The 67,930-nt window shown below is 34.5% G+C and overlaps 1 protein-coding gene across 2 annotated transcripts; it reads left to right on the top strand.

The window, feature by feature from the left end:
* The first annotated feature begins 7,786 nt into the window (after positions 1–7,786).
* Positions 7,787–35,296, top strand: LOC141561321 (ICOS ligand-like). 2 transcript variants are annotated; one of them, XM_074300790.1, is made up of 8 exons: positions 7,787–7,988; positions 17,149–17,189; positions 18,771–18,812; positions 21,258–21,605; positions 23,608–23,892; positions 27,213–27,407; positions 30,013–30,048; positions 31,596–35,296. In XM_074300790.1, the coding sequence occupies exons 1-8, from the start codon at positions 7,975–7,977 to the stop codon at positions 31,604–31,606; spliced, it is 972 nt and encodes a 323-aa protein (XP_074156891.1). In that variant the 5' UTR covers positions 7,787–7,974; the 3' UTR covers positions 31,607–35,296. The 2 variants fall into 2 exon arrangements, with proteins under 2 accessions (XP_074156891.1, XP_074156892.1); XM_074300791.1 differs by lacking the exon at positions 18,771–18,812 and having other exon boundaries at positions 7,788–7,988.
* Positions 35,297–67,930: the final 32,634 nt, after the last annotated feature.

Here is a 67,930-nt window from a genome sequence, read left to right as displayed (position 1 = left end):
CCTCCTTACTTTAAATGTATTCACTCTCACCTCTACCTCTTAGCCTTGTTCCAGCTTTAAGACTTCTAGTGCTTGGAATTGAGGGCCCATTTTCACAAAGAATAAAGGAACACTATAATAATATTAGCATTCCAGTTTGTAAAATGGGATTTTTAGATTAGCCAGGAAACTGAAACCACTAATAATGTGATTTCCATTTAGGAAGGAAGGAAATAAATATTTATTAAATACTGAATGGATACCTTGCCCTCTGCTAAGTGTTTTATGAACATTTTCTTATTTGATTTTCATGACTATTTGAATTTCTCCCTGGAGAGATAGGAAAGGAGAGCTAGCGCCCTTCTCTTATCCTGGATGCATGATACACATAAAAACTAAAGTATATTCCCTGACTGAGTGAGCCTAAGACTATATTTCAGGTTGCTGGCTGCAGGAGTATGCTGATAAATGTTTAACAATTTCCTCTCCAAACAGTGCAGAACAAACGTGTACATTTAATCTTTATTATTAATATTTTCTCCATCACTTTTTTAAGAATAGAAAATCAACCACATGATAAATCAAGTCCCAATTTTCAGCAGTTTTCTATTTTCAAGATGTAAATTCTTATTGGCAATCAGTTCTCCAAACTGGTCTAAGCTGCCTCTAGCATACCTTGTTCTAGCTTCTTCTTTTGCTCTTATTCCTTACCTGATCATAGGTAACTGGGACGGACATGGTACAGCTTTAATGGCAGTTTTATGATCCTGAGAGATTAGGAAATACAGCATACTCAATTTGTAAGAGCTGTATTACAGAAAGTGCCCTTTCTACATCTTCTTCAGAGGTCCAGCAAATGACAATTAATGAGTTTGGCTTCTCAGAAGAAATAGAATTGTTTGGACAATGCAGAGTCTAAGTGAAATATAAAATGTATAATCAGCAGTTCTGCAAAATGTCTTCTATTTTGGTGATTTTAGTCTTAACCTCCCAGAAACAAAATTATGATTGCTACTTGACTCAAATTCTCTGGTAATAGGTGCTTGTGTATCATGTATATGTGAAATATTGTTTTGTTCAGAGGAAACAAACAGCTCTCCTTTATTTAGTCCTCATCATGTATCAGGTATCTTTCTCCTTTCTTCTTTGGTGTTACATTTTCCTTGAGCCAAACCTAGGGCTATGAGGCAGAGGTAAAAAGAACCAAAAAGCATGAGAAAGAAAGAATGACCTTTTTAAGGTGGCTAGACTCCTCTAAAACTTAACCAGGTAGTGTATGCAGGGTCCAGATATGGAAAAGGCCCCTTACTGGAGACGGAATGGGTATAGTATAATATCCTATCAGGGATCTGCATTTTGGGTTTTTATTGTTACATCTATAAGAACCACATATTCCCTTCCCCCCCCACCCAGGCTGGGGTTAAATGACTTGCCCAGGGTCACACAGCTAGGAAGTGTTAAGTGTCTGAGATCAGATTTGAACTCAGGTCCTCTTGAATTCAAGGCTGGTGCTCCATCCACTGCACCACCTAGCTGCCCCCAAGAACCACGTATTTTTATACCATTAAACCACTAACTTACAAATGTACTTTCTTTTCTTTCTTTTTAAATTTATTTTAATTTTCAATTTATATTATAAAACAAGCATTTCCATAACATAGAGCAATAAAAATATGATTACATGAATCGTATTACAACTATGTACAATTTGCTATTCCTTTCAAATATATAACAAAATTATCCTGTGAATTTTTTCCTTTTTTTTCCTTCCCCCTCCCCCTGAGAAATGGTTACCATTAGAAACAGATATAGATATATAATAATATATACATAAATTTGTTCTACACATATGTCTATCAGACCTTTCTCTGGATGCAGAAAGCATCTTTCTTCATATTCCTTTATAGTTAATTTGGAGTACAGATGTACTTCCAGAGAGCAAAATGCATGACGGTGTAAACAGGCTCCAATACATAATCAATAAAGAATGTTTAAGAACAGGAGGAAAGACTATCACCAAAATATTATGGGACAACAAAAGAAAGATTGCAAATGATACATGAATAACAAAATGATCAGCCAAAGTATCTTATTTGGTAGGTTTGCTTTCTATGTGGACAAAGTGAGGAAGACCTCAAGAGTGTTAGGTGAACCCTTTGTGGTTAATTCTTGGGAGAATATATTTAAGAATTTATAGATGGGAAGCATCACTGGAGATAACTCTTGAATTGATGAGATCACAGATCCATTTGAGCATTTTCTTTTTTTTTATTATTATGAACTTAATACATAACAAAAAACATGTATTATGACATACAAGTGGATGAGCAGGATTGAAAAGGATTCAGCGAAATGAGCAGGACCAGGAGATCATTATATACTTCAACAACAGAGGCCCTAGTCCTTAAAAAGGCCATACTGGCCTGTGACTGCAAGAAGCTGTAGAATAATACTGCAACCACACCCAGATAAACCTTTTCAACATACTGGCTAAACCAGGTGGAGCATAACAGACTTTAAACCCCTCAATGAATTAAGGACTAGAAGGCTTTTCCCCCAGTAGAATTAAAAGATGAAAATAATGTATTCCTATAACTATGAAAGCAGCTGAAGCAGGCACCATGAAGCACTTAGAACTTTGTCAGACATCAAAGACACCGAGGTCATCCATTGCATCCATGGCCATCACTGGTCATCTTGATTTTGTTTTGCCATTGGACTGTGAGGACTCTGGAAGAGAGAGTGAGGCTGATAACATTTTGTAACTCTGCCTCACTTAAATCCAATTTATGTCAAAGTCAAAATAATGAGGGAAAGGAAAGGGGGAACCCCATTTCTCGGCACATAGATAATCCCATGAGGCACAGTATCCCCTGTAAAATGAATTTACAGGCCTGAAAATCTAGATTGATAAATAAAAGGTTTATGGTAGGAATTTGGAAGTAAAGCTCAGTTAGAAAGATGCCAGGGCCAAAGGTGGCTGCTGGCGGGCAGGAACCCTTACATGGCTGGAAGAATACCATGTGTTTGCTGGGAGGGCTCCTGCAATGAGGGAGTTCCGGCTCACCTCTTTTATACCTAAATGACTGTGGGCGGTACAAGTTCTGAGCAGGCTTTTCAGTTAGCTCAGAATAGGTGAGGGCTGGGGGAAGCTGAGCTGAAAGTGGGGGGGGGGGGGGCTGGGCCCAGATATTCTTAAAGGGACTTCAACCCCCATCAAAAACATCACCCCACAATGTCATTCATTTGAAAAATTAAGGACAAACAACATTTTGACATACAAAGGAAGAAGAAAAAGGAAAAGGAGGAGGAAGAGGAAGAGGAGAGGAGTAAGAAAAGAACATAGAGCACAAGAACAAGATTAAAGCTCTTACAAGTAGGGATTGTCTTACTCTTTGTACCCATATCCCCAGCAATTAGCCCAAAGTAGGTGTTTAAGAAATACTTGTTTATTGATTGAAACTGTGAAGTGTTGTGCTTATCTCAAGATCCAAGAGTATAATTCCAACACTGCCCAGTTTATCTGAGTTTCCATCTAAACTTCCCTTTGCATATGTTTAATGATTCATTAGTACTCTCTTCTTTTTCTGTAATATTACTCACATCCTTCCTCACATCACTTCCCAACTTCCTCCAAAAAAAGAAAAATAAAATCCTTCCCTTGAAATAAATAATTATTACAGTCATTCAAAATAAATTCACACACTGATATCTTTTTTGAAAAAGTCCCATTCTGCATTTTTAGTCCTCATCTTTCAGCCAAGAGGTGAAAAATGGATTTTTAACAATCTTCTGCCATTAAAGTTTGTCTTGAGTTTTTGTTCATCCTTCTAAGACTACAAATTGAGGATGAATTGCAGATCTGGAACTATAGAAGGAATTCCCTCACCAGAATTCCCTCCACAGAAAAAATCATAGATCTGGACAAAACCAAATTTAGTTGATGGAATTGTGCTGAGAAAGTGATTTTTGTCCTTGGTCATAAATAGTTGGAGTTTTCTTTTTTTTAAGATAAATTAACAAATTGGATTTTATAACAACACAAGAATTATTTCACCCTTGCTTCACATCTATTGTTGATATTGATTTACTGGATATCAATATGAGAAAAATATTAAGCAGGCTCACTGTGGATAAGTACCTTTATTCTTTTAAATTAAATACATAATTTCATTGGATAGAAAACTTGTAAAGAAATAACTTCTATTAAAACATTTCTGCTGCTACCCTGCAGATTAGAGAATTTTACCTCAGGACACTGAGAATTATATAAATAGCCAAGGATCCTATAGCCAATATGGGTTTGAAGAGAACTTGAATTTAAGCCTTCCAGCCTGAGGTTCACTGGATTTTTGACACTTCTATTTGACATCTATCTGTTTTTACTACCAAGATTTTGTTCAGAAGTTGTATGATAAAATCAGGAAAGCTTTAGCATAGTCTTGTGATTACAACAATTACAACAAAAGAGGCAGAGCTATGGAGAATGGTGTAATCCTCAGAAACATTAGGAAACAGCTACAACTGTGAAGAGAGGGAAACCACCAGGCTCCATGGGGTTTTTGTTCTTTGTATCTATTATAGGCAGATGACTTGAACTGCTATCTCAACTCCTCTCCTTCTGTTCATCCCCCACATATTCACAAATATACCAAAAGCTATTAAGTAGGACCACAGACAGCTAAATAATCTTGACAGCTGTAAACATTTGCTATAAACTCCAGATTTCAATTGAATAGGATAGAAATTACTTTGGGGATCTGTCATCTCAACCCTCCAAACTCTTTATTCACATTCTTTATCACCATAGCCACACACAAAAACTGGAACACACACATACACACACACACACACACACACACACACACACACACACACACAAAATCAATTTTCCAACAAGAGAATGATGACGTGCACAGGCTTAGCATTTCCTTGGTTTTTCCTAGGAATAAGAGCTGTTAAAAAATGCTCAAATTCCTCTTTATTTTCCATGCAATAGACCCTCTGAACACTCCTAATTTTCATTTGCACCATTGGCTTAATTTCCTAGATGGTGACCCCTACTCCAAGTTCCAAGGAAGAGAGAAACCTGTTGTTACTTACTTCTACTATTACACCTAATGAGCCCTGGTGTGTTTTCTATTAACAGTCAGTAGATTTAATTTTTTTTGCTTAGTTGCTTAGTAGTGTCTGATTCTTCATGAACCCATTTAGGGTTTTCTTGACAAAGATATAGAGTGGTTTGTCATTTTTTTCTCCAGCTCATTTCACAAATAAGGAAAATGAGTCAAAAAAATTAAGTGACAGGGCAACTAGTTGGTGTAGTAGCTAGAGCACCAGCCCTGAAGTCAGGAGGACCTGAGTTCAAATTTGACCTCAGACACTTAACACTTCCTGGCTGTGTGACCCTGACTAAGTCACATGACCCCAATTGCCTCAGCAAAAAAAGTTAAGTGACTTATCCAGGGTCACACAACTAGTAAGTGTCTAAGGCTGGATTTGAACTCATGTCTTCCTGATTCTAGGGCCTGTCCTCTGTATACAAATGCAACTAATTTTCAGCATAAGCACTTACTGAGATGTCTAGTGCTTTTTTTAAAAAAAGTATCTTAAATGTCCCTTCTAATCTGGAACACATTCTCTGCAATATACACGCCATCTATATAAAGAGGAAGTACAAATTTAGGGTACAATGGTAATGAAGCATACATGTAGGAAACATATGTGATCAAGAATATTCACTATTATAGTATTAAAGGACCTAAAAGTCTTTTCAATGAAAATTCTCACAAATCCCTTCCTCTGTGAAACATCTTAGCTGGGTGAGTTCTTTAGTTGGGCTTCTTGGGGTGTGCCCTCTCTACACCTTGACTCTTGATAGCCAGAGCTAGCTCTTTTATGAGTTTACAGTTGGCTCTCTTCCCTATATGTAGAAGCATCACTCCTTTCCTCAAAGTGACTATCTCTGTAGTCATATCAGTTATGTCAAGATAATAGGAAACAGCCTGTTTTTCAAAACTAAAACCCAGCAAACAGGCTGTGAGTCCTGAGTTTGGCTTAACAACAATTCTTTGAATTCCCTCTCTGGATAATCTCAGCCATAGGAAAATCCCAGAATTGTTTTACACCAACAATCAGTAGTCTTTGAACTTGGAGAAGCACATATAGTACCCATGTTCCAGTCACAAAGCCCTGCTATCAATCAAACTTGTCTCATTGTTAGTGTTACAGCTCACAATATAGCTCTAGGTGTAAATATTGAGATCTCCCCACACTGCCTTCCCATTAGGATGACATATGTATCCTTGTTTATAAGCCCTTTTCCTCACTTTGAAATTAAACTTCTGTTTTTGTCCTGACACTCCTCTTCCTAGCTTGGTTTGTTCAGCAACAGCCACCCACAGATTAAAACCAATTCTAGTCTGACAATCAAATGTGTTTTTCTTTGGTTACTACTTGATACAGTGTCCCCTGGAAGCGAGTAGGTCTACTTCAAGGCAACACAGCTGAAGGAGGGAGAGAGTGAAAAATCTCCTCCCCTACTATTCCTAAGAAGAAGCCTCTTTATAAGGCTAGGTTCCTTTACTTCTGACTTTTTGAACTAGTAGCAAGGCTGATTTTCCACTGCCCAATTGAAGATTTCTTTCAAATTCTGTCAGAGAAGTGTCCATGTTTCATAAAATATTTTATTAATAGTGCATCATTCCCTCTGTTATGAATACTTTGTTTTCTATTATTGAATCAACTATGTTGAAAGACAAAAAAGATGATGAAATCTTTATAATTCTTTCCACTTAAATACTTGCTCTTCTGAGCAAATCATTTGGATGTACTTTTTTTTTTCTCCTCAGTTCAGAAAAAATCTGTGACACAGCTCCTAATCCAAAAATTAACATTCTTCCATAAATTTATAGGTCTCTCATAATTAGTGCATATGGAACTTAGACTCATCTCAAAATACATGGGTGTACATTTTAAAATTGGTGCTTGCAGTCTTCCCCAAATCAAAGATCCAAAGAAATAAAAGTGAAAATCCAGCTTCCCTCCTCAAAGTGAAAGTCTGGTCCCTACAGTTTCTAATTGAGAAATCATTGTCCTATGTTGAAAATTCCTCTGAGTCCCAGCAAAATGAAGCTGGAGGTTCCAAATCACTCTCCCTCAGAGAACCAAGCAAGGCTATCTTAAAAAGGAGTAAATTTAGAATGGTTCGATAGAAACATGGGACTCCCCAAGAGAAATTAATTATATCCTTCTCCATTCACAGATGAAATTAAAGCCTAGAGGTTAATGTACTTGTTTAGCACCACATAGGTTATATCGGAGAGACAGGATTTGATCCCTGGTGTACTCATCTGTTCACCTGGCCTCATCAGACTGCAGACCTGCCTGCAAGAGAATGCAGGGGATTCAAATGCTGGAGAAGCTCGGGACTATTTCACTGCACCGACCTTGAATCTCTTGCATCGAGCTCAATAGGCACCCTGCCCGGAGGATGTTTGTTCACCTTGGGAAGACGCATCACTCTAGTTCATTTCACCGTTTTCCATCTTGCCTTTGGAAAGCATTGTCTCTGAACAGACACAGTTGTCTTGCCTTGAGGAAAGTTAAAACATTACATATTACTTGGCGTTGATCTGTAGGCTAACCCGGGGTTGGCCAGGGAGCTGACGAATGAGAAAGTTGGCCTGGCAGCTGACGAAGGAGAGTGAGACAGGGCACCTGCGGGTAGGGAACGAGTAGGAACTGGTAGAGGCGGGGGCGGGGTGTGGGCAGGGCTAGGCTGTGGGAGGAGGAAACTTCGTGGGAGGACTGTCACTATTCCCTCAGACCAAGTAAAAGACTATGCTGTTGGGGGCAGGACTGACAGTTGAGTGGTTGCATCCTCAGGAGTAGTCCTACGAGTGGCCCACGCTGAGGAAGATCTCAGAGTTCTGATTCTTCTGCTCTCTAAACAACTCTGCGAGGTGACCGTAATATCTGTTCTGCACTCACACCATGACCTCGAAAAGGTGAGTGAGGAGGGAGAGGCGACGAGGGAGGGAAGGAAAAGTGCCGACAGGAAAGAGAAGATTCTCTGGGCCGCCTTACCAAATCAGGATTCTCAGTGCCTGCTAATTCTCTATAATCAGCCCATTCCCCCATCTATATAGCCCTACTCGGGCTCTCTCTGGAAGTTGGTAGCCTCCGGGTGCTTTGGAAGAGAAAAGGGCGAAGAAAGCGGCGGCCGGCGATTGTGAATGCCCAGCCCCCCACCCCACCCCGAAGGACCCCAAATGGGAAATGGCTGGAAATGATTGGATCATTAGCTAGCCCTAAATAGAAGATCGGGAGAGAAAAGTGTAACCGGCGGCTTGCCGGTTCTATGCCTTATTGGAACTCAAGCTGTCTTCCGAGAATGGATGCAGCTGATAGGGCAAGAGGCGAGAGAAAAAATCAGCTCTTAGAGTCACATAAGGGGCACCCTTGAGCTTAAAGCTAATTATTGTAAAAAGGTATTAAACTAAGGAAGGAGATTAGTAATGAGGGAAGATTTTCTTCAGCAACGCTACCTCGCAGAAATTTTAATACCCGAGTCTCGGAACAAAGAAAACTTATTTGAGTGAGTATTGGAGAAGAGTGCCAGGGGAAGAGTAGCAAAATTACACTCGAGTCACAAATGGATATTTCACCAGGAATCCGTAGATAAAGTTAACTAGACATTCTCCAAATAAGTGGTAGAAAGTCATTACGCGTAACCTGCCTGTGGGGGCATAAAGAGACAGTAATTAAATGTAGCCTGCGAAATGGTCCCAAAGATTTTTCTGTTCAATAAACTGCCGATCGCCCACACTTTACCGCAGTATAAGATATGTGGCACGGGTGAGGGTGGGAAAATAAAAAGATTAATAAGTTGCTGCCCCTACTTTCAAAGAGGAGAGTTAAGACAACTGTAATACAAGGCAAAAAGAAATAGCAAAAGGGGAGTTTTAGAAAAAAGTGAGCGATGAGGGTGTGAGAAAGAGATCTCTTTTGACTGGAGGGACCAGGAAAGGTTTCCTGGAGGAGACAGCATTTGAACAGGACTTGCAATGGTAGGGTGTTTTTTTTTTTTTTTTTTTTTTTTGTTTTGTTTTGTTTTGTTTTGTTTTTGTTTGTTTGTTTTTGTTTTTGTTTTAACAGATTAATGGAGCTGGCAGGAAGAGGGGGAGATAGAGAGGACTATAAACAAATATACCGAAGCAGGGAAGCTAGGCACAGGTTTCAGAACAGAAAGAAGATCAATTTAGCAGGGAGTAATGATGACTTGAAAGGTATGTTATGACTATATGCGGAAAGTGTTGGCTGCCATGCTAAGGAAAAGTGGAGAACCAAGGAAGATTTTTGAACAGGAGGGTGATTTAATCAAAGGTATGCTTTAGGAAGTTTAACAAGTCAGTCCTATTTAGGAAAAATTGAAGAGGAAAGAAACCAGAAACAGAATTCTTACTGAGACTATTAATTAAAAAAATAACAATGTTAAAAATTGTTTTTACATGATTGAGTAAAGTTTTATTTTTTTTTTTTGTTTTTTTTAAGGAGACTATTGAATAGAGCACCACCCCTGAAATCAGGAGGACCTGAGTTCAAATGAGACCTCAGATACTTAAGACTTCCTAGTTGTGTGACCCTGGGCAAGTCCCTTAATTCCAGTTCCCTCAGAGAGACAGAGACAGATAGACACAGAGACAGAGACTGAAGAAGACAGGTCAAGAGGCAAATATGAGCCTATTCTAGGTTGATAGTAATGGGGCCAGAAAGGAAGGGAAGGCTAAGAGAAACATTTTGAAGGGTAGATTCTGCAAGTCTATGTGAATTATAGAAAGGGATGGGAGGGTAAAAGAAATGGAATTAAACTAGGAAAAAAAAGTTTGGGGGGGTGTTTGTTTTACAAAATCATTATAAAAGCCTTGGTGACTGAGAACATGGTGCTGTTCTTCCCCTCCTCCCCAAAAAAATAAAGCAAAAGTTGAGGGAAGAAAAGAAGTTCAATGTGGGACATTGAAGTTGAGATGTAGGCAAAAATCCACATAGAGCTGGGCAGTGCCAGATAACTTTAAGTATTTTAACAACTAGCATATCTCTTTATAATACATGTAAAAACATGCATATTGTCATGAACTGGGGTAGCCTTATATACAAAATGTCTCCTGTGAACATTCTGTTATGAATTTTGTAAACTTTCCCAAATCACCAAATGCCATTCCCACACAGCTTAATTTTTGTAAAGTTTCCACTACCTGAAATTCTACACTTCCTAGATTAAAACTACAAGGAACCTTAGAGATCCTTGAGTCTACCCCCATTTTATTTAAGGACAATTTGCCTAAAGTCATCTTTCCCCTCTGACCTGTAAAAATCTCCTTATACCATCTGACTACTTTATTTATACATACCTGTTTGTTTTTCATATTGAAATGTTTAAATGTTGTAGGATTAGAACCAAAATATTCTAACTTCAAATCTAGATTCTTTCCACTGTTCCTTCTTTGAATGTTCACTGCTTCTTCTTTTCATGTAAAGTAGACCTTACCTCACACTTTAGTGTGAATTATAATCCAATTGTTTTTCTCCTAATATCATATGAAAGAGTGGGAGTTTTGATAGGGGAAGTGAAAAAAATGTCATTTTGAATTCAAGTATGAGGAACTGGAGATGGAGAGTAGAGGAAGAAGAAAGGGAGAGGGAAGTTTTGGAGATGCCAGAGGGTGAATAATAATTGGTAGGGTAAGGAAGGGGAGGAAGAGGGGAGGTCTGAAAGAGACACTAAATTGGGGGAAAACACAAAAGATAAATGTCATTTATTTTACAATATTTCTTAAGAACCATGTAAGGTAATAATATTACAGTTCTTCATTCTATACATGTGATAGCCCAAAACCACGTCTTGATTCTATGCTATATACAAATGATGGATTGCCACAATCACACATCAAAATTGCACAAAAGGAGGTATAATCAGAGAAGGAAATGAGTGAGTCACATATTGAGAGTTGATGGATAGTTCATGGATCTCTACTGGTACTCAAGCTCCCTTAACTTTGGATATATACCTTGTGGAGTAGGCCATAGGAGAAGATGGATAAGAATTACACAAATTGGAATGGGTTAGAATCTGGAGATGGTTTCATAATAGTTAAAAATCTATACATGTGTTGCAATTTGCTACAACAAAGGGAATACTCATACTAATTTGTGAAGTCCAGATTAGTTCCCTGGAGGCCTCAGAATCAGCCAAAGTTAGGACAAGCAAAAGTCCTTGGTCTTTAGGGAGAGAAATGAAGGGGATCAACAAAACTGCCACATGATCTCCACTGACTTCCCTTCTCCTTGTCCTCCTCCAAAGTGACTCTGGCTTGTCTCACTCCACCCCCTAATCCCTCCTACAATTATCTGTATACACCAAAAGAGCAAACCAACACAGAATGGTGAAAAGGGCCATTTTTCCAAGCACATGTTAATATTGTCCAATAGGTAATTAGCTTTAAGTGCTCAGTTGTCTGATTCCAGTGCACCTATTCAGAATTTCGGCCCTTTGCACTAATTTAATTATAATTCCATTGAAGTATTCATTTGGTGAATGTATTTTCTGAACAATAACAATAAAAGACAAAGAACATGACTTTCACAAAATTTCATGAAAAAGTCCCTCTCTTTTCTTAAATTGATAAATGTCCTGGTAATCTTATAAGTATAGCACCTAGCAAGTGCTGTCATACTAATATTAAATCCACAGTTATAGACTTGTAAGGGAACATGATTTACCTAAGATCATTCAAGTAGGTAGTTGTGTAGGCCAGGGCTTCTTAAAGTTTTCCCTGGTGATCTTTTTTGCTGGAGAAATTTTTCCATGACCCTGGGCATATAAGTATATAAAGTAGTTATGCAAATATACTTTTACTGATAATAAATCATAATTTTGAAAACTCCCTTCAATTACAAGACTCCACATGGGGTTTTGAACCACCATTTAAGAAGCTGAAATAATTAGCAAACCAAGGATAAATCACAATTCAAGTTTAGGATTCTTGACACTGCGCAACATTGCATCTTCTCATTGAAAAGATTTTAACTTCCATTTTAAAAGTCTGTTCAAAATAGGTTTTTCAGTTTTCTTCTTTCATTCTTCTTCAATACTGCTGTTGAGGCAATTGGGATTAAGTAGCTTGCTAGAAGTCAAACAGATATTAAGTATCTGAAGCTGCATTTGAACTTAGGTCCTCCTGACTCCAGAACTTGTAGCTGCCCTCAAAATATTTTAAATAGGAGATCTGTGTCCAGAAAAGCCCCAATACTTTCTCAAAGAGTTTTCTCTGATACATGAAATTGACTGAGAATATTATATTAGTAATCCCTAGTTTTTTTTAAATGTCACTTTAAAATTCTGAAGTATATGATGAAACAGACACAAAAAAATGTAGCAAATTGTATGGTTTATACCAGTTCAAAGTGCAGAGGAACACTGACAAGAGCTGTGACAATCTGACTTAGATTAGTAAGCAAATTAGAAGGAAAAAATTTAGTTGAGCTCCAGCGGATACTGCAAAGTCTCTTGCCAATTAAGTTTTATTTTCAACATTTAGTTCAATAAGTCTCCATCGCATAGACTGAAAGGGATATAGAGAGGGAACAGAATATTGGGGAACTAACAGCAAACTGTGAAGGTAGAAGAAGTAAGGTACTATGAGAAAACTAAATTTAAATTCTTGAGGGGACAAAAATAATATCAACTATCTTAAGATACATTGTGAAAGAACTGTTTTTAACTCATTTTGTGAAGAGAATTTCTGCAACATTGGAGTTACCATTCTAAAAGAAACTGTGGGATCCAGAGTTGAGGAGTACTGACTCCTCAGTGACTGAGGACTGACAGTGTTCAGTGACAAAGGTTGAATATTCCATTTTATATCTTTTCCCCCTTACTTTTTGAAAAATAAAAGAGTGACTCCATGAACTTTATTCACAGCAATACACTGTTAATATTAATTTGTGATTGCATTTTTATTTACTACTACAATAAATTGTATGAGTATATTCTTTCTTTAAAGTTATAAGATCAGAAGGATAAAATAACCTGGGAGGGTGAGGATGGAGAGGGACCAGAAGGGAAAGAGAAAGAGAGAGATGAAAGTGGGCAAAAGAGTTATATCTGTTCTATTTATATACTAGAGTGGAGGGAGGCCCAGAGATCATAGATAAACTAATGAGAAATTGTGTATATCTATTAATTTATTAGGTGATATAATTCTTGGGACCCCCAGACTAATAAATAACACATTATAAACATGGGTTAAAATGTGCTAAAACTGGGCTCTCACTGCAGCAAGACAGATCCTTTTACACTTTCTTGCTTGATTCATTATCCCATTCACCACAATAGCTTTTGCATTCAACTGTCCTCTTTCCTCTTCCTCTCTCAGCTGATGTGCACATCTCTCTCTGTGCCTCTGCCTGTTTTCTCTGTCTCTGTGTCTGTTTCTCTCTCTCTCTCTCTCTCTCCTCACTTTTTCTCTCTTCCTCCCTCCCTTCCTTCCTCCCTCTCTCACTTTCTCTGTTTCTCTCTGCCTCTGTGTATGTCTCTCTCTGTCTGTTTCTGTCAATTTGATTGCCAGTCTGTCTGTGTGTTTCTATTTCTTTTTGTATGTCTTTGTCTCTCTCTGTCTGTTACTCTGTCTATGTGTGGTCTCTGTCTCTGTATGCTTCTCCATCTCTATCTCTATCTTTGTGTGTGTGTATGTGTGTGTGTGTTTCTGTCTCTGTGTGTGTGTCTCCATGCGTTTCTATTGCTATTTCTCTTTGTGTCTTTGAAATTCTGTGTCACTTTCTCTCTGTCTCTGTCTCTGTCTCTCTCTCACACACACACTCGCACAATTAATGCCACTTGATGAAACTTCCCTCTTCTCATCTTATATACCTCTGACAAAATTCTCTACTATCTTCTTCACTCATATGACCTACTGCTTATCCCTTTCATGCACCCTTGAGCCATTTCCCTGATAGTTTCTACAGAAGATTATCCCTATATACTCCTACTGTCTCTAATCTTCAGTCTCTTTTATCTACTCTTCTTCTTCCCTGCTGCCTATAAGCTGAGTATATCACACTCATCCTCAAAAACCTTTCATTTGATTCCACTTTCTCCTCTGGTTATTATCCTATATTTCTTTCCCTTATCATCTAAACACTTAGTGTTTTTTTTTTGTTTGTTTGTTTGTTTTTTTTTAACAATCTACAAATCATTACCTCCACTTCCTATCCTCTTACTCTCATTTAAATTCTTCATAATTTATCATCTGACTTCATAATTCAATTGAAACCATATGCTACAAATAATCTCTTAATTTCCAGGTTTAATAACCTATTCTCAGTTCTCATGCTTTCTGATCTTTTTTTGCAATGCTTGATATTGTTGAACAACTATCTCTTCTTTCTAGGTTTTCCTGATATGGCTTTCTCTTTGTCTTCCTCCTACCTAACTAGCTGTCCCTTCAGTCTCTTTCACCCAACTCATGCTTACCAACTGTAATTGTCCCCTCCAACTCTGCTTTAGGCCCTCTTTTCTCTATATACTATCTCTCTTGGTGAATCCATTAGTGCTCAGGGGTGCATCTATCTTCACCATATAAATTCTTTCCTGAACTATATACAGTCTTTAATCTCCTAAGCTTTAGTGCCTTATCACTGCCCATTGGACACATAGCCAAAACTGAACTAATTTTCTCCTAAAATATTTCCCTCTTTGAAACTTCCTATTATACCATCTTCCTATTACTTCAGTTCATAACCTTGGGTCATTTTCATCTCCCCTCTCTCAACACTCACTTATCAAACTAGTTCACATCATTTCTCCCCTTTTTACATTTTCTGTATATCCTGTTCTCTTCATTCACAAGTCACTACCTTACTTCAAGCTTTCATTATTTCTCTCCTAGACCATTATAGTAGCCTACTAACTAATATCCCTGTCATACCTCTCTTGACTTGAATCCCCCATTCACACAACTATCAAGGTGATTTTCCTAAAATGTAGGTCTAAATATCACTCCTGGTAATCAGTAAACTACAGTGGCTTCCTATAATCACTAGGATCAAATATGCAGCCCTTTGTTGTATATTTAAAACTATATAGTCTGACCCCTTTCTACATTTCCAATATTCTTATACTATCCTCCCTTCTACTTACACCAAATTCTTTTTAAAAATTTATTTTATATTCAATTTACAGAATAAAACAAGTATTTCCATAAGACAATACAATAAAAAGATAATTATGCATGAAATTGCAAATAAGCTTTGTATAATATATGTTATTATGTAAATTTCTTTTTTTTTCTTCTTTCCTTTACTCTTCCTAGAAAGAGCCATCATTAGACAGAAATAGGCAGATATATCTAAAATCATTCTATACAATTCTATTTATCAGTTCTTTCTCTGGATATAGATGATGTCTTATTTTATATGTCCTTTATAGTTAATTGGGTATTTATAAAAGTTAAAATGATATTTATTCAAAGTTGTTCTTAAAACAATATTGCTGTTACCTAATACCATATTTTCTTGGATCTGCTAGTTTTGTTCTTTATTGAATGCAAGTCTTTCCATGTTTCCATGTTCCAATCTCCAATCCTATGACCCAACCATACTAACCTACTTTATTTGCTGCCTTTTGCTCTGTTCCTCATGTCTGCAATGCTCTCTTTATTCAGAATCTTTGGCTTCTTTCAGCAACCAGTTCAGATGTCAGCTTCTTTAGGATATTTTAAGCAATCCCTTCAGATACTAGAGCTTTTTCCTTTAAGATTACCTTCCATTTATCCATACGTATCTTGTATATATGTTATTTTTTACATGCTTTCTTCTCCATTCGTATGTAAACTCCTTAAGGGTAGGAACTATTTTAGCTTTATTTATAACCCTAGTGCTTATCATTGTGCCTAGCACAGATTAAACACTTAATAAAAGCTTGTGGATTTGGTCAAACATCATTCATGACTTCACTTTTCTTCAGTTTTTTTTTTTTTTTCATCTGTAGAATAAGAGAATTGTGCTAGATTATATCAAAAGAACTGTATGGATCTGAGATCTATAATTCAAATAAAGCTAAGATATAATGTTAGAATTTTTTGTGTCCTATTTGAGTGGCAAAAATGAAAAAAAATTTTCCAGAGTGTGATATTTAGCCAGGGTGGTTTGTAGTAATTATATTCATAGGCTTAATTTTTCATATGCAGCCTTTTAATTTAATTTCAAAAGGTGAGAACATGGAAGAACCTTATTCTAATAATTTCCAGAAGTTCAGTCTAATATATATATATATATATATATGTAAGCATTATTTCAGTATTCTTTCATTCATTCTCAAATTACAGCATATGTAATTATTTGTTTGTGAGTTATATTCCCAGGTGAAATATAAACTTCCTAAGGGCAAGTACTATTACAGATTTAATTACCTAACATCCAACAAATACCTGGATTAGTGCCTGTGCAGAGTAGACACTTAGAGCCTATTCATTTGGGTTGGATTTATTAATACAATATTTTAATAATGTATTTGGTTGCCAGGATTATATAGGCAGCCACCTCATATTTGATTTTTAAAATTCCAGTTGCCTTATTACAGATGCCTCAAAGTTTTGCATTATTGGCTATTCTAAAACAGTAGAAAATACTTCTTTCTGTTCTACAGTGCTCCCTCTCCATTTCTCCTGAATATCACATTTAGCTATTATCTTGACTGAGAAATAATCTGGAAGTATGTGCTTATTGACTTTCAGAAAATGAAATCTCCTATTTATAATTCTATATAATATAAATATGCATACCCATAATGTCAGCATCTGTGATTCTTGGTTTCCTTCTAATATGATATAGCTATTGATAATAATAATAGCATTTAGGTTTACTTTAGGTACTTTAAGGTTTGTAAAGTACTTTGCAAATGTTATCTCATTTGATCCTCATACCAATTTTGGGAGATAGTTGTCATTATTATCCTAATTTTATAGATAAGTAAATGGAGGCAGACAACTCAGGGTCAAACTAATAAGTATCTGAGGCTAAATTTGAAGTTAAGCTTTCATGATTCTAAATCCAGAACTCCATCTACTATATCACTAATGTTTCTCCTATTTGTTCTTTATTTTATTATAGTATTGGATTCTTCTTATTCCTGCTTGGTTGTCTGAGAGCTGGTAAGTCCAGAATATTTCCATTGGGATCTATAGACACATGTGGCAAAAAAGAAAAGAAAAGAAGAAGAAAAAGAGAGAGAGAGAGAGAGAGAGAGAGAGAGAGAGAGAGAGAGAGAGAGAGAGAGAGAGAGAGAGAGAGAGGGAGGGGAAGGGAGGGAGGAAAGAAGAAGGGAGGGAAGGAGGGAGGGAGGGAAGGAGAAAGGGAGGAAGGAAGAGAAAGAAAGAGAGAAAGAAAAGAAGGAAGGAAGGAAAGAGAGAAATGAAGAAAAAGAAATAAAGAGAGAAAACAGAGAGAAAAAGAAAGAATGAAAGAAAAAGAGAGAAGGAGAGAAAAAGAAAGAAAGAAGGAAAGAGAGATGAAGAAAGAAAAAGAAAGAGAGAGAAAGAGGAAAAGAGAGAGAGAAAGGAGAGGGGGAAGAGAGAGAGAAGGAGAGAGAGAAGGAAGGAAGGAAGAAAAAGAAAGAAAGAAAAACAAAAAGAGAGAAATGAAGAGAAATAAAAAGAGAAAAAACAGAGAAAAAGAAAGAATGAAAGAAAAAGAGAGAGAAAGAGAAGGAAAGAGAGAAAAAGAAAGAAAGAAAGAGAGAGAGAAATGAAGAAAGAAAAAGAAAGAGAGAGAGAAAGAAGAGAAAGAGAGAGAAAGGAGAAGGGGGAAAGAGAGAGAAAGAAAAAAAGGAAGGAAGGAAGAAAGGAAGAAGGAAAGAAAGACAGGGAAGGAGAGAGGGAGGGAGGAAGGAAGGAAGACAAAGAGAGAAAGAAGGAAAGAGAGAAATGAAAAAAGAAAAAGAAAGAATGAAAGAAAGAGAGAGAAAGGAGAGAAAGAAATTGCCTTCCTAGATTTTGCAATTTACTTGCATGTCATAATATCACTTCCCCAATGTCATGGTCATCTTCCAGAAGGAAGGACAAACAACAACACTTCTTACAGAGGGAAAAATCCATCTATGCCTCAGGGGGAAATGCAGCAAAGCATGTTTCTTTGTGGTTCAGTTCAGTTAACCTACAATTGTTACAGTTACTTCTTTTTAAACTGCTGTGCTAAGCAAGTAGGGGAAAAAATACCCATAGCCTATACTAATACTTCTACATATTTCATGAATTATCATCAAATTATTATGTCTCTAAGAAATACTTGCTTGTTTTAAATGTGTGGTCTTAGAAGTTTTACTTCAAGCTTGTATGATTTTATTTTGTTTTGGGACCAAAATATTTTCCAGTGAAACATATCTCCAGTTTCATAATGATTAATGTAATTGATTTTGTAATTAACAGTAAATTTATACATAGAAAAATGTAAGTTTCAAAGAAATTTTTCAGAACATGCCAATTCCATAAATTGAGTCAAACTCTTCTGTTGTTATGGATCTTTGTTTAAGGAATAATTAGATGAATATGGATAGGATCACATTATTGAGTTAATAGCTTCTTTTGGCATATACTAATCATTTGTATGTATGGGTGTGTGTCAGATTAAATAGAGTCATTTAAATCAAATTCAGTATATGAGAATGGGCAATTGACTACAAAGAAAGGGAAACTTCTAAATGAGATTTTGAAATATTTTTCCATTTTCTTTTGTAGCTGAAGTAACAATTGACCCACTGTTCTTGGACACAGAGTCAAGTAATTTTGCTAAGTAACATTTAAAAGATGTGTTGTTACAAATATATGCAGTGAAAAACTTTATTGTAATGTACACGTAAGACCCTGTTAATTTGTTTCCCTATAAAATGATGCACTGAACTTCATAGAGGTCTAACCCAAAGGCCAGTATAGAGTCATCCTCTGCAAATTTTAAGATAGTTAGTAGGAGTTTTAACTACCCTCTTCTGTGCCTTCTTTCCAATTCAGTGGTGCTCCATTTACATTACCCTCTAATACTCAGTATTTTCCAAATCTACCCCATAAAAACTAGCTCATGTACCTTTTACTTTAAAGTATAGATTATTGAGAACCACTTGAAATAACAGCCCTCATAGCATAGTCTTGGGCTAAAAGAATGAAATTCAGATAGCAGCTAAAAGAGGATAAGATTAATTAAGGTATTTTCCCAGGATCCCTGGCATCATATCACATGAGCATATCCCCTCCTCAGCCTGCAGAGAGATAAAAATGGGGGTGGTCTAGCTTTACCAAAGACCTACAAGGATTTCCATATAGAATTTTTCTGCATTTCACTTTATCTATAAAATAATATGTGCCTTCTCCTCCTCATGGTGTCACTGTGATGAGCTGTCAAGCACAGAGTAGAAAAAGATGCAATATCACTGGTGTCTTACAAGTCACATAAATAAAGCAAGTAGACTTGGATGGAATTTCCCATTTTGTTCTTGCTCCATAATTTGTGGACTTATGAAATATAGAAAGAATCACTCTTATAGTGATGGAATATTGAAAAGTACAATTTTTATATCTTTTTAAAAAATACTTCAAACTATATGTCCTAATTAGCTCCATATGTAAAGAACCAAGAAAATGTATTATAGATTCTAAGATGAGTTTAGAAATGAGAAAAGAAACTCTGGAGACAGTGAAGAAAACTGAAAACCATGTAGAAATGGATTCTTTACCAGACCATATTACTATATTTTAGTTTGAATATTATTGTATTCTAATTCATCCATGAATTGTTTCAAAAGCCAAAAAAATAAATACTGCATTTATTAATCTATATAAAAATGAACATTAGAAAACTATTGAGCCAAATGATAATATTTAAAAAACTGTTAGCCTGGCACTTAGTAAGTGCTTAAGAAATGCTTATTCTCCCCTTTATCTCCAATTCAGTTTTAATTATTATTTACATAGTCTTTTTAGCACCACAGAAATTGTTAATATAGTGATTTCTAACTTTGGTCTGGTTTATGAGGTATTTCTAGTTTTCTCAAAATATGTCACAAAATTTTCAAGAGAAATTTTACAAACAAAATTAAATTTAAGGTACACACACATAGGAGTGGAGACAATGTTTTTATCATGGTGATGCTATCTAGTAATTACTTATGTTCCTCATTAAAAGGAGGTTGAGAATCTTTCTAATTCTAAAAGTTTTATAAAACTATGTTTATCATATTTTGCCTCTAGAGAGACTCTTTTGAGGCTTACTCTTACCTATGTTAAGAAAGTTGACTAGTGGGAAATACTATTATACTACAGAAGTAGGAAATACCACAAAATATTACAGTGACAGTAAGTCAACCCAGAATGGTTGGTTGGAATTCACTAGGGTTTTAATGTAGTGGGCTGTCCCTTTGCAATGACAGAAATTGCAGATGGTTCTATGTATTTCAACAATACTTTGTTGTTGCTTAGTCCCTTTTCACTCTTGACCAACTCATTGTGATCCCTATTTGGGGTTTTCTAGGCAAAGATACTAGAGGAATTTATCATTTTTTTCTCCACTTTTCTCCACAAATGAGGAAAGTGAAGCAAACAGGGTTAAGAGATTTGACAGCTAGAAAGTATCTGAGGCTAGATTTTAGCTCATAAAGATGAGTCTTCCTGATTCCAAGCTCAGTGCTATATCTATTGTGCCAGCTAGCTACCCCAACAATGCTTTGCCTGTCTTCAAAATTGTCAGTTCTTGAAATTTTCAATTTATATCCCTCTCTTGGCTAGTGGAAATAATGTTGGACTAGAAGTCAGGTCTCCTCTTCTGCCACTAGTTAGCTTTATGTTCTTGGACAAAGGACTTCAATTCACTGGCATTCTTCAAAATTGGGAGGGGATTTATCTCTAAAGTCCCTTTTAGATCCAACTTTATGTTGTGTCATTTTATTCCCTTTCTCATTCCCGCAACATTCTTCTTGATGCTAATGTTAACTTTGAAAATCTTTTTTCTGAGATTATTAAATTATTTCTTGCTTCTAGGTAATAAATTGATAACCTCTATTTAATTTCAAAAGTGATTGTTACTTGGGGAACAGAGGTTATAAGTATCCTCTATGGTGGTAACAGATTTTATTTGTAAAATCATATCTGTGAATACATTTACAAAGGATATAAACAACTTAAAGGATGAAGAGAAAATTTTCCAAATTAATCTCAGACTCTTTTTTGGTTTTGCAGCTATAATGGAAGAAATATATGGTATGGTTGGAGGCGATGTTGATCTAAGTTGCATCAGTCCTGGAAAAAAACATTTTGATTTAAATAAAATAAGTGTTTATTGGCAAACGAAAAATGAACCACTCAAAACTATTAATGCCTATATTCCTGGAGACGATACTTCTCAATATATTGATTCTAAATATCAGAACAGAACATCACTGAAACTTGAAAAAATGGAAAGAGGTGATTTTTCTCTGCATTTGTCTAACATCACCATAAGAGATGAACTGGAATTGGAATGCATTGTTGTAAACAAGTCTAGTATTGACCCTCTTTTCAGATCTACAGTTAATCTTCGTGTGGCAGGTAAAAATGCTGGAAATTGAGAAATTTTACTCTCTTAACTATTGTAATGCCTTGGGAAACTATTTGAATTCTATAAAATCATGGTTTTATTGAAAAATTGGGAAATCAGTGGAGCCCAATGGATAACATGTTAACCTTCTCAGAAAGATCTGAGTTCCCCACTTTTTATATTAGTTGTATAAATATAAACAAGTTTTAATTCAGATTTATAGTTAAGGTCTCTTTTGATGGATTGACCCACCCCCATGAAATCAAAGCTCCTTTCCTTTACTGTAATATATCATTAACATATTTAAACTTTTAATAGATAATAGATTTTGTAAGTGATTATGCCATTCCTTGCCCCAAAAGTCATCAACTAGTAGTCAACCTTCTAGCAATGAACCTTTAACTTGGCTATCCTTGGAATTTTTACCAGGACCATACTTAAAGAATTACATAAGACCATCAATATTTCACAATAAGATATCAGAGTAAGAGTTTAGTGAAACTCGTAGGAAAGTATGTCAAACATAGTCTCCTATCTACTGCTTTGCTAGTCTCCCATCCAAAGGAAAAAACTTAATTTCTACAAATAGCTAGGATTCCATTTAACTTTGCAGAAAAGAGATTGGTAAAGAAATATAATGGAAATTATATTAAGAAATTGGTTAAGAAAATAGTGAAAATAGACCCAATTATATCATAAGATTTCTTCCAACTTTTCCCTTGACTATTTCTAATAGACAAATCATTGCAGGAGAAATCATAATTTTGCTATTCTGGTCCATCCAGTCAATTGGCATTCATGGAAGCATAGTTTTTATGGTAGAAATGACAATAGAAGTCATCTAATTTAGCCCCCTCATCTGACAAAGGAGGAAAACAAAATCAGAAAGATTAAAGTTTTCCCATGATAAAGTCCAGTCACACAACAAGCATTTATAAAGTACCTACCATATGCCAGGCACTGTGCTGAATACTGAGAATACTAAAAGAGGTAAGACAGTCCTTATTCTCATAAAATTCACAATTTAATGGAAGAAGTAATAAACTAAACACAATAAGCTATATATAGAATAAACAGAAAATAATTAAGAAAAGGAAAGCACTAGAATTAAGAGAAGTTGGGAAAGTATTCCTATAGAAGATGGGATTATAGCTGGGACTTAATGGAAGCCAAAGTGTGAAGATGAGGAGAGAAAGAATTCCAAGCCATAATACAATAAAAAGCTGGGAAGCTATCCACAAGATAATACTTAGCACACACAAAAATCAACTCTCTGCATTTTCCACTTAGTATTTGTTAAAACTATTTAGAAACAAAGATAATTTGTGTCAATTAAAAATCTCAGTTTCTTTGCTGATTCTCTGGGATTTTCTAAGTAGGACATTATAACATTTATAAATGGAGGTGATCTTGTCTCTCCTTTACCATTTTCATTCAATTACCAGAGAGGTCATTGAAAAAAATACCCTCATTAAAGTAACAATTCTGTCCTATTTATTGCCTGGGGAAAGCACAAGATTCTGGAGGAAGGAGAAGTCCCCTGTTGCCAAGCACTTCAGAATTTTCTTCCAGGCTTACCAGTACTCTAAATGAAGGTTACTATGCTTGTTGTTCAATTGTTTCAGTGACATCCAATTCTCCAAGATTCCATTTGTGGCACTGTTTTGTTTTATTTTGTTTTGTTTGGGGGTGGAAGGAGGAGAGACTTTGACAAAGATACTGAAGTGATTTGCCATTTCTTTCTCCAGCTCATTTTACTAAGCAAAATAGGGTTAAGTGACTTGCACAGGGTCACACAGTTAGTAAATGTCTGAGTGTCTGAGTCCAGATTTTAATTCAGAAAGGCGAGTCTTCCTGACTTCCCCTTTTGTGTCAATATCTCAACCCCCATCATACTTATTTAATGTTACTTATAGCCCAATACCCAGGGAAGCTTCCTCCCCCTGCAGCAACTCCCTATTAATTTTCAGAACCTTACCCATATCCCTAATGTGATTTTTTTCCCTTCTCTAGCAAACTATAGCATTCCAGTAGTAGAAGCTCCAAAGAAGACCAATGATACAGAAGTTACTTTTACCTGCACTTCCCACAATGGTTTTCCAAAGCCAAAGATTTACTGGGTAAACAAAACAGATAATAGTTTGCTTAATCAAAGCCTACAAAATGATACCTTCACCATCAATGAAAAAGGCTTATACAGTGTCTCCAGTGTGCTGAAGATTTCATGGACTCCTAATATCAGAGTTGAATGCTGTATAGAAAATGTGAACCTACAGCAAAACCTAACAGTTCAGTCAAGTAAGTTGTCCATTGTTCAAACGGGAAAAGTGTACATTTGTTTTTCAGAAATGACACTCCAAAAATGATAAAGGAAGAGTATCTGAGTGTAAGCAGAGAGAACTCTTAGAATAAGGAAAAGTGATTTAAAGCAAAAAAAAACCAAAAACAAAAAAACTTGGCATCCATAGGTAGTGTTTTCCCTCACTGGCAATCTTTTAGTAAGAGATGGGAGGTAGATGAGGAATAATTATCTATTAAGTACCTACTATGTGCTTGGCACTGTGCTAAGCACTTTAACAAATATTACCTGTTTTGATTATCACTACAATTTTATGAGGTAAGCACTGTTGTGATCCTAATTTACATTTGAGGATACGGAGGCAGATAGAGGTTATGTGACTTTTCCACACTTTAATCTTTCTGATTCTAGGCCCAGCATTCTGTTCCCTGAGATACTTAGCTGCCTCTAAATAGAAGCATGTTATTGAGAGGGAATTCTTGTTCAAGTCCAGGTTGGATTTCATGACTCCCAAATTTCCTTCAAACTGTAAGCATATGAATCTATGATTTCCAAAAAGAAATTCTATATCCATTTAGTCTGTAATTCCAGAATTGTCATATCACAGTATAATAGATTTAAAGTTTAAAAGTCACAGGCTCCAGAGGATTTAGTTCACTTCAATTATTTTGATTCAGCAATATTAAGTGCCTTTTATGAGCAAAGTCCTAAAATAGGTTTGGAGGTCTGCAAACAAATCATTGACCTTACATTTAAAAAAAACCTCATATTTATTGATGGGTCAAAACTATATTTATGAAAATGCTAAAGGATTAGATTAGTGATTCATAAAGTGTTTCCATCTACTTGATAGAAACTGTTCATTGAGTATCATTTGAAAACAAAAAACATTCCCTTGATGTTAAACTACAGATGTGAATCTTTAGTAAATTCTTATCCTAAAACAATACTTCTTGTTGTTTTTTGGGTTTTTGTGGCAAAGATAATGGAGTGGTTTGTCATATCCTTTTCCAGCTATAGATGAGGAAACTGAGGCAAAGAGAATAAAATGACTTGCTCAGTGTCATACAGCTAGTAAGTGTCTAAGACTGGATTTGGACTCAGGTCTCCCAGACTCTAACCTGGCACTCTATCTACTATACCACCTAGCTACTCTTCGAAGCAACAGTATGATCTATACAAAGAACATCTTATCCTTAGAAATAAAAGGAAGGTCTAGCCTAAAGCCCTCATTTTATAGAGGAAGAAATAGATACAGAAGTTAAAATACAAGATCACATAAGAAGTAACTGACCAAATCAGAATTTGAACCTACCTCTCCTAGCTCAAAATCTGGCACTTTTTCAAGTATACCATATGGGAATATGTTTGAATGAATAATAATCAGGAATATTATAGAGAAGGTTCTTGCTTAAAATGAATTTGAACTAGATAATTCTGGGGTCCTACCTAAAGCTAAGCTTCTATGCCTATATGTTCAGTATCAATATTGAAGTATAATTTACCAAAACACTCTCTGTCAAATTACATTTGACCTACCTAAGGATGATCTGTCCATTTCTATTGTTTCTAGCACCTAAAACTACAGATTTCTCAAAGCAATCTAGCAGGTATTTCAGGACATATGATTTATTTACAAACTGGCTTTGGAAGCTCTATTAGGAGTGGAGAGAATTTTCTTTCATAAAGCAAAGCAAATCTTAAATGACAGGTAGAAATTACACAGATTAAACAAAGCATCATCAACCTTCTCTGTCTTTACATGCTATAGAAAGTTTCTGGAAGAAATCACATGACTGTTCTGACTGGGTCTAGCACAAGTTTATTATCTAATCTTACCTGGGTCCCCACCCGAGCAAAACTTTTTTTGTTTTTCCACAATTAACTCCACTTCCATGGGGGGAAGGGAAAATCACACTACTCCCCAAAACTACTGTTCCAAAACTTTTATCTCTTCAAGCCTCCATGTTACCTCCCTTTTAATAGGAATCCTTACCTTTTATTTAACTAAAAAAGTAAAGAAAATTTACTATGAGTTCACTCTTCTCCTTACCTTTCTACATCTCTTTACATGTCAAAATCCTCTGATATCATCCCTTATGCTCCTTTGTTCCATCTCTAGTGAAACAGTAACTGATCTCACTAGTACTAATCCTTACTTAAGTCAACTCATTACCTGAATTAAGTAATCTTTGCATTTATCTCCCTTTACTTTATAATTTTCGATCCAATCCTATCTTTTGGTTCCTTCTCTCCTATCTACAAACATCCCGGATTCTTTCCATATTAAAAAAAAAAATCTTCACTTGATCTTTCTTATCAGCCCTCACTTTTTCATTCTTTATCTCTCTCTTTTCTTTCATAAAGACTCCTAAAAAGTTTCCCCTATTCATTGCTTTTATATCATCTCTTACTTCTCAGTCTCTTAGAGTTTTTCTTCTAATCTCATCACACAACTAAAACTACTCTTTTAAAATTATCAGTTACCTAGCTGCCATATCCAAAGTGTTTTCTCAGTTTTCATCCTTCTTGATCTCTCTGTATCATTTAATAGTATCAATCACTTTCTCCTATTGGATATCATATTCTCTCAGTTTTTCTACTTGTCTGATTTGTCCTCAGTATCCTTTGCTTGAGCCTTTCTCATGTCCTATCTTCTAATTGTAAGTTCTATTCTTTACACAATCTTTCAATGATCTCATCACTTCACATAGATTCAACACTTTCTTAAACTATTTCAAAACCTAAAAGTTAGTAAATGTGCTTTTATTGTTTCATATGTACTTTTACTTAATTAGCCATGTTGATTTCATTTCCCCACAAATAGAATATAAATTTCTTGAGGCTAAAGATTTTGGGAATCCAATCTAAATTATGGCAGTTCAAGATAATCTTCCATTTATAACTTTATTACTATGAAATCAACTGTACCATACAATATTGTTTTACCTAAGGCTGTATTTTTAAGGCATTAGCTAATGTGTTAAGTGAAGGATTCCTATATATATATATGAATGGATGTCAACCTCTTTTTTATGGTAGGCACCTTTAAAAAAAAAAGACTTACATTTTAGATCTTAATGTTTTGTACCCTCTAGGCTAAAATATATCCTCTCAAATTGTAAGCAATGATAGAAAAAACTTTTCAATAGTGAAATTCTGAAAGTTGGGTTATTTACCGTAAAACAAGCTTTCAAATGCTTATAATTTTCAAAAGTAGAGATTAATGATAGTAGTGAAATACTTTTAATAATACTGTCTTATATGTGCATCTTAAAGATGACTAATAAACACTTCTCTCTTCACTTTTAAATCTCAGGCTTTCTCCTTTCTCCAGACGGAAACAGAGATCATCATATAATCACCACTACCCCAAATCAGTCTATACCATCTGGGAAAACATCAACTATTACCCTTTTTATTATATTTGGAATTATACTTGTGATTCTTGTGGTGGTTGTGATTTCAGTTAGAAAGCTATGTAAAAACAAACATCATTATGGAGAATACACAGGTGATATTTTTAAAACTATTCTTTCAAAAGCTTTAAGTTTACTTCACAAGGTTTATGTGGATTATAATATATTCACTCATTCATTTTTTGTTTCTTTTAAAATAAAACTTAAATTTCATATTCATGAAAAGCAGTAGTTTGTCAGCACAGATATTGTGTGTATTTTTTTTAAAGAAAGTTGAGGTGTTGTTTGCAATATAAACATCTTTCTTTATTTCAACAAGGCATCCCAATCAAAATCAAGTACCATAACTTAGTACCATAGTGATGAACAAACAGAATTATAACTTCTAAAGGGGGCTGAGAGTAATATGAATTTAGAAAACAGAACAGAATGGAATCTGCTTCAGAATAACCAAGTAGATCCTTCACTAATCACATATCTAAAAACTAACCCTCCTTACCCCACTGTTTTTTCAGCCCTCCATCCCAACCCCTCAAAAGCAGATTAATAACAATAGGAGTATAATGCAAAAAAAAATGAGAATATTTATTTGCAACAAAAAAGAATATGTATTTCCACATAGTTTTGTCTTGATTAAACAAGTCTGCTTTTTGTTAGGATTTAATACTAAAAGTCAGTTATATAACTTAAGTTATGATGGTCAGTAGTATTCATCACCTACTCATGTAAAAAGAGATCCCAAGAAACTTCTAAGAAAATGGAATCTCTATTTGATTTCTAGGGAAAGACATATTAATTCTTTCTTTTCTAACTGCAAGAAAAGGGATTATCTATTGTGAATAGGACTAACTATTTTGGTTTTTAAGGTGATTTTTAACATTCATGCTTATTATTTGTTTTCGTTATTTGTCCTGTGGGGAAAGGGAGAAGATATTAAAAGACAGGTGATTACATCTTAAGACTGATAGAACAAACAAAAGTATAGCATGTCTCTTAGGGTCTTCTTGAATGTGAATGTAAACCCAGAATTGCGGAGAGTCAAGGAGGAAAATTCCAAATGGCATGGGGAATATTCTGGAGCAATCAGTCAACCAGCATTTATTAAGCACCTACTATGTGCTAGTCATTATGCTTAACACTGTGGATACAAAGAAAAGCACAAGAAAGTACCTGTTCTCAAGGAGTCCAGAATCTAATGGAGGAGGGGAGTAGAAGATGCCATTCTCATCTGAAGCTAAAAAGGAGCAAGGCACATCTGGCAAGAATCAGGATGCCACAGACTGGGTGTTTGTGGAATTTTAGTTAAAGTTTAATTTGAAAAAATATATACTATTCAATCTAGAGCTAAAGCTATTTCTTTTGCATGAACTTCCAAATACATTATCCTCATATTATTTTTAAATTATTTTACTTTCCCTTGCAATGGTTTTGATTCATTGAAAATAAGCCCTATGATTTCTCCCCTTCCCCCCCTTCCTCCCCTTCCCCCGGCCTACTATATGTGGAGACAATGGTAGAAAGGAAAGATGAAAGGAATTTGGACCAACCACCAAAGTATGGTGGTAACAACTGAATAAGGAAGACAGGTAATAAGGAATTTAGGATGGCAAATCTCTGAACCCAAGAGAGAATATTAGCTGAAAGACAAAGAAGGTCCAGAATGCATTTGCATTAGACTTCGTTGGTCAGGGAGCTCTAGAAAGACATCAAACCTAAAAGCCATGGGTATCAAGGTAAGATCCCTAGAAGTGGCTTCAAGTGGAAGATGGTTGTCATTATCAATTCAGCTAAGTCTAAGACACATGGCTGGCTCTTTTTAAAGGCTTTAGAGACCCTACAGAGAATGAAAGACAGTACTGAAATGTATTCTTATGACTTTGGGATAAAAGACCATGTTGTTTTCCCAAAACTAAAAGTTTATTTCTACCTTTAGTTCATGTCAACCACCCAATAGCTTCCTTCTTCTGTTATGAATTCTAAGCATTCCAACAATTATTTTGAAATATTATAGTCTTTGTCATAATAGTGTTTGGTAACAGTTAACAGTATGTCATATATTCATTCCATTTATATATAGAATTAGTCATAATTAAAAACTTAATTTTTAAAAAAATATTCATTTCCTTAAAATTAGTGATTTATTGTTCATATGAAGAATGAAATAGCAAATCCATCTCAAGAGGAGAAACTAATGGAATCTGAATGAAGATTTGAGGCTTACTTTAAAAAAAGTCATTTTGGGGGGATTTTGGGGGTGTCTGTTTTCTTTTGCAACATAACTAATATGGAAATATTTTTCATGACTGCATGTGTCTATAATCTATATCAAATTGCTTCCTTTCTCAAGGGTGATGGTAAAAGGGGGAGAGAATTTGGAGCTCAACATTTTTTAAGTGAATGTTTAAAATTGGCTTTTTGTGTAATTGGAAAAAATGTAAAAACATTTTTAAAAGAATGAAGTGGCAATCATTGTTGGCAAAATAACTTATTTGAATTTTTAAATCATTTAGCCAGTTGTCCTCCCATTCTTGGCAATGGTTGAAGAGAAATGGCAAAAAAAGGGAGAGTTTCCCCAAATCCTCAATATGACATTGATGTATTAAAAGAATGTAAGCTGTAACAGAAGAAGGAAGTTTTCTATATATCTTTAGTCTGTCTCTATTCTTGTGATATTTCTAAATATAATTTCTGTTTTAACAGGTCCCCAGGGAAATAGACAGATGGCAGAAACCACCGGTAAGGAAAAAAGAAACTAAATAGTCAGTTAGAAAAGTTATTTGTATATTAATGTTAAATCTTTACAACAGGCTCTTTGCAATTTGAAAAATGACTATGGTTATTGGCTTACCTACAATCCAGAGTTAGAAAAATCATTCTTTTAGTGTTTTTAGCAATTTAAAAGAATATAGACATCTTTAAGTTTTGAGCTTTAAGACAAAGAAATAAATTGTTGAACTTAAAAGACAGAGAAATAGAACATTATGCACTAGCCAATCAGTACATAACTAACGTAGAGGTACCCCTTTCAAAGAATAAATTCCTTTTCAGAAATCTGAAAACCTTAAGTTAAAAATTAACTTAATTTACAAATAAATGCAGTCTAATTACCACTAAAGATATGAAGAGAAACTTTAAGCACAATGGACTTGATTTGAATTTTTTTTTTCCAAAAGGAATCCTGTTTTGGTATTACCCTTCTTTATATATCACAAGAAACTAGTAGGACCAAAAAAAAAAAAAAAAAAAAAAAAAAAAAAAAGAAACTAGTAGGACCAACATAGGCATGAAGTGAAATATTACTTTCTTTTGGGTGTTTCCTTACTAGGAACTAGTAACTAAAGAACAGAATAAGCAAGTTACTGATACCAGGCAATGTTCTAAAACTACATCCTCACTTTGTTCTATGCCCTTCAACCAGGTAACCCTGCTGTCAATGCAGTTACCAGAACCCTATTATCTTTCCTCACCTCTACAGCTATAAGAATCAGGGGAGTTAATCTCAGGCAAGGAGAGTCACTTCATAGATTGTGATCCAGAATCTACTTTCCTATAAATTCAGTGTGAAAAAATAGTGATTTGATGTAGTTGAAATAATACTGATTACAATATTTAACACATGTTGTAAAATGCATATAAAACTTTTTTTAAAAATGCATATGCTTTTAAAGTGACCTGGCCTCAAACTTGCTTGTTTTAATTTCAGTGTTTTAGTGAGAAAATCCATTTCCTATTTTTTAAAAAATCCACAAAGTAATATGTACAAGTTGGAGATGCAAAATAGATATGAAATCCTAAAGAGCAAGTGACTCTACACAAATTATTTTAAGGACCAAATGTTTGCTGGTCTTTGCTATATATGCTTTGTTTTGAAAATCATTCTTTGAAGTTTGCATGTGAGTAGACAGAGGGCTTTCACATGCAATGCAATAGCATAATCCATAATGATCAATTCCTTTTCCTTCTAAAAGCAAACACAACAGCCCTGAGTGGCATAGTGCTAGGCTTATGGAGGAAGATGTGTCTGAATTCTGCCTCAAACAGTTAACTATTTGTGTAATTGGGGCAAGTCATTCATTTTCTCACATATAAAATGGAGTTAATAATAGCCCCTATTTCCATAATTATTGTAAGGTTCAAATGAAATAACATGGGTAAAATGCTACATAAATACTCTTGCATGTAAATACATGTTCTATATGTATATATTTATAGATAACATCATTATTATAATAATACTATATGTATTTCATCTTTTTTTCCTTTCTTTGTCTTTTCTGATTAAGACTACATTTGAAGGAGACCCATGCAAAACCAGATACCTGACTATAAACTACCACATGACAAAGGCAGTTTTGATTAGGCACTGCTTGACCAAACCTTCTTCTGCTACAGAGAAGAAATGATGTACTCTCAAACAAAAAGAAAAGGAATTGATTACCTTCTACTTTTCTACAAAAGAAGATTAAAAATAGCCATCTGGAACTCAAAACATTGGGATTGTATCTTTGAGAAACTGGAGTACTGTTTTATTATGGAAATGTCATGGTGGCTACTCTTGAAAAGTACTGACTGCATGGCAGCTAAATGGTGAAGTGGATCAAGCACTGTCCCTGAAGCCAAAAGGACCTGAGTTCAAATCCATTCTTAGACATTTAACTCTTACTGATTGTGTGACCCTGGGCAACTCACTTTATTCCAATTGCCTTGCAAAAAGAAAGAAAGAAAGAGAATTAGTGGTTGCACTGATCCCAGCTAGATGAAGAATGAAGCTAATTCAGGAATTTTTTTTGAAGGTCAACAACATTCAACAGTAGAAGAACCAAAGAAAACACTTTCCCTGAATAATTGTTAACTATTGACCATGGTAGAAAAGGGGGGACTGTGCTGAAGAGCAAAGTCTTTGTTTTGTTTTTTAATTTTTCCTTTCATCTCTCCATTCTATAAGTGCCCATCTTCCCAACTTCAACTCCAAGAATAATCAAAATATGCAAAACTTGGAATTAAGGCATTTGGTATGGAGTTTCTGAAATGGGAAAAAGTTACATAAGTAGCAATGATGTAGTTTAAAAGAATATGATTGCACTGTACACTTTCGACTATATGAGATAGGAGTAGTATCCACTGTGACTTTGGGAGGTAGCTACCGTTCTGTGGAAGTGATTCCTTATCTTCTAGTCCCTTAGCAATACCCATTCTCTATGCCACCCTCTTTGAAAATGCAATAGTGTATAAAAATATGGTAAATGCCTTTAATTCCTGTGGATTAGAGAGGACAAGAATGGTAGATTGATCACCTGAACTGGGGAGTTCTAAGTTGTAAATCAATTGGGGTCTATATTGAGTCCACCAATGATATGATGAGCCCTCAAAAGCAAGGGGCCAGAAGGCTGCCTAACAAAGGGCAAAGAGGCACAGGATGGAAATGAAACAGATCTAAGTTCGTCAATAGGGCTGAGCAATAGTGGAATTGAGTCTGTTTTCAGTATTCTTCCCCTCCAACAAATGAGAAGAAATGGCAGTGCTTAGGTATAGCAAGGTTTTTTGCTTTCTTTTCATTCCCCAATAACTAAAATCAATAAAATCATCTGGCACCATAATCCTAAAAGATTCATACTGCTGAGGAAAAGAGAAATATGGACAAACAAGACAGAAAAAAAGAATCATTCATGGGAAGTTTGTTTTGTTGTATGGTTAAAAAGTAAACTTTCATTTTGTTCCTTCTTTAAGAGAGATTGGAAAACTAATCTTTTCTACAATCTTCTGTGAGTTTCTTTTTTAAGAATGCATCCAAAATTTTTAGTAAAATATGAACAATATTGATACTTGAGATTGGCTTTGAAAAATTGCAGAGGGAACCAGGTTTCTTTCATAGTTACCTATGTCTCCCTGTCTGTCTCCTTCCTCCTACCTGCCCTATGCCTGATGTGACTTTAAGCAGAATGAAGTGACCCAGTGGGCATCCCACCCAGATCTACCTTTCAATGAAATGAGATAATTCCAGAATTATCTGTTTTCTAATCCAAAATTCCTCTTCCTTCAGTATCCACTAAATTCAGTAAAAGAAAGCAATTTAAGATGGACATCTGAATAATTTCTAGACTTAACTCTTTAAGAGTATACTTATCACATTAAAAAATGATTTGTTGATTTAAATAAATCTATATTTAATTGGTATCCTATGTTGAGTATATATAATATATGTGTGTATGTATGTATATGAGGAGCGAGAGGGAGAAAGAGAGAGATGTTTTGTCCTCCTGTGACCAGTTAGTTACAACACTAGTAGGACATATGTCAGCATCTTGTTGACTACTAAAGATTGCCAACACTGAAAAAAACATAATTATCTGAAATTAGGATAATTTCTTTGAGGTTTGCTGCTGTTGTTGTTTCATTTCATTGTATGTTTGAGGATTTATAAAAGATACTATTCTGAGATCCACTATTGGGGATGAAAAGGGAAATGTCAATAGTTAGAACCAAAATTTATTAGTCTAACACTCATGGTCAGAGGAATTTATTCTTCCAGTATTTTTCCATCTTTTTAGTGGCCATGGTATCCACACCATTTTGAAGCAAATGATATTGGAAAAACACAAAGAGTTTAAGTGTGGGAGGGTTTGAAGAAGTGTGTATTTTCTTTTAAGGGAAAAAAAAACTATTAATTCAGTTCTTAAATGATGAGGTCTCATTTGGAACATTCAAAATTCTAGGTGTGACTCTCAGTGAAAATTAAGCTTTAAATTTTAAGTTTAGGCATCATAGTAGTATAGAAAGAATAAAAATCATGACCTGATTTCAAAACCTTTCTCTATCATGGGATCTGGTCAGTTAGGTCCCCCGCTTTAACCTCAGTTGTCTTATCTGTAAAATAAGGCAATTGTATCAAGTCATTCCCAGTTCTAGATCTTAGAATTTTCTGCAATTCTGTGCTTATTAAGAACAGGAACTTAAGTTTCAGTCCAACCAAGAGATTGGGTAAGACACCATAACATTATAGAATGTTAGAGACTTTGTAGTCTAGTCTGGTTCTTGGAAAGAAGAGGCTTCTTGTTGCCTTAGGATACTGGTCCACTGTAACATGTAGGAGAAAATAGTTGGTTGGTTGTCTTATGTAGACTGAGTAACCTGAAGTTTAACAAAAAACAACAACAACAACAACAAACAAACAAAAAAAAACTTGCAAGCAAAAATGAGAACAATTGAAGTTCACAAGTGACTACCTAAATTGCTTTTCTTTTTTCAGTGGCAAAGGTTTCCTTTGCTTTCTCACCTCAGAAGAGGAGAGTAAACAGTATTTAACAATGGTAATTTTCACTTTTACAACTCTGAATCAATCAGTAAGTTTCTGAGTCAAAGCTTTCCCAACATGCTGTCAGCAGGTTCCTTAAATTGCTGTTTTATTTCTTACAGAATGTCACACTCCTTCTCAACCACCTCCTGTGCCCATTCACTGGCTTTGCAATGCATCCAGAGATGCATTCCCTTGATATTTGCCCTTTTAGAACTTATAGCTCCAAGATTGAGTCAGTGGTCTCTGTATTGTGTAGTATCGTGTCTCATGTAATTGTCAGCCCTTTTGAAAAGCAGAGATCCATCAACCAGCTATTCTCATATCAGTGTCTTCCCTGGGCTCAAAAAAAAAAATTCCCTTCATTGAAAGGTATTGGAAAAGATACCAACTAATTCCTGGAAATTCTCTTGGTCTGTGTCAGACTTGCATTCTGCCTTCTATAGAAGGTTATTAGAGTTTTCTGAAATTTATGAAGCTTTTATGTGTGATCCCTTATTCTTTTCTTGCCTGAAATATTTAGATGTTTTAAATGTTTGTCTTTTACCATTGCCAGGTGGAGGAGGGAAGTTGGAAGGGGATCTTGTCCCATCTGTTTGTATTTATTCCATTTGGGGAAAGTGTTTCAAAAATTCAATGTAAACTGCTTCATCTTAGATAACTTATGTCTAGGATTATAAATTTTTGAAATTTTATCTTCAAAATGTGTCCTTTCTTGGGGAAGGTACATGTTTATTGTTTATGCCTACATTGACTGAAAAAGAGAAGGTGCTTACATTATATAGATATATGTGGACATATTTCCATTTTACATAACAAGTAACTTGATCATTATGCTAGTATTTTCCTATTTGAAGAGGAGGTCAAATACTAAAAACAAATAATTACTGATCTACTTCCCAAACTGAGGTTTCAAGAAAAAATGTAGCTAGTGCTAGGAATCTCCTACTTTCAAAGGAGTAGTGGGTGGTGGACCATATACCAGGTTCCCTTGATTAGTGAATCTTGGAAAGAGAATGCTGAAGGATGACTTAAAAGTATTCTTCAAATGTATGATAGCTTATAATATGAAAGATGGTGATTTCTTTTTTCTATATTGCCACCAGAGGCAGCACCAGATGAAATGGACCTGTATTATTCAGGATAATACTCATGAAATATGATGAATTATTTATTAATAACTAATTATAGTTAATAATAATAATTAATAACTAATAACTTATTAAATGTTTACTATGTGTCAAGTGCTGTACTAAATCCTCAGGGTGTAGAAAGAAGAAAGATCATTCTAATTCTTCAAATGAAAAATTATTGAATTAGCTAAAAAAGAAAGAGTGAAAAGGGAAGACAGTCATCACCTTGGACAAATCATATAACCTTTCTGTCTATATCCTCTATAAAATGAAGACATTTTACCAAATGATTCCCCAGGTTCTTTCTAGCTCCATCCTATATCTATATGATTGTGATCATTAATTTAATCTACATTGCACTCACACTTTCCACTTGCAAGATTCAGTACTATATTGACAGATACTCTATAGTTCATCAAACTAACCTGACTGTTCCCCAGATTTCCTTTTCACCCTCCATACCTTTTCCAGACTGTCTCTCATGTTTAAAATGCTCTTCTTTCTCTTCTTTCCTTTAAGACTAAATTCAAGAATGTCCTTTCCCAATGGCAGCTCCCTACAGCCTGGTTTATTTGTATTTACTTAGTATATAATTTGTATATACTTATCTATTTATATGGTGTTCTCTTCTTGTAGGATATAAGCTCACTGAAATTATAAGTATTGTTTCACCTAGCACAATGACTGACACACAAATGAATGTTGAATTGAAATGAATTGACCTGTTTTTATAGATGGCAAGCAAACTTCATATTCTGGATGATTTTTTTTTTCAAACATTTTATAGAAGGGATTCTTCTATTCATGTCCTCTAATATTCCTTCCTATTCTGATATTATATACTTCTATAATAGCCACTCCGAGGAAAAATCCTACCTATGAAAAGCCATTTTTTAATGGAAAATGACATTCTTACACACATATACCCACCATTACTTTATTGTGTCCTCCAAATTGCTTCATCTAACTTGTAGTTAACTTGGTCAACAAGCCTTTGTTTAATTCACTTTTAACTAACCCAAACTAGATTCTCTAATCAGATCTGTATTGTTTAATTTTGTACAACTTGGTCCCAATTACTTCAAATAAGGAATCCCCTAAAGAAGCTGTATATATTTAAATTTGCACTACTCAAAATCATAATTTTGTAAAATATGACAATTGGCTCCATCACAATAGAAATATGATGCACAAACCTGAATAATGTAACCACTTTGTAGAGGATTCATTATTTGCTGTAAATAGCACTTGGTAATTTTTTTTTTGCTGGTACCTGATGATTAGAGACAACTAAAAGATGATTATATTTAACCTTGATGTAATCTGAATAACTCTAGTCATGTGAAACTACCATGTTAAAAAAAAAAACTATCAACAACATCATTGTTTTATCTTTTTTTATTTTTATATTTTAAACAGCTTATGGGTAACTTTTATAATCATTTTCAGATATGCCTGACAGGACCTGACACATTCTTTTCCTATAATCCTACCTCGCCTCTCAACCAAAAAGAGGGAAATATCTTGTTCCATTACTTGTTCTCCTGAACCAAGACTGGTTATTGCAATTTACATAACAATTATAATGTTGCCTTCATTATTATTCTCCTGATTCTGCTTACTTCACTCCACTTCAGCTAAAACAACTATTTCCAGATTTTTTTCTGAATTCTTTTTATTCCTTTTTTCTTATAATATAACAGAACTTGATTACATTCACATATCACATGTTCAACCATTGTTCATCATTACTATCCATTTTGCTCACTATTTTTTGCTCACCATTATTTTTAAAAATCCTGCTACTAATACTTTGATATTTATGGAATTTTTCCTTTTTTTAAAAACTCTTTATTTGGCAGTAGTGAGGTTGTGGAGCCAAAAATCACAGTTTAGAATCTTCTTTTACATAAAGCAAAATTGTATTCTTGAATGAATTGGACCTGTTCATACTCCATTAACAATGTATCCATGTTGCCCATCAATTAGAGAATGGTTTGGTAAATTATGGTATATGAATGTTATGGAATATTATTGTTCTGTAAGAAATGACCAGCAGGATGAATATAGAGAGGCTTAAAGAGACTTACATCAACTGTAGCTAAGTGAAATGAGCAGAACCAAGAGATCACCATTCACTTCAACAACAATACTTTATGAGGATGTATTCTGATAGAGGTGGATATCTTAGACAATGAGAAGATCCAAATCAGTTCCAATTGATCAATGATGGATAGAACCAGCTACACTCAGAGAAAGAACACTGGGAAATGAATGTGGACTACTTGCATTTTTGCTTTTCTTCCCAGGTTATTTTTACCTTTCTGAATCCGATTTTTCTTATGCAAAAAGAGAACTGTACATATGTATACACACATATTGTATTTAAGATATACTTTAACATGTTTAACATGTATGAGACTGCCTGCCATCTAGGGTAGGGGATGGAGGGAGGAAAGGGAAAAGTTGGAACAGAAATGATCGCAAGGGACAATGTTGAAAAATTACCCATTCATATGGTCTGTCAATAAAAAGCTATAATAATAATAATTTTAAAAATGTATCCATTTGCCTGTCTTCCCATAGCTCCTCCAATACAAATAGTTTCTGTCTTTTATCATCTTAATTAATTTGTTGTATGAGAAGTGAAATAAAAGAGTTGTTCCTATTTACAATTCTCTTAGCATTTGGACTTTTCCCTATGGTTCTTGACAATTGGTATGTCTTTCTAGCCTTTGGCCAGGGAATATTAGGTCAAACATTTCTGTGGAATATCAAACTTTTGAGAAATAACACAAAAATTCAATATTTTGATATAATTTATGCCTCAAAATTCCTATGAATAGGTTTTGCCTTTTTAATATTTCTAATATAAAATACTTTCTCCTCAAAGATCTCCTTTCCTAATTAATGTTCTTTCAAATTTTATTATACAAGATGTTTCAAAAGTCTTATGAGTTAATAGCTAAAAATTGCACTAAAATTTTTGGGATACCTTATATAGGATCATGGTTTTAGAAATGGAATTAGTTTTAGAATCCAGTTCATCACCCTCATTTTATTTTATTTTATTTTTTATTAATTTTATAATTATAAATTTTTTTTTGATAGTACATATGCATGAGTAATTTTTTTATAACATTATCCCTTGTATTCATTTTTCCAGATTTACCCCTCCCTTCCTCTACTTCCTCCCCTAGATGACAGTCAATCCCATACATATTACATGTGTTACAATATAATCTAGATACAATATATGTGTGTAAATCCAATTTTCTTGTTGCACTTTAAGAATTGGATTCTGAAGGTATAAGTAACCTGGGTAGAAAGACAGTAGTGCTAACAATTTACATTCAATTCCCAGTGTTCCTTCTCTGGGTGTAGTTGTTTCTGTCCATCATTGATCCACTGGAAGTGAGTTGGATCTTCTTTATGTGAAGATATCCACTTCCATCAGAATACATCTTCATACAGTATTGTTGTTGAAGTGTATAGTGATCTTCTGGTTCTGCTCATTTCACTCAGCATCAGTTCATGTAAGTCTCTCTAAACCTCTCTGTATTCATCCTGCTGGTCATTTCTTACAGAGCAATAATATTCCATAACATTCATATGCCATAATTTACCCAACCATTCTCCAATTGATGGACATCCATTCATTTTCCATTTTCTAGCCACTACAAAAAGAGCTGCCACAAGCATTTTGGCATATACAGGTCCCTTTGCCTTCTTTAGTATTTCTTTGGGATATAAGCCCAGTAGTAGCACTGCTGGATCAAAGGGTATGCACAGTTAGATAACTTTTAGGGCATAGTTCCAAATTGCTCTCCATAATGGCTGGATTCTTTCACAACTCCACCAACAATGCATTAGTGTCCCAGTTTTCCCACATCCCCTCCAACATTCATCATTATTTGTCCCTGTCATCTTAGCCAATATGACAGGTGTGTAGTGGTATCTCAGGGTTGTCTTAATTTGCATTTCTCTGATCAGTAGTGATTTGGAACACTTTCATATGAGTGGATATCATTTCAATTTCATCATCTGAAAATTGTCTGTTCATATCTTTTGACCATTTATCAATTGGAGAATGGTTTGATTTCTTATAAATTAGGGTCTGTCCCTATATATTTTGGAAATGAGGCCTTTATCAGAACCTTTAACTGTAAAAATATTTTCCCAATTTGTTACTTCCCTTGTAATCTTGTTTGCATTAGTTTTGTTTGTACAAAAGCTTTTTAATTTGATGTAATCAAAATCTTCTATTTTGTGATCAATAATGATCTCTAGTTCTCCTTTGGTCATAAATTCCTTCCTCATTCTTTATGCCTAAATCATGGACCCATTTTGATCTTATCTTGGTATATGGGGTTGAGTGTGGGTCCATGCCTAGTTTCTGCCATACTAATTTCCAGTTTTCCCACAGTTTTTTTTCAAATAAGGAATTCTTATCCCAACTGATGGTATCTTTGGGTTTGTCAAACACTAGATTGCTCTAGTTGTATCCTATTTTGTCCTGTGTACCTAATCTGTTCCACTGATCAACTAGTCTATTTCTTAACCAATACCAAATGATTTTGGTGAATGCTGCTTTATAATATAGCTTTAGATCAGGTACAGCTAGACCACCTTCATCTGACTTTTTTTTTCATTAATTCCCTTGAAATTCTCGACTTTTTATTCTTCCAATTACATTGTGATCTGAGAAGAAGGCATTTATTATTTCTGCATTCCTGCATTTAATTTTGAGATCTTTATGTCCCAATATATGGTCAATTTTTGTATAGGTTCCATGAATTGCTGAGAAGAAAGTATACTTCTTTCTATCACCATTCAGTTTTCTCCAAAGGTCTATCATACCTAGTTTTTCTAATGTACTATTTACCTCTTTAATTTCTTTCATATTTGATTGTGGTTTGATTTATCTAATTCTGAGAGTGCAAGGTTGAGATCTCCCACTATTATCATTTTGCTGTCTATTCCTTCTTTCAACTCTCTTAACTTTTCCTTTAGGAAGTTAGATGCTATACCACTTGGTGCATATATATTTAGTATTGTTATGGCTTCATTGTTGATGATACCTTTTAGCAGGATATAGTTTCCTTCCTTATCTCTTTTAATTAGATCAATTTCTGCTTTTGCTTGATCTGAGATAAGGATGGCTACCTCTGCTTTTTTGGCTTCACCTGAAGCATAATAGATTCTGCTCCAAACTTTACCTTTACTCTGTATGTATCTCCCTGCTTTAAATGTGTTTCCTGTAAACAACATATTGTAGGGTTCTGTCTTTTGATCCAGTCTGCTATCTGCCTCCATTTAATGGCAGAGTTCATCTCATTCACATTTACAGTTAAAATGACTAATTCTATATTTCCTGCCATCATATTATCCCCTGATTATGCTTTTTCTCCCCTTGTCCCCCCTGAACCTCTTCCCCAGTATTTAATTTATGGACCCCACTTGTGATGAACAGCCTTCCCTTTTTAGTATCCCTCCCCCCTCCTTATAAGTCCCTTTCCCTTTCTTGTACCCTTCCCTTATTCCCCTTTTCCTTTTCCCTTTTCCTCTTCCCCCTTATAATGAGGTGAGAGAGAATTCTCTGAAAAACAAATATGTCAATTATTTACTCTTTGAGCCTACTCTGATGAAAGTAAGATTCACACAATGTTTCTCCCCCTTTCTAAATTCCCTCAGATGTGGTCGATTTTCTATGCCTCTTCCTAGGATGTAGTTTCCCTCTTTTTATCTCTCCTTTACCTTTTTCTGATACTATCCCCTTCCCTTTACTACTTCTCATTTTTATGTTATATCAGTAAAATCAAATTATCCATGTGGACTTTCTGTATATCCACAACAGAGATACAGTTCTCAGGAGTTCTTTTTACCTTTTTCTGCTTCTCCTGTGTCTTGTGGATATAGATCAAATCTTTTGTTTAAGTCTGATTTTTTTCTTAGAAACAAATGGAATTCCTCTGTTTCATTAAATGTCCATCTTCTTCCATGGAAGAAAATGCTAAACTTGGCTGGGTAGTTTATTCTTGGTTGCAGTCCTAGTTCTTTTGCCTTTTGGAATATCAGGTTCCAGGCCCTTCGATCATTTAATGTGGAGGGAGCCAGATCTTGAGTGACCCTTATTGTGGCACCTTGGTATTTGAATTTTTTTTTCCTAGCTGCTTGCAATATTTTTTCCTTTGTCTGATAGTTCTTTAGCTTAGCCACAATATTCCGTGGAGTTCTTTTTTTAGGGTCTTTTTCAGAAGGTGTTTGATTAATTCTTTCAAGGCCTATTTTCCCTTCCGTTTCTATTATCTTTGGACAGTTCTCTTTGATGATTTCCTGTAAAATAGAATCTAGGTTCTTTTTTTTCATCATAATTTTTGCGAAGTCCAATGATCCTCAGATTATCTCTCCTAGATCTATTTTCCAGGTCTATAGATTTTCCCAGTAAATATTTGACATTATTCTCCAGATTTTCATTTTTTTGTTTTTTTGTTTTGTTTGACTGATTCTTGGTTTCTCAATGAATCATTCTTTTTTATTTGTTCAGTCCTAATTTTTAATGAGTTATTTTCTTCATTCACATTTTTAGTTCTTTTTGTATATGTCCAATTGAGTTTTAAAATGAATTATTTTGCTCTGTTTTATTTTTTTCCATTTCACTATTTTTATTTTTTTTTTAGTGATTTATCCTACTTTCTTGGAATTTTTTATCTTTTCCAATTCTGAAATCCTACTTTCCTGTGATTTTTTAACCTTTTCTAATTCACAAATTTTGTTTCCCTGCACCTCCTGTGAATTCTTTATTTTTTACAACTCAAATTTCAAGACATTGTTATTCTCTATGATAGCTTCTCTTTTCTTTCCCCATTTTTCTTCAAACTCTCTTAACTTTTTAGTAGCCTCTTCTAGGAGAGAGTTATGTGATGGGGGGCAGGTATCATTCCCCTTTAGAGTGTTATCTGGAGATTCTCTGCTGTTAGCCTCCTTGGGGTTGGATACCCGCTGTTTCTTTGTATAGAAGGTGTCAATCATTCTCTTCATCTTCTTACTCATTGTTAACACTCTGTGTGGGGTCTGCCCTTTGGGTAGGAAATTTATCAGCTTCCTCCAAGACGGGGATAGGTTGCCGTTATCCTGTGTCTGGACTAAAAGAGAGCCCTGGGAGAGAATTCTCCTCCCCCCAGAAGTAACTTAGAGATAGTTAGCACGCCTGCTCTGCGAGGAGTGCCCAGTGAAGGACCCTCACTGTGTGGCCTAGTGACTGCCCTGAGACTAGAGGCTGAACAGTAAAAGCATCACAAACCTCAGCCAAAGCCTCCTGTGGGACCATGGATATTAGCAGCTGACACGAAAAGCCCCTGTGCTCAAACCAGAAGTGTCTGCCCAGAAAGCACAGTCCCTTCTATGAATGTTCAGCTGTTATGGGAGTTCTGCTGCTGCTGGAATTTTTCTACAGGGAGAATTCCACTGCCTCAGGCTGAGCCCTGCACTATGTGGATTAGAGGCTGCCCCAAGCTGTGTCCCCTGCTGTTCAGATTCTTAACTGCCCCAAGGAAAAGCCCCAGACAGCAGCAGGCGGCTGCACAGCCATGCCGAGATCTGTTAGGTCGCTTCCGTTTTGGGGTGATTATATTTTCTGGCTATTGCTTTAACGTGGCTTTGATTTCTCTTCTGATCTGCTATTTTATAAGCAGAGTAGAGCTATCAGCCTATGCCAGGTTCTTCTATCTCAGTGGCTTCTCTGATCCCAGAGTACTCCCCAGCCCATTTGGCACAGTGTGCTAGCCCCAATCCAACCCTGTCTGTGCTAATCTTTTTTTTCCCTCCCCTCAGAATCGACCTTTTCTGTCGAAATTCCAGAATCTCTTTGGCTGGTAAGTTGGGCTTCTAATCCTTGTGGTTTTTATCACTCCAGCATTATTTTTGAGGCTGATTTAACAAGTTGGTATTGAGGGAAGAAAGGAGCTTAGAAAATTCACATGTATCTTCTCTGCCATCTTGGCTTTGCCCCTCACCACCCTCATTTTATAGATATAAGTTTCCTAAACATACTTTAAGGAGGAAGAGATTCCCTGAGTTCAACAGTAGCATCCATAAAACAATAGATAGATGAGGAAACAGATAGAAGTATCCCTTCTTCCTCAAAAAGAAGTTTAATAAATGTTAAACAGAGGATTTCAGCATTCCTTAGTATAAGAAACCTCAAAGCTCACCTAGTCCAATTTGTTTATTATTATAAAAATTATTATCTCCCTGATCATCTATAAACTGTGGTTGTTAGAAGATGATCTCTAAGGCCTTTTCTTACTCTAAATCTGAACAACTAGATGACTCAATGGATAAAGTGCTAGGCCTGAAGTCAGCCAATTTCATCTTTCTAAGTTCAAATTTATCTTCAAATACTTATTAGCTATATGACCCTGGGCAAGTCATTTAACCCTATTTATCTCAGTTTCTTCATCTGTAAAATGAGCTGAAGGAGGAAGTAGCAAGCCACTCCAGTATCTTTGCCAAGAAAGCCTCAAATGGCATCATGGAGAGTTGGACACAATGGAAAAATGGATCAACAATAAAATTCTAAATCTGTAATTCTATATTTACAAAAAAATAACCATTGAATACTCATAACTATTAGTCTCAAAGTAGAGAATTCAAAGAGTTCTTACACATTTTTGACTAGTTAGCTGGGTCTCAATAAAACTTACCTTTTTTCAGCTTACCTCAGTAAACTGAGGTGCAATTGGCTCTATAATGAATATTAAGATAGCTTTCACTTCATATAAATATGAATTTTGGTGGTAGAGAGTTTCAAAATAGAGGGATTTTCAATTCATCCTTGTCAGCTTCCCAATGTTGTTCATACTAGTTACTTTTATAGAAAGTTTTTACTGACATTTTCTGCTTCTTACATCATCATAGTTATTTCATTTTTTTCCTCCCTTTCCCCCCTCAGAGAATCAGGCCATAGGATAAATAATAGTTTTTGAAGAGGTGAGGAGGGAATATGCTCAATAATCTGTATAATGAAAAAGTTCAAAAAGAGGTACAATATGTAATATCTGTGAGCCTCCCACATCTATGAAAGATCAGGTTGGTGGAGGTATCTCCTCATATTTCTTTATTCAGATCCTATTTGATCTTTATAATTGCATTGAATTTACTTACTTTTTTTAGTGTGTTGTTATTTTCATTTATATTGTTGCAGTTGTTCTATCTATTGTTTTTTTGGCTCTACTTAACTTCATTCTGCATCAGTTCATGTAGCTGTTTCCATGGTTCTCTTTACTCATCCCACATCATTTCTTATAAAATATTCATATTCCATTATGTTCATTTACCACAAATTTGTTTAGCCATTTTCTGATTGATAAACATCAATTTTGTTTCCAATTCCTAGATAGCACACAATATACTGATATAAACATTTTGGAATATACAAATTTTTTTTATTATCAGTGGATTTCTTGGGACTCCCAGCAGTGGAATCTTTTCTACAATGGAGAAGGAGAAAGAGAACAAAGAAAGAGAATAAGGCGAAAGAAAAAGGAGAAGAGGACAAGAAGAAGGAGGTGGTGGAGCAAGAGAGGAAGAGAATGTATGAAAAGGAGGAGGAGGATGGAAGAAGAGGAGGAGAAGGAAGAAGAGAAAGAAGAAGAAGAAGAAGAGAAAGAAGAAGAAGAAGAAGAAGAAGAGAAAGAAGAAGAAGAAGAAGAGAAAGAAGAAGAAGAAGAAGAGAAAGAAGAAGAAGAAGAAGAAGAAGAAGAAGAAGAAGAAGAAGAAGAAGAAGAAGAAGAAGAAGAAGAAGAAGAAGAAGAAGAAGAAGAAGAAGAAGAAGAAGAAGAAGAAGAAGAAGAAGAAGAGGAGGAGGAGGAGGAGGAGGAGGAGGAGGAGGAGGAGGAGGAGGAGGAGGAGGAGGAGGAGGAGGAGAAAGAGGAAGAGGAGGAGGAGGAGGAGGAAGTGGAAGAAGATGAAGAAAAAGAAGAAATTCCTTTTAATTAAATTCAAAAAACACTAAAGTCTGGGTACACAAAAATGAAAAATGGTATAGACACTATGTTCAAGTTAATATTCTAACATAAAGAAAACAATATGAAATATAACAGATGCTCAGTAGAAGAATAGTATGGAATAGGAAAGGATATACCAAAAGTGCTTTATTACTTGAGGAGAAGATAGAGATTCTTTTCCTTTTTCTCTTATCATCTTTGGAAATAGACGTATTAATGGTATTTCTGATTCAAAGGGTATAGACACTTTAGTAACTTTTGGGGCATAATTCCAGATTGCTCTCCAAAATGGTTAGATCAGTTCACAATGCTACCAATAATTAATTAGTATCCCAGTCTTACCACATCCCCTCCAATATTTGTTGCTTTCCCATTCAATCATTTTAGTCAATCTGGTAGATATAAAATAATATCTAAAGCTTTTTTATTTCCATTTCTCTAATCAAAAATTATTTAGAACATTTTTTCATATGACTATATATCTTTTGATTTCTTTACTGGAAAACTGCCTGTTCATATCCTTTGACTATTTAACAATTGGGGAATGACTACCTGGTTTCACACAGAAATCGCCCATCTCCAATTCATCTGATAATTGCTTTGATCTGGGAAACAATCACCACCTTTTATTGAACTGAAAATTAGCCTCCCTAGCCCCAAACTAGAAAAGGCTAATAAAAAACGACTCTGCACCCCCCAATTTTTTTTTTGCTAAATTTGCAAAAATTTTCCCCAATTTGCTAAAATTCCTATCAGGATTTGGCCCACTGAGAAGTTGTTTCTCAATATAAACCCATCTTTGCCAAAAACTTAACTTTGCTAATTCCTAATCAGGAAAGCCCACTGAGAAGTTGTTTCTCAGTGTAATAAACCCATTTTTTTCCCCAAAAAAATCTCACCTACAGATTGGGACTGCAAATTCTTTCACAAAAACCTGCAACACAAGCCTGGTGACTCCATTGCTGTCAGGGTCATCTTTCACCCCTCATTTCTCACACTTTAACATAGGTAGAATAAAAAGGACCTACCTTGACAAGAGGAGCCCCAAACTCTCTTTCACTCTCTCTCTTGAACTTTAGGGGGAAAGCTTGGTAAACTCCCTCAAAGAAGCTCTCCCCTAAGAGACCCACCCCAGGGCATCAAAATACAGTGATTTCATTCTGTTATCTGGGTGGGACTAGTTGACTCCAGGACCATTTACTTAGATCAAGATTTCTATCCAACTCTATTGAGTTGGAGATTAGTCCAGGGATATTCACTCAATTTGAAGATTCTCTATTCTAATTCCAACTCAAACTGTTCCCAGCCCCCTCTGAGAGCTCCCCATATAACAAGCTTCCTTCTCTTCCTTGCAGAGAACCTAGAAGCAGGAATTATGCCAAGGAATCTCTCTCTCCTTGGCAAAGCCGCAACCCTCTGCCCACTGAAAAGACATTCTCTTTTCAGCATTACTCCCTCTTTATGTCTTTCACCTATTTCCCTAATAGGACCCTATCTACCTCTCTGTTGGGATTTCTCTGCTAGAAACTTTCTCTGCTAGAGGATTTCTCTGCTACCCAGCCACTAAGGAAGTCAGCCTGCAAAAGCTGACTTCTCAGTTCTAATAATAAACTTCTTTTGCCAGTTTAATTTTTTGGGTTCATAAATTCATTTACAAAGGACCTGCACCAACCAGAAGGAGGGTCCCACAACTTTCTGCCCTGCCCTGAACCTCATCATTTTTGGCTCCCCAACCAGGAATCCAGGGGAGCTGAACCTCATCAACCTGACCTCTCTGTCAAACCCCTCTAAATATCTTCTAATACTGTCTCAAAACAAATTCTAGAGTAGAACCCACACACAAAAAAATACATATATATATATATATATATATATATATATATATATATATATATATGGAGCAAAACAATTTTTCAACTCAGGACAACTTAGAAGGTCAGCAAGAAAAGTTTGTCAAACCAGGGTAAGAATGGAATGAAGTCCAACACAAGCCACATCAACACAATCCTGGCCCTACCAAACCAGGAGCAAGTGTTGGAAACCAGTAAGAGTAATAGTAGCTTGCAGTGCTCTCAGCCCATAGATGGTAAGGGAGTCAAACAACTGGTCATAAGAATATCATAGAGGTCTTTTTATTGCACTGAAGCAGGATTCTGTTTCTTTGCCTATACTCAAATTACAGGATAGGGTTGCAATCTCAAGATGAGAAAGAGCATTGAATGAGCTATGATGAAAAAATGCTATATATATCCAAAGAAAGAATTAATGGTATCTGAACACGGATTGAAGCATGGTTTTTTAACTTTATTTTTCTTGAGGGTTTTTTTTTGTTTGATTTATGTTTTCTTTTACAACATGACTTATGGAAATGTTTTTCATGATTATACATGTATAACCTATATTGAATTACTTGCATTATCAACAAGGGAATTAGGGAGAGGGAGTTAGGGGAGGGGAAGAGAGAATCTGAAACTCAAAGTTATAAAAATTGATGTTAAAAATTATTTTTACATATAACTGGGGAAAATTTAGTACTAAAAAAAAAAAAAAAAAAAAAGAAATAATCTTTCTGGTCAAAGACCTGGGGGACAGGGTGAGGGGAGTCTGGATTAGAAAAACAAAAGAAAACAAAGTACCATTGTTATATCCTAATTAGTCAATAAGTACTCAAAAGCTCTAAGGGATATAGTGACTAAACATGAAATTATTTCTTTGCTGGCCACAGAATTTCACACTGGATACTATATCCTGAAAAAACAATCACAATTTTTCTATTTTTTTAAATTTCTAATTTTTATTGTTATCCTGTTTTTATACCACCTTCATTTCTGAAAATATCTTTTCTCCTTACCTATCCAAAGAGTCATTCCCTGTAATGAAGAATTAAAAAAAAAAAAAAAAAAAAAGATGAGGGGAATACATTTGACTTGCTTCTTGTTTTCTCATAGATGGGGTTCATAAGTTTGTTCTGGTATCAACCCTACATTTGGTTAAGGACAATGTTTCCCTACTGGTGCTACAGGATAATAACTTACAACACCACTAAAGGGGAAGGATAGCATGTTAACAGGGAGCTTTCCACTTGTTGCTACTTTTGTTGACCTTCTTTTGAAGGAATCCCTGAGCAACTGTTATTTCAGCCTATTTATACTTAATTTAGGTCTTTTCATTTGTTACTTTTTTCAGTTTTTTTAGTTTCATGCTCAATCAATTATTTGTCTTCAAATGATCCCTAAAAGACTGTTTTGTCTACATCTTAAAAGTCTTGGTATCACTGTTGCCATTTTCTTTTATGAATTATCTAATATATCTATGCTTTGTTTTTTAATCCACCAGTGTTTTAGATTATTTGATCTTAAATGTTGTTTTAATCTTTTTTTCAAAGGCTTTTAACTTAAGATAATTTTATTATGATGTGGTTTGTAAAAGATGTACTTAAAATACTTGTGCTTTTTTGCATTGTTTATGAGGTTTTCATGTCCTAGAATCTGACCATGTTTTGTAGGAGGATTATATATAACTGAGATAAAGTGTATTCTTTTCTATTCCAATTCAATATTCACCAGAAATCTGTCATATCTAACGTTTCTAAATTTTTATAGAGATTTTTAATTTCTCTTTTATATTTATTAGGTCTGAAAGAAGAATGTTGAAGTCCTCAATTGCTATGCTTTTAGCAATATATTTTTCCCACTAATTTAATTAATTTTTCTTTAATAACTTTGATGCTCTACTATTTGGGAGAATACATATTAAGTATTTATATTATCAGTGGTACCTTCAAGCATAAAGTTTCCTTGCCTCTTTTAACCATGTTTATTTTTTCTGTTCACCTCACTTTCTGGAATTTTTTTTGGTTTAAGTCTTTTGTTCTTGAAGAGGTCTTTAAAAAATCACTATGTTGCAATCAAGAATTGTAGCTGATCAGACCAATATAAGCTCAAGAAGGCACTACCAAAGGTCAGGTTCAAATAATCTATATATACATTTGGAGTAGAGCTGTCTCTAAATTTGCACATTCATATTTCTTCTTGTAATGTCTCAGTTTTCCTGAATTATTATGCCCTGAATAAAATTATACCTACCCTCTTCCTGGCCATTAGGACTAAGGGAATTAAAACCTCAAAGCTCTGGCCACTTCACATTTCAGTGAGTCATAAAACTCCAGGTGGCTTATCTCAAATGCCTGCTGGGATAATTCCCCCTCTGTTTGCTGTCTCCTACCCTCAATCTTCTTATCTTGACCCCCATCCTGTCAGGACTAAGTTATGTTCCTTTCCTAGAATTATGGCTTATTCACTCACGCAATGTTGTCTCTCCCCTCCTCCCCCCACCTTTGTTTCCCTGATATCTGGAGCCCTATAAAAGTCTCTGGAATAAAGTGCTTGCTGCTGAATGCTTTCAGACAAGAGTCCCATACAACCAGCTGGGGCAATCGAACATCTTTTGTTGTTGTCCTGTTCTACCAGCTAGCAGTACTGCTTCATTCATAAAGCACAGTGTCTTCTTTGATGCATGCACACCATACTTGGAAGTTCTTTGCCATTGTGTCCCATGTCTTACAATCAATTTGAAAGTTCTTCAGAGAGACCTTGAAAGTGTGCTTGTATGTGACCACCATATGAATGTCTGCCCTGCATAAGTTTTCTGTAAAATATTATTTTAGGCAAACATGTATTTGGCATTTGAGCAGTGTACTCGGCCTATCAAAGTTGTGCTCTCTATAGTAGAATTTGAATAGTTGTCAGTTTAGTTTGAGAAAGACCTCAGCATCTTTATTTTGTCAGCACTTTATCTTGGAAGCTCATCTTCAAAATCTTCCTAAAACAATTCAAATGGAAGCTGTTCAGTTTTCTGACATGGTATTAGTAGATTGTTCAGGTTTCACAGGAATATAGCAATGAGGTCATTCCACTAACTCTGTAAATTTCAGTTTGGTAGGTAGTCTAATAATACCTCTTCTTTTCTAGACTTTCTTTTAGAATCTCCCAAAACCTACATGTACACCAAGTATACTGCCAAGGTAAACAAACTTTTTGGGATTTACCTGATAAATAACAAACTCTATTTCAATCCCTCATTCTAATTCTGTGGATATTTATTTTTAAGAGCATTTCTTGCAAACAATGTGTTATTGCATTCTATTTTATAATCCTTCCCCTGTTTTATGGGTGAGTTTATAAACTCACATTCACCATTATGATGATTAATTATTTTTCTTCCTTCCATCATCTTATATTTCCCTTCATTGTCTCTTTATTCCTTTTGTATATCTCTCTTTATTTATATATATATTAATATCCTATTTATACTTCTCCTCTCTTCACTTACTCCAGATCTCTGATAATTTTAAGTTATATTTTTACTCTCCTTTTAATGACTCCTTTATTATACAACCTCTGGAGTTAAATTTTATTTTACTCATGACTAAGACTTAGAGTAAGTAGTTGTTATTGCTGTTTAGGTATCTGTCATTTCCTTCTCCAGCTCATTTGATAGATGAGGAACTAAGGCCAACAGGGTTAAGTGACTTGTCCAAAGTCACATAAATAGTGTCTGAGAACATATTTGAATTCAGGAAGAGGAATCTTTCTAATTCTCGGCCCAGCACTATCTATTGCATTACCTAGCTCCCAATCAGACATGGGTTCAAATCCTGTCTTAGACACTTATTAGATTTGTGACCCCAGGCAAAAATTTCTGTGCCTCAATTTCCTCCTTTATACTGAGAAGTTGGACTAGAATGTCTCTTAAGTTCCTCCCACTTCTAAAATTGTTGTCATATAATCTATAAAACTAATCTTCATTTTTCCTATTGTTTCTGTGTTGAGCCTAATGTATTTCTACACTAAATCCAGTCCTATTTTTCCTAATTCAGATTTTTAAAAAAACATTCTTGATATGACTTCTTTCTCTACTCCCTCTTTCATGTTTGGATACTTTTCTTGTACAATTTAAATATTTTAAAAATAGTAATTTCCTCCTCTCACTTCTTCCTGGGGATTTTTTTTCTATGAATTTCTTTTTCTTCCCTTTCTTTATTTTCTTAAAACCTATAATACGAAATTGAATGCTAGCATACATTTGTAGTGAATCCTCATAGTTACTGCATTTTTTTTTACTTTACTTTCTCTGTGATACTAGAAGACAGAGAAATTGCAGAGACACTTGTCCTTTTTTCCTGTGAGTAGAAGTAAATATTAATCATCAATTATTCCCATCTAATTTTTATAATGTATTTAAATTTCAATGTTTTTCTCCTATAATTGCATTTCAAGGCTTCTTCCAATCTCTAGTCTCTTCATCAGAAATATTCAAAGTTTTGTATTCTTTTTAAGGCTTTATTTTTTCCTACCCTGTAATACTATTCTACTTTTTAAAAGTAAGTTATTTTTGGTTGTCTTTTTTTGCCTTTTGGAATATCATATTCCAAGATTTTCTTACTTTTATAGTACTTGCAACATAGTCTTATGCACCATGACTGTGATTCTATGTTACTTGAACTTTTTTAGGCTACTTGCATTTTTTTTTCTTTGACTTGGATATTCTGGGATTTGGTGGTGGGAATCAAAATAGTTTTCATTCCCTTTTGCTACTTCCAATCTCTTCTTCTTTTAAGTTCATTTAATTCAAACATATTACTCATACAAATTCTGATAGAATTTACTACCTTTCACAACATTCTATATCCTTTCCCAATGAGCTCAACATCTAGTTCAATCTTTCTCTTAACTCCAATTATATCTCTCATTCTACATACAATTTGATGTTCTCTCAAATCTCCTAACTGCCCAGTTATTTGATCTACTTAATTATCATGTCCTTTTCCTCTACTCAACTTCAATTATACATAAAGATAGACATACCTTTGATTTTGCCATCATTCACAAATATTCTGCTTCTATGTTGAAGAATTCTAAATTTCTTTAATATAGTATCTTCTATCTCTCAATATAACTTATTCCACTTAAACTCCTTTTTCATCTCTCCTGTGATCTTCAACACCTCCATTTCTCAATATTATACCCAAGTTATTATGCATTCTCTCTACAATCTATTCTCTTCCCTATTAGTTCAATTCAGTGGTATCCTCTCCTATTTAATCCTTTCTTGCTTCTCTTGTCTCCAATTACACTTTGATATTTTCTTAATCACCTATTTCACTCTTATTCATGTGGCACCAGCTGAAGGAATTGGAAGAAATCATGCAACCACAATGATTGAATCCTCTTCAAATGTATGGTAGCATTCATAAGACAGTCTTCATTAGAGAAAAATAATCAATGCTACTTTCCAGTTTTATATCCCACTCACCATGGCAGCCTTCTCTTCTTTCCTTAAGGTACTTCTTCCCCCTACTCTCTCTGCTGAGAACTTTATCTCACATTCATGGGGGAAAAATTGAAGCTATTTAATAAATGGTCACTCTATTCTTCTCCTCCCCATATTATATTTTCTACTGTCTATATTTTTCTTTACAGTGATATATGATATTGAAGTAGCCCTTTTCCTAGCAAAGCCAACTCTTCTACATGCTATTCCCTTGATCCCATCTCCTATTATCTTCTTTATGAAAATAGCTCTTACCATAATCTCTACTCTCTCACTAATTTTCAATCTTTCCTTATATATTGTTTTTCCTCCTTCTATTTACCAATATGTTCAAGTGTCCCATCACTAAAAAACAAAAACATTATATTTTCCCATTATCATTAGATATTGTTCTATATTTCTCCTCCCTTCTTCAGCTAAACTCTTTAGGGAAAGGTCACCTACCAAAATATTTTCACTTTTCTTTTTCTTTTTTTTTTTCATTTAAACACTCTGAAATGTTTTCTGAATTTGTCTTTCAAACAAAACTGTTCTTTCCAAAATTACAAGTGATATAGTAATCACCAGATTGTATTTTCTTGATCTTCATCCTTCTTCTCCCAGATATTCCTTATTCTTTGGGTTTTCACAATTCTTATTTCTCTTGATCCTCCTCCTACCTGTCAGACTCTTATTTATCAGTCTCTTTTGGTAAATCTTCATGAATGGCATGAATATCCTGTGCTTTTTTCTTTTCACATTATACCATTTCACTTGATCTCATCAGTTGATTCAATCATCTTCTTTATGCAACTTGGTTCCTCAATAGACCAGTTTGGCCCTCCCTATGCTATAGTCGCTTAAGCTGTAGTCTCACATAATCAACCATCTATTAATCATTTCAAACTAGATGTACAATAGGCATTTCAAACTCAATATATCCAAAAGAAAATCATAATCTTTCTCCAAAATTTCTCCCTTCCAAATTTCCCTATTATTATCAAGGACACCACAATCCTTCCAGTCATCCAGATACACAGTTTCAGCACGATCCTCAGTTCTTCCTCTCACTCACTTTACAAATCTAATCAATTGCCAAATCATATGATTTCATCTTGTACATGAACCCTTCTTTCCACTCCCATGGCCACTACTCTATTTCAGGTTCTTATAAACTCTCACCTGAACTATTATAATAGTGTTTTAATTGGTCTTACTGAAACAAGTCCCACTCCAATTCATCCTCCACAAAACTTGCAAAATGATTTTTCCTGTAATGTATATATGACTTCAATTTTTTTTTTTGGCTGAGGCAACTGAAGTTAAGTGACTTGTCCAGGGTCACACAGCTAGGAAGCCTTAAGTGTCTAAGGTCAGATTTGAACTCAGATCTTCCTGACTTCAGGGCTGGTGCTTTATCAGCCCTGTACCACCTAGCTGCCCCAATACTTTTTTACTCAATAAATTCCAATGATTCCTTTTTATCTATAGAATCAAATATGGTACAATATCCTTTGATCATCATTTAGAGTTCTTTACAACCTATACCCTTCCAATCTTTTCCATTCTCCCCTCCACATATTCTATGATCAAACCATACTAGTTTATTGCTCTTCATATAGCACTCTTTTACCCATATCTTTGCCTTTACACTTACTGTTTCCAATGCCCAAAATTCTCTCCCTTGTCAGCTATGCTTCCTATAATAATAACTTACTTCTTTTAAGGCCAATCTCAAGGACTATATTTTTCAGGAGGTTTTTGATGGTTCCTCTGGCTAATTGTGCCATTCCTTCAAAGGTTATTATCCATTAACTTTATATCTATTTTATAGGTTCTATTTTATATATGTTGCCTTCTCCACTGCAATACAAGATTCTTGAGGGCAGGAATTTTTTTTTCTTTTCATTTGAATTCTCCACAGCCAGAACTTAATAAATATTTGTTGGTTGATAGAAGATGGTGGATTGGGCTTTCAGGAAGTATCATCATCATTTATTATTACATCTTAAGAGTTCTTGCCTGCTTCAAAAAATACTTCAAGATCTCAGAGAACTTCAAGATTATCAGCACTCATTTTTCCAATAATCATAATAACAAAAATAACAGTAATAATGACAATAACTACCACATCTTAAAAAAAATCCTGGATAGTGGATGCTACTATAATAAACATTTTACTGATAAGGAAACAAAAATTTAGAGGTTAATTTGACTTTCTCGGGGTTAATAGCTAAGTAATTATTTGAGGTTGAATTTGAACTCAAGTTTTCCTAATTTTAAGTCTAGATCAATCTACTGTGCCACCTAACTACTCCCAATTGTTATGAAATAATTCTTACTTCTTATTTTATTTAATCTATTGAATTTTTCAGACCTTTAATAGAAGTTTCCAGAGACTATTTAAGACAACAGAATGGGCAACAAGTGAGTTAATTTGTAAAATTTAAGTAAGCTGCTTTTGGAGGAGAGGAGAGGCACAAGAAATGAATTTGTGTCCCTAAACAGAAAGTATGACCAACTAGATAGTTGATTTTGAAATTCTTCTAGCCATTTGCCATGTCTGAAAGAGTAGCAATGAGAGTGATAATTCAATCTTTCTAAAAACCACTTCCTGGCACTCCAAATATTATTTTAATATTTATGGTTTCTTCTCCTCAACCTAAATAGCACTATGTTTAGGCATTAATTAATTGTTGCTACCTCCTCTGAGTAGTTTGTTTGCTTTTCAAAATGTCATGTTAATTAAATTTTCCATATTTTTTTTACCATGATCCATCAAAAATTCTTAGGTTTTCTGAAGTTTGGCTCAAATCCTAGTATTTCCCCCATAAGTTGCCTTGTATTTATTCTGTATTTGTTTATTTTATATATGCTTACATGTCTATTAAGAAAGATATTTAATTAGGAACATTATAGTCATATACATCAGAGAAGCAGGAGAAGGAAAAACTTCTTGGCAAGAGAAATCTTGGCAAAATATCCAGCTTAGCAAAATCATCCAAAAAGCTTTCAAGACTGAAAACGGAAAAAAAACTACAGATGGGGGAGTGAGGGTAGATGGACAAGGTTTACAAAAGTCATTTCAACAAACTGTTTGCTTTCTCAAAGAAAATTAAACCATCACAACTGGACTCAAATATTGCAGTCCTAAAGGTGTTTTATAAAAGAGACACAAATGTCACTAAGGAGAACAAAGATAAGAAAATATAAGCCAGAGTAGACCAAGTATATAGACAGCATTTTTGTACTGGCAAAAACACAATTGTGGGAAATCAATATAAAAAGTAGGAAAAGGAGGAAAAGATACCAGAGGCATGGGGAAAATATTAATACTCATTAATAACTAAAAAAGGTGACCAAAAGGATATCATTAACTAATAACTCATATGCCTACTCTGCAATATATATATATATATATATATATATATATATATATATATATATATATATATATATATATATATATATATATATATATATATATATATATATATATATATGAAGGTCATTCATATACAAACTAATCCTCAATGATAATATAAAAAATTCAGGCTTTAGCAAGGACTATTCAACAATGTTCCAACCACATATTTACTATTTCACAATTATCCAAACAACACAGTGACCATTGTGTATATTTATTTATTATAAACAAGCGTTTTATAGGCTCTTTCATAGCAAGTTAACCCCCATCAACCATCCATTATTCAGAACTCTGTGGAATATGTAACAAAAGAAATAATCCTGTCCCATGACTCCTCTTTTATTACAAAAAGGAAAGACATAAAATAGGGAGATGTAGTTGCACAAAAAGTATTTGGCATTATAGTGAAGGAGATTTATCATTCAATCATTTAGCTGTGTCTAACTCCATCTGATCCCATGTTATACAGTCCATAAGGTTTTCTTGGCAAAGATAATGAAGTGGTTTGCCATTTCCTTCTCCAAGTAAAGGGAATCCAAGTATCCTACTGAATGGTAAAGTCTTCCAGATGCTCCTGTTTATAGAAGGTATTGATTTCATTTAAATGGAAAAACACCGTAGAGCTTCCCATGATCATTCAAAAAGGTTTGACTTATTCACTCACACAGTAAAGAACAAATAGATTAAGAATATCTATTGCTCATATTTCAACAAAAAATTGTATGGACCTTATGATTTGCCCAACATTGTGACAGTATAGAGCAAGAAAAGAAGGAGGAGGGAAATGAATTCAATTGTTTTAAGAAAATTTCAAAGCCCTTCTACTGACTCCATGCTTTCCATAAAAGCAAAAACCCATCTGTTCAATACCAACATTTTCCTGATGTCACTTATAGCAGTAAGATAGAAAATATAACTGCCTTCTGATAAATTAAAGATAAGTATCACACAGAGAAAATAGAAAGGTGCATGGTGAGTGTGAGAAGGCCACAATACATAATCAATAAATATGTAATCAGAGAAGAGCAGGAATAAAGGAAATCAAGGAATTGTATGACTGGAACAGAAGATGGATCCAATAATAGAGCAAAGAGCAAGTTGACAGTTAGAGTGTTCTGCTGGTGCCCTGGCAATGTTGGAAGAAATTGAGCAAAGTCTTTGGATTGTTGGCTATACCTTCTGTGGCAAATTTATGGGAGCTACAGTCTGCATTGTGAGAGAAAATTCCTGAATTGCTTAGATCACTTTCTTTTGAGTATTTCTCTTTTCTATTATGAATAAACATTGGCACACAAAAATATTTTGATATTGAAAGAAAAAAAGGATTTTATGTAAAACACATAGAGTATAATTTAATTCTTTGTAATTGTATCTCCTAAGACCAACTATAGTGAATGACATATAGTGGGCACTTAATAAATGCTTGTTGGGTGAAATAATGAATTGTTATTCACAGTTTTTCTTTTTACTGAGAAATTTTTACTTTTTGTTTAACTTTTACATTTTGAATAACCAGGCTTAGATAGGTAGCAACCTGCATTATTAGAGGAAACTGTTGTATCCTCAGAGTCATTTGAATTGTACAGGTTGCCCTAAAAGTTTTAATGCAATTTTAAACTTTAATGACTTAAAACCACACTGTTTTTTGAGATGATAAATGTGTATGGATGCAAATAGATGTTTCTCCATGTATTTACATATATGCATGTATATACATATATATGCACATACACATATACAAATATATCTATACACATATATACATATAGAAAGAGGTCTATTATGTGTGTTTGTATATGTATGGCAGTAAAGTAGCTCAGTAGATACAGTGCTGAGTTTGTAGTCAGAAAAATCTGAGTTCAAATTTGGCATCATATATTTACTAGTTGTGTGGTGCTAGGCAAATCACTTAACCCCTGTTTGTCTCAATCCATTGGAGAAGGAAATGGCAAATCATTCTAGTAACTTTGCCAAGAAAATCCCATGGACAGGACTTGCTATATATTCCATGGAGTCATAAAGATTTGGTTAGGACTGAACAACTGAACAACAAAATCAATATATGTATGTATATGTGCCATGTATTATCTCCCACACACATACACAATAGAATATAAACTAATTGAGATCAGGGATGTTTTTTTTTTAAATACTTCGTTCTTAGCACAATTCCTACAAGAAGTTCTAATAAATTCTTGTTGATTAAATGATTAATTGATTGATCAGAACAATACCAGTATGTATTACTTTAGAACACATTTAGCCTAAATCCAAAGTAATTTTGAAAGAGAGGTTTTATGGTGTACAATGATCAAAGGACATTATGTGGAACTAATAGAATGAAGAAGGGATGAGGTTGTGGTGGGGAAATCTTTTAAGTCAGACAAAGGGAAAAAAAAACTAACAAAACTCCCTATTCACCCATGTCATATTTCTCCAAAAACTTGATGTAATATACATTATTTTATCTAGTTTTAATGAGTTTTGTATTTTGTGATGGCTTGGCACCTATCATTACAGGATAGCTTTCTTCTTTAATGGGAAGGACAAGTTGTATGGAGGAGGTTGATTCTTAGACTTTGAGACTATATTGATTTATTCTAACATATTAGACAAAAATCTTTAAAAATGTATGTATGTGGTCAAAGGACACAATTTTCAGATGATGAAATTGAAACTATTTCCACTCATATGAAAGAGTGTTCCAAATCACTATTGACCAGAGAAATGCAAATTAAGACAACTCTGAGATACCACTATACACCTGTCAGATTGGCTAAGATGACAGGAAAAAATAATGATGAATGTTGGAGGGGATGTGGGAAAACTGGGACACTGATACATTGTTGGTGGAGTTGTGAAAGAATCCAGCCATTCTGGAGAGCAATCTGGAATTATGCCCAAAAAGTTATCCAACTGTGCATACCCTTTGATCCAGCAGTGCTACTACTGGGCTTATATCCCAAAGAAATACTAAAGAAGAGAAAGGGACCTATATATGCCAAAATGTTTGTGGCAAGCCTTTTTGTAGTGGCTAGAAACTGGAAAATGAATGGATGCCCATCAATTGGAGAATGGTTGGGTAAATTATGGTATATGAATGTTATGGAATATTATTGTTCTGAAGAAATGACCAGCAGGAGGAATACAAAGAGGCTTGGAGAGACTTACATTAACTGATGCTGAGTGAAATGAGTAGAACTAGGAGATCATTATACACTTTAACAATGATACTGTATGAGGATGTATTCTGATAGAATTAGATATCTTCAACATAGAGAAGAGTTAATCCAATTCCAATTGATCAATAATGGACAGAATCAGTTACATCCAGAGAAGGAACACTGGGAAATGAGTATAAATTGTTAGCATTTTTTGTTTTTCTCCCCAGATTATTTTTACCTTCCAAATCCAATTTTTCCTTTGCAACAACAACAACAACAAAATTCTGTTCTGTACATATATATTGTACCTAGGATATACTATAACATATTTAATATGTATGGGAATGCCTGCCATCTAGGGGAGGGAGTGGAGAGAAGGAGGGGGAAAATTCAGAACAGAAGGGAGTACAAGGTATAATGTTGTACAAAATTACCTATGCATATGTACTGTCAAAAAATGTTATAATTATAAAATTAATTTTAAAAATTAAAAAATAAAATAAAATGTATTTATGGAGAATACCCTCACCTTTCCCTTCTGGGCTCTAATAAAAGATTCTGGAGTGGTGGTGAAAGAGAATAATATAAGCATAGGGACAGGCAAGATGAGAAGACAAAGTATAAAAGCAGAAATCAAGATTAGAAACTACAAACTACCATAATAAGGATCAAAAAGAATACTGCATGTGATATCCACAGACCTAGGTCTGTGACCTCTGTAGCCTTGGAAACTGTGTCTAAACTTTCAGGGCCTCAGTTTCCTAATCTATAAAAATTGTTTCCAACAAATTGATCTTTATGGTCCAATCTCTCCAAATCCTCTAATGTGCAGTGACTCATTTGCAAATTCTGGAATTGTCAAGACTGGAGACTTCCTTCATGAATCTTCAATGTGAGTGACATTATGTAAAGTGACTTTTGTTCTTGTATATACACATGTGGAACACATTTTCACAGGATGTCCTCTGGGTAGCAAAATCCTCATTTTTCAGTAAAAATTTTAGCAAAGAATTTTTTTTTAGTGAATGAAAAGCAGTCTTAGAATGCTCAGATTTGTTTCAAGACCACTTACATTGTGTCTACTTTATCAGCATGCCCAGGTAATTTTGCTGGATCTTAGTTTTCTCATCTATAAAATAAAGGGGTTGAATAAGATGACCTTTAAAGTCCTTTCCAGCTATAAATCTATAAGATTATGATCCTTTAAGATTAATGGGTATGAAAAGTCTTTATTAAAATGTGGATAAATAGCAGAACCTCAAAATGAATTATAACTTTAAAATCAACTTTAAACTTTTAATTCAAAAAGTTATAAGGAAAAGTGAGCATAAGTATACATAAAATGAACAACTAAAATGTTCTCTCTTTAGAGTCCATAAGAGGAAGTGTTATTTTCATAGTTATACCAGTTACAAAGCTGGAAAGGACCTTAAAATTAAGGATTTCCCAAGTGTGTCAGAATACTTAGTCCCTAAACTTGAGAGAAGTATTTGGCTCTCTCCTCAATTAAAACAAATTTGGAGAGACACTTAAAATCTTTCTGGGCTTTATTAACTGATTATTATAAAGTGGATATAATAATATTTCCAATATTTACTTTATGGGATATTGTGAATAAAGTATTTTACCAACCTTAAGGTTCCAAATCAATGTGAGAAGTGTTGTTATAAAGCTCTCTAAGCATAAGTAGTCCTAGGTTCTGTTCCCAGTTCTGCTACTTTTAGGAATATAGCCTTAATGCAAACTCTCAGATCCTCAATTTCCTCTTCCATAAAAAGGGAATAATAATGATCTTTCTCTGCATGCTCTTTGGCTGGTTGTGAAGTTCATGTGAGATAATAATGTCTGAAAGTGGTTTGGAAACCAATAAATAAAGTCAGTTTTGGTCATTTAGGTTTGGAGGGTTTTGACTGATAACAAATGACAAAAGATTTTATTGAAGGGGGAGGACTCAAATTAGAACTAAAATTTACAATTAGTAAGAAGAACAGGAAATGTATTCATTTTTCACTTGAGGTAGAATATTAGAGGATTGTTATAACGGAATCTCAACGAGAAAGAAAAGAATAGGGATTTTTCCCAAATAGAAGTCTATTTCTTTCCATGTCTACTTGGAGAGTCTCTATTTGGGTTGAGAGTAATTTCTGTATATAAATACTCATATTCATCATCAACATCTGTAATTCTTTAGTCAACCCAGGGCAACAGGCCTATTAAGACTCAAGGAACAATACTTTCAAGATGAAAGCTTATTTGTAGGGTTCAGTTCAGCGAGTGTTTATTAGACATTTGATATGTGCCAGATATTTTGATAGAAAGACAAAAACAAAACAATTCCTACCTTCAAATAGCTTATATACTATTAGGGTAATGAACACAAATAACTTCAAAGTAATTTCAATGTTAGCAGAGAGGGTTAACAATGAGAGGAAAGGAATCAAGAAAGTTTTTTTCATAAGAGCTACCATTTTGAGCTAAGTTTTGAAAAAAGCTAAGGTTCCCAAAGCAGAGATAAAGAGGGAGAGCATTCCAATCATGAGGGAACAAATCATGGTCAATTTAACAGGAACATATCAATCCCAACTATTTCCTATCCAAGCAGCAAATAAGTTATTATTCATTATGAAAATTAAAAATAAAATATTGAGAAAATAAAAGTTAAAAAAGAGAAAGACACAAAGAGTTTTTCTTGCCTCCTCTTGGTCCAGCCAACATTTCTTTTTTTTTTTTCCTTCTCTTTTTTTTTTTTTTAATTCATTTTTCCAAATTATCCCCTCCCTCCCTCCCCCCGATGGCAGGTAATCCCATACATTTTACATGTGTTACAATATAACCTAGATACAATATATGTGTGTAAATACCATTTTCTTGTTGCACATTAATTATTAGCTTCCGAAGGTATAAGTAACCTGGGTAGATAGTCAGTAGTGCTAACAATTTACATTCGCTTCCCAGTGTTCCTTCTCTGGCTGTAGTTATTTCTGTCCATCATTGATCAACTGGAAGTGAGTTGGATCTTCTTTATGTTGAAGATTTCCACTTCCATCAGAATACATCCTCATACAGTATTGTTGTTGAAGTGTATAGTGATCTTCTGGTTCTGCTCATTTCACTCAGCAACAGTTGATTTAAGTCTCTCCAAGCCTCTCTGTATTCCTCCTGCTGGTCATTTCTTACAGAGCAATAGTATTCCATAACCTTCATATACCACAATTTACCCAACCATTCTCCAATTGATGGACATCCATTCAACTTCCAGTTTCTAGCTACAACAAAAAGAGCTGCCACAAACATTTTGGCACATACAGGTCCCTTTCCACTCTTTAGTATTTCTTTGGGATATAAGCCCAGTAGTAGTACTGCTGGATCAAAGGGTATGCACAGTTTGACAACTTTTTGGGCATAGTTCCAAATTGCTCTCCAGAATGTCCAGCCAACATTTCTATGAATACATTTCATTTTGGGGAGGACAAATAATCCTTCAGCATAGGTCCCTACCAAACCCAGAAACAAAAATCCTTAATATTCCCCTCAGAAGGTCCTAAGAAGAAAATTATGGCTCCTTACATTTGACATTTAAGTGAGTTGTAAATAGTATAATATTTTACAGAACTGGACTCCTTATTATTCCCCTTGTTCTCCTTCCTCATTAGTATCCCTTCAGATGGGCTCCATGTAGCCGAGTATTTCCATATTCTTATATAGAGATTTGTGCAGGAATTTATGATCTACATAAATATATAATACAAAACCTATTCCCTCATCCTTCTTCCATTTATGTCAATGTGTTTCACAATAAGTAGAAGAGCAGAAGGTAATGATTTCATTAATTATTATACGATCACTGCTTAATCTATTGTTGATTGGTAATCAGTCTAGAAGAAGGAATGAAAAAGGATAAAAGGTACTAGAAACCTCTGCACATTTTCTCACTTCTATGAAATACCTCAAAAGTAAAGGAAAGTGTTGGGAGAGCAGTCTGAGAATGCAAAGTGAAATATATGTACCACAGAAGATACTAGTAAATATTTAGACTTCCTACTTATCATCTCCTTCAAAATGGAAAGCTAGAGATTAAAACTATGGATAAGCCAGGTAAAAATATAAAAGCCTGTCACTGTGGAAACAGATTGATAGTGATACCCCTTTGTAGTTTCTTTTTGACAAGCCCATTCATAAAGGTATGATAGTCACACCTAATCTAATCTCTCCCTTTTAAAAAAGTTTTTTTCCAGTTATATATAGAAACAACATTTTTTATTATATATGTACATTCTTTTTTTAATGTATTTTCTTATGAATTGTGTGGGAGAGAAAAATCAGAACAAAAGGGAAAAAACCTCAAAAAGAAAAAAACAGAAGAAAAATAAAAGAAAAAGTTCACATAGCATGTATTGATTTAGCTTCAATCTTCATGGTTCTCTATATTTGGATGGCATTTTCCATCCGAAGTTTATTAAGGTTGCCCTGGAGCACTGAATTGCTGAGAAAAAGCAATCTTTGATTATCACACAATCTTGCTGTTGCGGTGTACAGTGTTTTCCTGGTTCTGCTTGTTTTGCTCAGCATTAGGTTGTGTAAATATTTCTGGGCCTTCCTAAAATCAGTAATTTTATCGTTTTTTATACAATAGTAATATTCTATTACTTTTATATACCATAACTTATTCAGTCATTCCCCAATTGATGGGCATCTACTCATTTTTCAGTTATTTTCCACCACAAAAAAAGCTACTACAAACATTTTTAATGTCCTTTTCCTTCTTTTTTAATTTCTTTGGAATACATACCCAGTAGTGACACTGCTGGATAAAAAGATATGCACAGTTTTAGAACCCTTTAGAGTTCCAAATTGTTGTTCAGAATGGTTTGATCATTTGACACCCCCACCAACAATCCATTAGTATCACAGTTTTCCCACATCCCTCCAACATTTATCATTATCTTTTCCTGTCATCTTAGCCAATCTGAGAAGTGTGAGGTAGTACCTCGGAGTTGTTTTAATTTGCTTTTCTCTACTCAATAGTGATTTAGAGCAGTTTTTCATATGACTACTGATGGTTTTCATTTCTTTATCTGAAAAATTTCCATTCACATCCTTTGACTATTTATCAATTGGGGAATGACTTGTATTCTTATAAATTTGACTCAGTTCTTTACATATTTTAAAATCAGAAATGCTGGTTGTAAAAAAAAAATTCCCCATCATTCTACTTTTCTTCTAATCTTGGCTACAGTGATTTTGCTTATGCAAAAATTTTTTAATTAAATATAATCAGAATTGTCCATTTTCCACTTTATAATGTTCTCTAGCTCCTTTTTTGTCCACAAATTACTCCCTTATCCAAAGATCTGATAGACTGAATTATCCCTTCCTCTCCTAATTTGCTTATAGTATCATTCTTTAATAAATCATGTTCCTATTTGAACCTTATTTTGGTATGGAGTATAAAATGAGTAGAAACTATGCTAAGGTTCTGACATATTATTTCTCAGTTTTCCCAGCAATTTTTGTGGAATAGTGACTTTTTATCCTGGATGCTGGGTTTATCAAACACTAGATTACTATAGTCGTTGTGTCTTGTGTATCTAACCTATTCCATTGATCCACCACCCTGCTTAGTACCATATGCTTACCGATTCTCTTTAGGAAAAGAGTTTGATCTGGTCCACTGTTAGTTTAGACCAATTATTAATATAAAATGAGAAACTCTTAGGTTATTAGGCAGTTAACAAAAGGTTTACCTAGTCACATCATAAAAATAATTACTGCCTCGCTTTGACTAAGTAGACTCTATCTACCTAATTTCATATTGTTGAGTCATTTTTCAATTATGTCTGATTCTATATAACTCTACTTCAGGTTTTCTTGGCAAGGATTCTGGAGTGATTTGCCATTTTATTCTCTAGCTCATTTTTATATGGGTAACTAAAGCAAACAGGATAAAGTGATTTGCCCAGCATCACACAGCTAGAAAGTGTCTGATGCTTGATTTGAACTCAGGAAGAGGATTCTTCTTGTCCACCATACCACTGAGCTGCTCTCCCATCTCCATACTGAAAGGCTTCTTATGTTTAAGAGGTGATGATTCACTGTGTCTCTGAATATTTGCCAAATTTGAAGGTACCCAACTCCACATAAGTGGCCTTTTTATGTTCTTTTCACTAAAAAGTTACTCAATAAAATCATTCTGCTTAGGAAGGAGCTTCCTTAATGGAAAGATCTATCTTAACCTACATGTTGGGTGAGGGGAAAGCTGATAATGTGATAATATCACAGAAAGATAAAAAGCCATGGAGTCCATGTTTCAGTAGCTACCTTAAAGCCCTCAAAGCACTAGCACAAAGAGAAAATCTATGTTGAGCTCTTTCTCTTTTTTGTATGTACCTGTGTTATATAATTAAGTTGTTGCTTAGTAACATTGTCTATTACCTAAAGTGTTTTAAGGAAAATGACCACAGAAAAGATGGCAAATTTATTATCTTATTTAATGTAGTAAATGCTTTTAAACTGTATATTAAGAAGTTCAAAATTTTATATTGCATTTTATCTTATGCTCTTTGTATATTAAAATGTTCATCTTTGTTGATGTTTGTTAAGTTCAAAATTTTTAAAATAAAGAAATATACCCCTATATACTTTTATGCCATGTAGAAGACCAACATGATTGAAAAATTAAGTATCAGTAGTTCAAGTTCACTTACCATGATAGAACCAAAAGCATGAACTATATATTTAAACTAACCAAGATCTCTAATAAAATCCAACAAGAGGAAAACAACCAGGATTAATACCTCAATGTCCCTTTCTGATTGGTAGGTAAGGGCAGTTTAAATGTTGGTCCCACAAATGTAGCACACAATACAGGTGACTATAATTTTTCTCCATTTCAAAAGAACCAGACATTGTATCTCTGGCATTTTACTTCTTATTATTCTAATTATAGCTAGGGAATTTCCACCAGTCAGTTATCTTGTTCTTTTTTTATTACTGTTGTTAATAACAATAACAACCAGTTTTTTCCCTGTTATTACTGTTAGTTATTAGCAAATTAAGATCCCTTATAAATCTATAGCCAATCCTGGATCCTGCTAAAAAGAATTGCCCTCCATGGTGCTTGAGCCTTTGTAATTTTATAGATTGATCTCTAAAAAGAATAGTGAGAACCAGCTGTTGCCTGGGGAGAAGGTCCAGTGTTAGAAATAAGTGGACTTTTAAAACAACTTTGAGATATCATTTTATACCTACCAGATTGATTAAAATGTTGAAAAGTGATAAATATTGAAGAGAATGTGGAAAAATGGGACACTAATTTATTGTTGGTAGAATAATCATTTTGGAGAACATCTGGAATTATTTCCAAAGAATTATTGAACTGCCTTTGAACCAGTAATATCATTATTTGATCTATTTCCGAAGATGATTAAAGAAAAAGGAAAAGAATCTATGTGTTGTACTATGTTTACAGCAGTTCTCTTTGTGATGACAAAGAAGTAGACATTGAAGAGCTGCCCATCAGCTGGAAAATGATTGAAGAAGTTGTGATATATAATTGTGATGGAATACTATTGTGCTTTGAGAAATAATGAACTCAGTGATTTTAGAAAAGCATGGAAAGACTTATATGAAATAATGAAGAGCAAAATGAGCAGAACCAAGAGAATATTGTATGCAGTAAGAACAATATTGTTTTAAGAATGACTCTGAGCAAATTAGTTATTTTGATTGTGATAAATACTCTAATTAAAGCTACCCGCTTTCTTCAGAGAAAGAACTGATAAGCATATATATATGTAAAACAATTTTATATTTATCTGTATCTATCTATTTATATCAATATCTACATAGATACGTATCCCTATTTGTATCTAATGATAGTCATCTCTAGATGGGGATAGGCAAAGGGAAGAAAAAAAAAGGGAAATTTGTGCTAATTTTATTGTATATTTGAAAAGAATAGCAAGTTGTATTTAGTGGATTTGCAGTTTTATGTACAATCATCTTTTATTGTACTATATTATGAAAATTCTTGTTTTAGTCCATAAATTAACATTAATTTTTTTAATTAATGAACTTGAAATTCACTGGACACTATTTCCCATTATCTCAATACATTTTTCTTAAAGGTGAGTGATGGAGGCTGCTAGACAGCATAGTGTATAGAGCACCCCTCTGATTTCAGGAGAACTTAAGTTCAAATCTGATCTCAGACACATGCTAGCTGTGTGATCCTGCAAGTCACTTAACCTCAATTGACACTCCCCCCCCCCAAAAAAAAAGGGCAA

Source organism: Sminthopsis crassicaudata, chromosome 3, assembly GCF_048593235.1.
Source record: "Sminthopsis crassicaudata isolate SCR6 chromosome 3, ASM4859323v1, whole genome shotgun sequence".
NCBI classification, from domain to species: Eukaryota; Metazoa; Chordata; class Mammalia; order Dasyuromorphia; family Dasyuridae; genus Sminthopsis; species Sminthopsis crassicaudata.
This window is presented reverse-complemented; position numbering and strand designations above follow the sequence as displayed.

Bases quoted from the DNA above. Each gene is read 5' to 3' on its own strand.
- LOC141561321 (XM_074300790.1), top strand. The intron at 17,190-18,770 runs GTAAGTCCAGAA...TTTCTTTTGTAG, and splicing joins GCTTGGTTGTCTGAGAGCTG to CTGAAGTAACAATTGACCCA. The intron at 27,408-30,012 runs GTGATATTTTTA...CTGTTTTAACAG, and splicing joins TCATTATGGAGAATACACAG to GTCCCCAGGGAAATAGACAG.